We start from the raw sequence: 72,089 nt of genomic DNA on the forward strand, positions 1-72,089 counted from the left end.
GGCATCATGGATCTGCTCTTCAGCCATGCAAATGTCCCATATGTCGGCGTTTTATAACTCTGCTGGTACCTGCTGATGGTTTACGACGTCAGCAGCAGGGCACAGAAGATAGTCAAACTATTGAAAATATTGAGAAGTACAATCGCATATTTGGTGGAGGTTCAAGAAGCCTCATTCAGGTAGTTTTCTTAACTTACATATATACTCCATAATCCATATCTTATTTCGTTTCTATTTCATTATAGAGAACAATATTTATATATATTACAGTGCTGATCTCTGCCATCAGTATGTTTTGGTTGCAGCAAAGAATTATTTGTGATACTGAACGCTTTAGTGGAGGCTATGTGCAATTCACTTGACAAATTGCTTTCTGTGTTTTAGCATTCTTCATTTTCTTTGTACAACATCCATAACTTTGCAGTTTGGATAATTGCAGAATGCAGAGTATTCTTTTTGTTTGAACTCATTTCCTTTTCCAGCAATCCTTTAAGAAAATTCTTCCATGTGCACTTTTTTGGGGGTAAAGTCTTTGTCAACAACTTTTGCATCCTATAAAAGGCTACCGTGCCTTATATCTAGATGTAAAATTCTCTAAAGCAATTTCACAATTTGAACTGCTTCTGTTTAATTGAAATTTCAACAGAATAAATTCATGTGTCTTCCATACAAAATTACAAATGACTCGTCAGTGACCTTGAAGTTGAGTGTTGACAGTTGACATTCTTGGTGATTGGATGGAAAAATTGGACTTACAGTAGGATTGTCTATATCAATTTGTACTTCATGTTTCCATCTGTATATTTAAGCTGCAATGTCCATGAAAATGATTCTAACTTACAACGTTCACAAGTGTGAGCTGCTTGTAACATCACATTTATTATGTCTTACCTCTTCCAGAGGTTGCAGGACCTTCCATTTTTCATTCGAAGGCTTTTCAGAGAAATAATGGATCCTCAGAGGACTCTTCCCCTTGTTTTCAGGGCAAGAATGATTTTTGCGGTAAGTTTAATAATAATATCTGCCAGAATTTTGTTATTCATTGCATGTTGGCTTGTCATATATCTTCTCTTCACTTGCATTTTGCTTGCATTCTCTTTTCCTTTTTCTTTTTCCACACATGTCGGTGTTCAGGTTGGAGTTCTGGAGGATTTCTGATATCGCCAGTGGATATGAATTCATTTGTCTTAGGCTAAACTTGCTTCCTTTATGGACTACTATTTTGTGAAGTTAAATTTGGCAGATATCACTTTAGATGTGGTTCTTCATATCATAATGTTTAAAGAAATAAAAGATCATATAGTTGGAGAACACTACATATGCATTAAAGCTTACAAAAATAAATGAAGCATAGAATGCTAGTTTCTGTTTTAAGTACACATCGATCATCTTGATTTGCACTATTCAATGTGGTATAAACCAACATTCATGGATAGTTATGCTTTTTAGTCATGAAAACACAGAAATCTATTGGATGAAAGTATTCCTTTATGTTTTCTACTCAATAAATGTGTGGAAGTCCTCAAATCAAATGATATTTTACTTGTCATATTGAAGGTTATAGATCACAAGAGTGTTGATCTTCCATTTATATGGTCAATATTTGAGTTTTTGTTGCTTTTAGTAGCATTAACTGTAATATGTTACTTCTTTTGGAAAGCTTGTACTGTGTTACTGTGTAGTCCAATTCCTTGTAGCATTGGAAGATCAAAGATGCATAGGTCCAAACTAGAACCTTAAAAGCTATTATATATATATATTCTTTTATTGAGTATAATCTTTAGAAATCTCTTATGGTGAACTTTATTTGTTTTTAGACCAACAGGACATATATTTACACTTAACCAATGAAAGAAAATTAAAAAACTGTAATTCAATGTCTTAGAAAATTAGAATATGCGGTCTAGGATGGGGTCCAGCATCATATAGTGGAAGGAATTATACATGGTCATGGAGAAGAGCTTGTAGGATAGGTTCATTAGCTTGACAAAAAATGATAGTCATTAGATTTCTGAAAATTTGAGACAGAAGTTTGCAGAAACTGAAAGTATGAGCTTTAAAGGCCTAGCTTTGTTCATGGACTTTAGAGTAGTATTAGATTTCCATGCAACATTTTCTCCAGTCAAACAAAATGTCTGCTGCCATACATATGACACTGATACATATAGTTGCAGTAATGAAAATAGTCCAGCTATTGTTGTATTTATAAAGGTCTTTTGCATGTACTCCTTCAAAGTTCCCCCCTTATATATATGTTACCTTCTAAATTTCATATCTACATGTATGGTGATAAAATTCTTTCTTTTTGCATGTATACCCTTGAAACCCTAACTTTTTTATGAATGCGCCTGTAGGTTACATTCTGGTAACCTGTAACTAAAACCTCTCTTGTTTACATTTATACCTCTCCAAATGTAGAATGTGATCGTATACAAGTACAAGGGACATTAATGCAAGTATAATTTTTGGAGCATATACAGACAAATAAAAAGATTTTAGAGGGATATACACATATTAGAGGGTATATAGGAATAAAGGATATACACATGCAAAAATTCCTATTTATCTTTTTACTTATTAACTCAACATTATATAGATATGATTAGCCATGTTAGCTTACTAAGGGATCAATGCACACATGTAATATTTCAGTTATGTACAACTGATTCAAATTGCAGATGGTACTTAGCGCACTTTATGTTTTGAGCCCTGTGGACATACTTCCGGAAGGTAATTTGACGCTTATTTAGTTCTAAGTTTCTAACTGGTATAATCTTCTAGTAACTAGCTATATGATCTATATTAACTTGATATCAGTCTTTTAATGGGTTTATGCAGCTTTCCTGGGGATAGTAGGTTTTTTGGATGATCTGCTCATTCTACTGATTGTTTTTCTTCACCTTGCTGCTATTTACCGGTCGGTACTCCTTTATCGCCATGGAGGTGCTTGAATTAGGGTTCATCTGTTGCCTGGATGTTGTAAAGCTTCGTTTATGCCACAGTATGCGGTTACTCCCTGAAAATAAGGGTCGGAAGTGGAGATGTTCTGATTGTATGCAGGATTCCTTTGGTGTTTGCATCGAGCTGTTTTAGTTATTTTACTCCAGTAGGATAAAATCTCTTTATAATTCTCACTTGTAAAGAGTTAATATAATTGAACATTATTCATTTTTTCTGGTTTGAGTCTTAAATCCTAAACTTGGCTAGTTGACCTCATTTTTTAGTCATAATTTAGGTACCTTAAACTAGGCTAAAAAAATGTGGTGTTTGAGTGTAAATTAAGCATAACTATTGATGTGATGTGAAAAAAAAAAGTATTCTTTTAGAGGAAACTAAATAATATATAAAGGTAATGGATAAAAATGTCCTTTGGTTTTGATGATAAAATTTAATTACCAAAAAGCTTTCAATTACTAATTTGTGGGCTTGCATGCACGTATGCTCGCAAGGACTGATTATATATTTTTATTTTATATTTTTTAAGGTTACCATTGTTATTTTAAAATAATAACATAAGGTTAATGTTTCTTTTTTTTTCTTGTTTTTGTTATAAGCTCACACGTAAGCTACAATATTTTTTTATATTGTTTTAAGTTATTAATATTGCAATTTTATTTTTAAAAAAGTAAGTTATTCGAGCTTAGAAGCTCACAAATTTGCAACAACTCTTGTAATTTATTGTGGACTTAATATGTTTTCATTTTTTTTAAGGAAAATGTATTTATTTTGGAGGAAAATTAAAGATATATGAGATAGGATCTAAAATAGGGTTTTAATTATTACTTTCTAATATGAAAAATTGAAAAAGATTTATTTTTTAGGGTAGTTATATGTCATGGAAATAGTATCGAAATATTATTATTAAATGTGTAAAATAGAAATTCAAGTTGGCCATTTTGAACTCATATTAAACCTATCGGCAAATTATATTAAATCATAAATTTTTTATTTTTCCATTGGTGTGTATGAATATTTTTTTCCAAGGTTATAATTTTTGTTAGTTGTGGTAAAAGATGAGCTCTTTTATAATTAAAAAAATGAATTTTTTGCAAAAGATGAGAGAATATTGAAAGACATGAAAATAATAGACAATTTATTTTAAGGTTAAATTTGTTGATTTTTTTATTTTCTCACTTTATTGGGGAGCGGACTTAGTTATGAATAAATTGGTGTTTGGTTACTGAATGTGATTAAGAATCTCTAACTAAGTTCAGGGACCTCGCTCAAACTCAAACCAAGGGCTTGAGTATTGAGGTGACCACACTCTTGCACTATTTCAGCATTAAGCTTAGTATATTATAGAAAATATCTAAATGAGACCTTTTGTTAGTCTTGTGATATACTTTTACTTAAGAGTTAATATTTGTTGACCCAATCAAATGCCCCTTGATTAACATGATTAGAACCAAAATAGACATAACAAGATCTAAATGACGCTTAATTTACCTGCGAGTCAATTGTATTTAAGGTTACATTGTGGAGGTGAAGTTCATATCTTGCTAGGCTATAGGAATTTTACACAGTCTAGTTATGTTACACTCAACTAAATCATGCAATATATAGATTGTAGAAAACTCCTACCATATGGGCTGAAGAATGTTGTCAACAAATAAGAATTTTCTGTCATATCTTTTAAGCCATATTCACTATTTTAATATTCTAAACACAAATAAATCTCAAAATCTCATGATTATAATAACCATATAGTTAATTCTTAGTATTTTTATTTTAAAATTTTGCATATGACACCTTATATTTTTGTAATTTTATGACGATTCCTACACTTTTACTAATTGTAAATCACACATTCTCTCTCTACAAGTGAACCAAAAGTATTCTACGTTAGGTTAATTGTAACAAGATTTGAATGGATGACAAAAAAAATTTCCCTAGAAAGCTCATATTCGTCTTCTTTCTCTCCTCTAGATTGTTTTTCTTATTAATTTTCTCCCCCCTCGCCTTATTTCCTCACCCTCCACTCTCCTATATTGGTTGGGGTTGCAGTGATTCCTCTCCTCGATGAGAACATTATTCCTAGCAAATACCTAAGCCTTTGTTTGATTGGTAAACTCGTCACAAACAAATCTTTCAATGCCTCTGGCCTCTAGTATATACTTGATAAGGCATGGAGTTTAGGAGCTAAGCAAATATATTTTTCTTCATTCCTTTGATAAAGAGAGTGACAAATGACATGTGTGGAAAGGATCTTCCTGGACGTTCAATTATGATCTATTTGCCCTAGTTCCCTTCACCTGAAACTCTCCTTATGAGTACTGGGACTTCAACACCCATGAGTTTTGGGTATAGTTCCATGGCTTTTCCTTCGTGTACCTCTTTTATAGAATTGGTCTGTAGCTATTGCTAGGGTTAGCGTATTAGTGTTGCTAGATGTCAAGGAAGCACTGCAATTGTCCAACTTCATCCGAGGTAGGACAAAAGTTAATATTACAAAGCTTCTTATAAATGTTCTATCTATTTTCCCTTCTTAGTGTAATTTTTAAGAAAGTGACAGAAATATGAGAAGCTCCCAAGATCCTCATTGTCACTGAATGTATTTCCAATAGCAAGCTAAAATAGAAGATTGAAATAGTACTTTGCTCCCCAAACTGAGAGAATTTCAGCCTAGTTTTCTCAAATCTCGGAAGTTCATGGTTTTCACTGGAATATTCTTTTAGAAGTTGATTGTTCTTGACAGCTACTAAACCTCATCGAGGGAGGAGTCAACTCAAATGATAAATCATATCTGTATTGAGTTGTTGTCTTACGTGAGCCCTCCTACACATTAGCTTGTTGATAATGACATATCACATCCCCAACATTCTTCATCCTTAGCATTAATGGTTAGGCTCGGTTCCATCATAGTTGTTGAGTCGTATATATTGAGTATTATAAATGTCTAATCACCTAATCTCTCTGTCAAAGTGGCATTCCATCCCCAATAAAGGAGAGTACTTTAAAGCCGCTTTATCTCTTGCAAACATCCTTGTAGGACTTATCATATGCTCTTCTAACCTTCTTAGTAATGATATAAAAAGATGTGGTTCCCAAGCATAGAAACCCGAGCTAGAGAGTTAAAAGATTGCCCTCTTTTACTTCCCCTCTAGGTCACAACTTCATTTTTCTGCCCTTGACTATTTCCATTAGTAAAAGAAAAGCTCCACCTAGCCGATACTTCTCCCAAAGTTCACCTCTATTTTTAATACCCATCTCCCTAGCTACCAATGAAACTTAGTTTGGATCTGGCCATAACGACATTGCCTAACGCAAGCTCCAAAATGAAACTCTTGATATGAAATTATCGACGGTGTGAAGACTCCTAGATGATTCAAAACCTCTCCTCTATCCTCCACAATATCCATGCCAGCATTGCCTTCTTATTAGATATAAATTCACTAAAGCAAAATCCAAAACTATCATCTCCGCCCTCCTTTTCAAGGTAAGTTTTATTTGGTTCCCTTTTTAGGGCTCACGGGTGGGCTTTAGTTGATTTGGGATAACTAAATCTAGCTTGAGATTTTAGAAGCTATCCAAGGCTTCATATTCGCTCCAGTAAGAAGCTCCTCCCTTGAGTTCGACTAGATCTTTGGAGGGATCTATGATAATCCTTAATATATAGCTTACCACCAGCTCCTGACTAGAATTATTGACTTCTTTCTCTCATCCCCCTCTGCTTTACGATATAAGAAACATCAACAGATCTCCCTATGTGTGAAAAAGAGTGGCAGACTTGCTGCAAAGATAGGGAGTTTAGATGACTTCACCTCTTGGATCAATAGCTTTAGTCTCTTGGATTTTAGTTCTATAAAGCCTTCATGCACTTGATCTAATAAATGAAGTCATTTTTTAAGATGCTTGGAAATCCTCTTTCAACCCCTTTTCTCCTCGCTCAACCAATCTCAAGCTCCTCTCCAAGATTATTATCCTAAGCAGCTGGCAACAAGGTCATTGCATCATAGAATAAGGATTGGATATGAGAAAGGATGCTTAAAAGCAAACATGAAGATTATACCATTAAAGATGAACTCTATTGGTGTCAACACACACGGACAAAGTTGCATACTTGTGGAAACAAAAACAACAAAATGAAGGGAGAAAAAAAAATCATGAATCCAATCCATCTCTTAGGTCAATCTATTTTACACTTAAATGCAGATACAAGATTTACTTGTGACCACTCTCTCCATGCTCCAAAGGTCTCTTGAATTGAAAATTTTCTCTTGCTTGAACTTTTTGCATCGATGAACTAGTGAAATAGATTGTTTCTCATTGATTGCCCTCAACTCGACGTGGATCACTAAATGAATATGGTAGACATATTCGCTGTCCTTTAAACTCCTCCCCTACTTCAATACATAGTCAACAATCTCCAAGCAATAAGCAAGAAAAATGATCTCCTCAATTTTTGTAAAAAAGCTCTTTGAAGAAAGTAGAACTCTCAAACAATTAATCTTTGATCTCCCTTGAGTTATCTAACTTAATATGACATTTTGTATCTTTATATAAATTTGATATAATATCTTTAATTTATTATAGAAAAATTTCAAAAGCAAACACTAACTTTGAAATAGATTCAAAAATGTTTTTCTTAGTATACTCTTAGGTGGGAACATACCTTATTGGGTATGCATCTATCTCTAAATTACATACAAATTTATATTTAATTTTTGTGTTAGGGTGAGTACCTCACTATTCTAGATGCACACACAACCTGCAAAACTTAAATTATTACTGTTTTGACTTGATTCGCTTTTATTTTTCAATTTCCTTCGCATGAGCATTCTTCTACAATTCATATGTCTTTATCTATTATTAAAATTAGACTATAAGGCATATTCTAAAGTGTTTTATCTCCACAAACTTGCCACTACATAAATTTATACTTACATAACATAACCAACTAGGATTCGCCGACGATACATTCGAACGCTTAATGTTGTGTTCAAACTCTTGAAAAATATTAGCTCTCTAGAAACTTCATTGCTTGTTTGTTGCAACATTTATATGATGCGATTCGGACCCCACCGAGTCGTCTCGAGCATAGATATACCCTATGGGAGTCTACTTTTATTATTGTTTTATTTGTTTTCTTTAGAAAAATAAGGATTTTGTATATCGCATTTGAACGCGAGAGGGTCGCGTTTGAATGTCTGTAGGTGTTCGCATCTACAGAGAACACAATTTATGCGTTCAAATTCACTTGACCCTATTCGAACACCGACGCGCGAACGCCTGCATATGTTCGCATTGACTGAGAACGCAAATTTAGCATTTGAACACGTTCGTCCCTGTTTGAACGTGATCGGCGAGAATTCATTATTTTTAGGGTCATTATTTGTCATTTTGGCTTGTTGGGTTAGTCTTTAAGATGTGGATAGCAACCAAAATGATTATTATGAATGAATATTAATTTCTATCCCTTCCCTCCCTCTCTACCCTAATCTTCCTTTCTCTTCATTCAAGCCCTAGTCGTGCGCCATATTGACGCTGGTGATCCTCTAACCTCCCTCGTCTGTCAAGTCCTCCCTCCTCCTTGGGATTTCGACTACTTCTCCCCCCTCATCCTTATCCCCTTAACACTACGATCCATCCATCGGATCACCATTATCATCCCTCTCCCCATCATCACTATCAGCTCCACTTTTACATATTTTCGTCCTAGTTTTAGTCAGAATCTGTAAAGGTCATAAATATAAAAAACATAGATCAAGAATTTACGGATCGACCACCCCTAGTTTCGTAATTTTCTGTCTACGATAAAATATTTGGTGATTATTTTTCTTTGAACTCGCTGCGCGGCTGCTTTCCTACATTCAACCTTGATCGGGTAGCGGATGCTTGGTCCATAACATTATCAAAAGCTTGCTCTCTAGAAGTGGCATCGAACGCCTGGAGGCTCAATCAAATGTGTGGGACTAATTCTATATGCACACCTCAACATATAGTTGGTACACTTTCAATCAATGCCAACTTGTAACATCGTCTCTTTCATCTTGATGTCAATTGCTCCTATAATCAATAATTTGAGATAGAGAGTTATCTTTTCTTTGGATACAAATTCTCTTATGCGGTCTAGCCTTCAAGTCCCTTTGGCTTCACTGCCATTTCTCCAATAAATTTAAGTGGCCTACTTCTGTCTTTAGAAAATCTCTCTTTAGATCAATCTAGTTTGATCTTTAATATGATGTGGATTATCCAGTAAACTAGAAATAATCTATAGTTTAGAAAGAAAGGGGGCTGCCTGTTGGACACTATATATACAACAATTACGCTAAATAATAGTGCATGAGTCAATTCAATCTTAGATTACTTATTGCAAGCTACATGATTTGGGAAACAATATTGGAATTGCTATCTACTCTCATCCCAACTCATTTCATCTTCTTTTTTATTTGTGTGATGAAAACCATAGCACTGACTTAATTTCACAATAAATTTTACAAGATAGTCACTAATTAATATATAAGTAGTAGCCACTTAAAAAAAAGCAGACACCAGTGAGAAAAATATCCCCTCAATTAATACATATCAAACATCACCAAAAATTAGCAACTAAAAATACTATTACCTCGTATTGATAAAAAGAAAGAAATAACTTCTAATCATCCACTTCGATGGTTTCCTTCTAATGGGCATAGACCAAAAGTTTTGTCTTCTTCTAAACCTCCACCCCTTTTAGGCCTGCCCTAACATACGACCAATTTATTAATATAGTAGACAAGATTATGAATCTACTTATAATTAGAAGTAAAGAAAATTTTGTTATTCATTTCTAGTCAAATTGGCTAAAAGTAAGTTGCCATCCAATTCCTTTAGTCCTTCACAAACCTTTGCAATTTTTTTTATCTCTATACACTTGCCAATAGTCCATGCATCATATATATTTTTTTATAAAATAAAATTTTCCCAAATCTACCACACTTGCATCATAATCTGTTTAGCAAAACAAAAACATTTCAAGAATAGATGTGGTTCCGTTTTAGTATGACTATATAAGCTACAGACCACATTGCTAGGTCAAATCCTCAACCAAATTATATCTTGCAAGCACCCTATTATTGTGAATCAACCATAAAAATATTTTGATCTTCAGGGAAATTTCCACCTTTCACATTAAGAATTAATTTGGATATTCTTCCTCTGATATTCAAAAATCTATACAAATAATTAATCGCAATTACAATAATGTCCCAATTGGTGAAGTCCTACCATTTTTGTAGTCTCTGTGAGCTCATTTCTCTCATTAGCAGCTCGCCGAGTGAAGTTTTAGTGATTGTCTCGACCTATTCAAAATTATTAATGATGTTCCTGGTGACGCTAATTAGGGGATCTATTTGATTGTCCAAGTCCTTTGTGAGCACATGTAATAGCCAGTTTTGGCATTCAAGGTTGCACCTCTTTTAGATGGATTGATCCACACACTTCTTAAGATGTAATTAAAGTGACAAACAAACTGCCCATGAGTATTTTGATCAATTTACAAAGAAAATTGGGTGTCATTTATAAAAGAGTAAAAATTAAATCGTTGGAACCATAAATTCTCTTAAATGCAGAGTGTTATATACAAACTTCCGTTTCTAGGAGCCATGAGGTGGTTGAGGGAAGTCAACAAATCATTTAATGGTAGATATTTGATCTCGCGTAGGGATTTTATGAGGATGTAAATCGAGTAGGCTACCGGTCGTGTCCTTATATATATTGCAGATTGGGGATACTAATAATTGCGAGGTGCAGCACCACAAAATCTTTAAGTAATTCTCTCTCCTTCTTTCTTTATTTTTCATCCCTCTATTTCTATTGCAGTTCTATTTGGCTCCACACCCACCTAAATTATACTTATAATTTGTTTAAAGTACAATCGCTTATTGATGAGTATTTTGAAGTTAATTCGTCTATGAGCACCACAATTGCTGCTTGCAATTGGTTCACATTTTTTTTTTTTATTTACGTTGATGTTTGACTGAAAGATAGTATTTGGGGCTGCTAGGTTGAAGTTGATTTTCTTGTTTGAGTGAAGGAGCCAATTTTGTTGGAAAAGGGATTCAAATTCTAGAGAGAGAAGTAATCGGTAGAACAGAGAGATGGTTGGAGTCAAATTTGTGGTTGATTGGGAGGGTAAGGAATTAAGAAGGTCAATGAGTTAAGAAATAGTAGAACTTAGTTTGGTTTGAGTAGTCTTCTGTTTTAAAGAAGTTTCCTAAGAATTGAGGTATTTGTACATTATGGTGACCTAAATAGCTAATGTGGTCATTGATTCTGTAAATAACTTTAATGTAACTAAATGATAAAAGAATACAATATGACCCTATGAGGGGCAGTTTTTCATTTTATTCTTACCACTTTAGCAGAAATTTTTGATATGTTTTATGTTGGTATTTATCAAAGTATAAGGAGATCTATATCTTAATCATGATTTAGACGTTGGATTGAGTAAGTATTTGTAGGAAAGGTTAGACTTAGGAGTCCACATGGTATAGATTTTTTCTAGTTAAAATTTTCTCCTTTTTCTCTTTGTAGGCAATTAGAGATTAGTTTTGTTAATGGTCTCATAATGATGCGAACATTTGGTGTATCTTGTTTGTGCTAAACTGAAGCAACCTTTTTGGACATCAACTTTGTAGGTAGAATGAGTCAAAGTTTTTCTTCCTTCCAATTTCTTCTCTCTATATCTCCTTGGTAATTTTTAGGTTGATCTATATAATCCCTCCAACAACTTTTGCAATATTTTTTTATAATTTACTACTCCATGTGATAACTCAAAATAAAATTTGTGAGACATGATTTTATGTGTCTTTGAGAATAGAAAATAAGATATGTGGAGGACAATAAAGATAAAGGAAATTTTATTTTCTAATCTGGTAAGAATAATTAAAATTTTATTTGCCCATAAACAAATTGTAAAGGAACTGAATTTCTTTCCTTAATAAGCAGTTGTGACACTAGATGGAATTTAATAGAGAAGATTTTAAAAAAATAATATTTGTACAATAGTTATAGATACTTGATCAAGATCAAATGTATATAGATTTAATGGACAGATTCTTGTAATATCCTTTCGGATGAAGACAAGAAGAAATGCTTGAATTTAGTTGAGAACTCGGAAAGTATTGGAGTATTGGCTGCTTCTCTTTTGGACTAATTATGGACTACTAAATTTTTTATTATTTACAAGCTACTAGCTAGCCTATGAGTGTCTTTTCTACATCATTGGAGTGAATGGTGGTCTTTTATAGCATACTTTTCTTTACATATGTTTGTCCACTTTTACTTCTGATTATTCAAGAATTTTTTATAATTAAAAGATTCAAAAGAATGCATGAATGTAAGTATTTTGTTTGCATCATTGCCTTGAAATTTGAAGGAGGTTTTTTTTTTCTTTTCTAAATTTTGTCCACCTTTTCCTCCTGATTTTGAAGATTTCATAACTCCAATATGATAGATATTAGATTCTTCTTAATGATTAAAACAACTCTAGAAATTTCAGAATGTTTAGAAATATGGAATATTTATTTGCAGATGTATGTGCACCAAAATGTTGGATGCAAATATATGACTGAGGAATACATAATTTGGTTTTATTGAGTTTAGAGTTGATAAGATGCTGGCTGACCTGTATACATTTTATCTACACCAGCGGTCCACTATTATGGAATATAGTCTTTTCAAGCTTTCTTTTTTTCTAGAACAAATATTTTACTTCGCAAGCAAACAAATTTTTGTTAATGAAATAGCTCTTAGATTACCACTTTTTGAAGTGGTCTGTAAGTTACACTAGATTGATGAATGATTGGAGTTTTTCCTTGATTGACGTGAACACAGGGCCAAAAGTATGGGAAAGAAATACACAAGTAGTTTACTAGAAAAGTAAGGAGAGATTTGTTGTACATCTGAACCTTTACCAAACCACCAAGGTCATCCACTTCTAGGAGTGATGAAAATAAGGAATCACGTTTCATAAAGACAAAATGATATCCTTTAGGCTTAGTTTAGAACTTTAGATGCTACCTAGCTATTAACTAACAAAGACTCTAATTTCAAGTTAAGACAGAAGAGGGTCTCTTCGAGTTCGTAAGGCTAAAGAGTGCATTCCTAATATCTTAGTGATTGCCTTATAATAGCACGTTCCTCTGCCTATGATGTATTGACATGGTATATGTTGGCCATCGAAAGTGAGTATATTTCCATGCCACAACGACCACGGTAACTAGTTGATGTGGGCATCATCTTCTTAAATTTGACCAATATAAAGTTGCTTGAGTCCAATTTTGATCTAATTGATCTAATTATGCTCAACTTATTTTCATATTTAATTTGTTGAGTTGATGTTTAATTCAAATGATCAATTGAATTAGTCAATTGATAGATATGGTAAGCCTATATATGAGGATGTCCGTATTGAGTTTATTACTTAAATTGGGTTAGTCAATTTAGGTAAGACCTAATCAATTAGGATCCTATTAGGAAATGAATTCTTATTAGAATCTCAATTGATAGTTGTGATAAGCTTATATGCAGGGGATATCCACATTGATTTATTACCTATATTGGGTTAGTCAATTTAGGTAAGATGATCAATTAGAGTCTTATTAGAAAATAAGTTCCTATTAGACTCAGCTAGAATCAAAGTTGTTAACCTATTTAAGAGTTATTGCATGAGAAATAAGGAATGATTGAATAAGAATTATTTGAAATCTCTCATTTTTTTTTCAGGCGGTCTTATTTTTCTCTCTCTCTCATTTTCTCCTACTCTATTTTAAAATTCTTCTCTAATCTCTTCTACTTCCTCTCTAAACCTCTCTCATTCTTCAATCTTCACTTTTCATTGGTTATTGTTGCTGTTCAGAAGATTTCAGTAGTGAAAGAGAATCTTTGGGTGCCCAAACGTAAAGAGGAAGAATTAGTTTTAAAGTAAAAGCACTACTATTCCATTTATTAGTAAACTTAAATTCTAAAATCTTTTCTTATACCATATCTTAGGCCTTTCTACTGTCAACATACCTATTTGAGAGTTGAGGAAGTTACTGTCTTATTTGAGTAGTTTTCTCTCCTTCCATCTAGTAGTTATCATTTTAATTAATTAACTTATTATTAGTTATTACTTACTATATTTTATTTTAGTTACTTGTTTGGATGGATTGTTCTCCAAAACATTGCATTCATATTAGATTTGCATCACTAGACATACTAAAACAATATAGCTGAAGCTCAGCATTATATATTGATATCTGATAGAGGAAAGAAATATTAACATGATTGATATGGTTTGAAATTGTTTCTACTCCCACGTATCAGCTCAGACTCCACTGGCATGTTTTATGCTGATTAGCATGATCATTGACTTCATGCTACGCATGCTAGCTGCTATATATACTTTAGGGGCATCCAGATTTTGGGCTTATAATCAGATGATGGGCTTGGGTTAAATGGAACTTTGCTGGGAAAGTACTACATATATTTTATGTTATATTGTGACATTCCGCTCCAGTGTAAAAAAAATTAAAAAATTAAAAATTAAAAATTAAAAATTAAAAAATTTAGTGAGCGCACGTGCCCGGCACGTGCCTTATCTCTTCCCCTCCCTCTCTTCTTTTCTCTCTTTTTTCTTTTCTTCTCCCTCGCGGCCGCCATTCTTCTCTTCTCCTCCCCGTCGTGCCGAGGCGTCGCCGGAGCTTGCCATCGTCGTGGATCAACTCGTCGGTAAGTCTCCTTCCGACTTATGAGATTAATTTGGGTTAATAATTTTGGTAGTGCCTTCTCTCTTCCTTCTTCCTCATCGTCGGCCTCGTCGGGTGATTGGCCGGCCGGCGGCTTCGTGCCTTCCCGCGCTGGCCCCGATAGCTTCACCACCGCAAGGGGGAGTCGTTGGAACCTTGCTTCGGGGCTCTCGTAGCCTGGGCGACGGTGTGGGCCAACTCCATGGCCGGCGGCCATGGAGGAGCCTTTCCCCTCGCCGCCGGCCACCCTAGCTGGCCACTCGTGCATTGTGCACACTCCCCTCGACCTCCTCATCCTTCTAGCATGGGTCTTTCATTGGCCTTTCCGGGGACTCGCCGATCCGCTCCCCGCGTCGCCATCGAGCTCTCCCCTCCATGTCAATCGTGCTTCCTCACCGGTCGGCACCTCGTGTGCCTTTCCCCCCGGCCGGAGAGAAGGGCCAGAAGGTGAGTGGCCCGGCTGTCGGTGTTGGCAATTGCCGGCAGCCACTCCCTACCTTCCCTGCATGCCTCGAGTGAGGATGGGAGGTTGGCTGTGAGGCTGGGCCGGGTGCGGCCCAGCCCATCTCGGGCTTGGGTTGGGTGCGGCCCAACACAAGTGGTGGGTTGGGCTTCAGGCAGCCCAGCCCAAGTTTTGGTGGGTTGGGCTGCAGCCCAGCCTATGTTGTTTGGGTTGGCCTGCAGCCTAGCCCAAGAGCCTTTTAGGCATTACAAGCTTAGTTCCTGGGCCCAATCTGATGGACTTGTATCGGACTCTTGGTCTTTGAGGTAGCCCAAGTCGAGTAATTGCTCCCTAATTTTTTTAAATTACTTTAGGCATGTTATTTAATTATTGTTGGCAAACTTGCCTTAATATTAATTATTGATAAATAATAGTATTGTGAGATATAGTAATTGACATAAATTAATATTAATAAATGGCGATAGATGAGAGTACCACTACAAATTGCTTTAATGGGAATTTATCTCTAATTAGAGTTTGATAACTATATTAGACATGCGGCTATATTTAATGAAGTAAATTAACCCAATGTGGTATATTTTATTTACTTTGAATCGACACTAACTAGTGGAACGGTAAATATGATGAGAATTATATTAATAACCGTTAATAGTGCGTCAGACCATCATAATTAATATACCAACTCTATTGGATTAATAAATGTAAGAATTTTTGGATGGACCTACCCAAACCTATATCGGATGTCAGTAGGATTTAATTATTTAGTGGTAAAATTGTTATGCTCATATTTTATTACTTTCATTATCGAGTGGACTCTGTACTATGCAAGGATTATCCATGGCGCGGTTGAAGTTGATTAACTTGGAAACTTGTCAGGCAAGTAAATCCTCCATAGTCTAGGAATAGTGTAACATTGATGTGATGTTGACTTTATGAATTCATGACATACAAATCACACGTGTGCAAATATTAAGTTATTGTTCAGCATAATTATATTTACTTTACTGCTTCATAGTTATTCATAGATTGTTAGTGCATACCTTGAGTATGATAATTTGATGTATATGTCATATGATTGATGATGTTGATTATTGCACTACTTGCACGTATTACCACGTAGTTAAGTCCTAACTATGCAGTGTCCTTCACTAACTCAACCCGGGGTTAAGGGTAGAGTTTATTGTATAGTGCCTATGAGATAAACGGTCTACGGCTGAGGTCGTGAGCCTGAGTGGCATTCAGGCAATCATACTACCCTGTAAAAGACTAGACACTAGTGATATGAAACTATGATTGAGAGGTAGGAGTCTTAGACCTACCGGTACCCGATAATGCATGGTCATGGCGTCTATTGATGAGTTGAGAGCTTTTGACTATCCTACTGTGGGCGATGATGATTGTAGAGAGGGAGATATGAGCTTACGACTAGGGTTCTTAGTCTGTTGGCCATAGACAACCAATCATATGTTGCGTTGTCAAGCATGTATGGGCAATAATACCGCTAGATACCTATTCTCCCTTGATGTATGAAATGATTGGTGAGCATGTGTTTATGATGTGGTGGATAGCTCGATGAGCATATAATGATGATTTATGGCTATGGCTCTATGGGAGCGTGAGAGCAAGGATTTGATAGTTTAAACAACGCATATCATGTATTCTCTTATTATTATATGTGATTTATAGATGTGGACATGATAGACATGTTGCATGGATGCATTATTATGATTATGTTGTCATACATGTATATTTTGTGACATCTTTCCTTACACTACTTTTAGACTGTAGAGGTGTATACTTGCTAAGCTTTGTACTTATCACTTTCGGTGGAAATGTTTTTAGATTAGTTAATGACTCCGAGTCTGTAAGGAGTTGGTGAAAAGTTGGTCATAGTCTTTTTTACCTATTTCACTTTATCCTATTTAAGTTGTATAGATATGTATTTTGGGGCTTATTGTGGTCTGTGGTATTTTGGGTTTCTTTTGTTGTATTATTTGTAGAAATGTGGGGTCTTTATCTTGTTATTGTGTAGAAATTTGATCAACAAGTCATGTGGAAACCACGTGGGTTCTATCCACATGGGAGGCATGTGTATTTGGTGGCAGATGTTTCAACATGGTATCAAAGCCTAGGTTTTAACAAATTATCCGGTAAGCATTCCAAAATACTATCCATACAAGTGACGTATAGGAAAACTTTGAGACTGCGTAGGGATGGATGTGTTTGACATTAGCGATATCTAGGTGTTACTTTTGAAATTCATAAACTAAATGAATATGAATTTGGAAATTATGCTGGTAAATAAGTAATGCGTTGTTGCTTATATAAATTAGGTTATTTGCCTGCTAATTATCTTTAGCATTGTGAAGTCATATGTGTAATCGGGTTAGAAAGTAAAAGTTGAAGGATTACATTTTTGTCCTTCATGTGTAGTGATTTATATAAGAAATGATATGAAATTATATCTTGAGATCTTGATATTAATCAAAAGAAAGTGAGCTATTGATGAATGCTTTTGCCAATTTTCATATGTACTACTATTTTGAGTTTCCTTGGTAGGGTGTGGACCCTATCCCGTATCACGTGTATTCTGTAGTAAGTGGATCTAAATCATCTCGTGATTAGTGTAGTGAGTGGTTGGTTCGTTGACTAGATTTGTAGCCAAATTCATGAGTTCTTGATGATAGAGTTGTTATTGCCATCGTCAGTGCATACCTTTGGCCTTTATGATGTCTTGGTGCGTCCAATGTTTTGATTGGAGGCGTAGTGAGTAAATCGATTATTGAGTTAATTGAAATTATTCTGTTGTGAGACAAATTAGTCGATGTGGAACATTAGGTGATGGACTGATTGCTAGCACGATTATCACTTGTCTGATATTTCACGGTGCACCATATTTGTTTTGAAGATGCTTTTTAAAGTTTAGTTGGTTTTATGTTGTTTTATTTTATTTTATTTTCTTTCTTTTCCTTAAAAAACGATGTATTATGTTTTTATGGATTGGCTTTTATGATAAGTGACTATGATACACTTAGGATCTTTTCTTATTGCATTAGTTATTTAGTTTTATTAAAATAAAATTTCTATAGGTCGCGTTCGAACACAGGCGGGGTCGCATTCGAACGCCTTTGCGAAGGCCTGTGTCAAATTCGCAAATACATAGAATTTATATTGTGCGTTCGAATGCGGTCGGGCGAGTTCGAACGCCCGCATTCGAACGCCTGCATCACGTTCACACATATAAAGATAGAGCTTTTGGTGCGTTCGAACGTGATCGGCGGGAATCCTCTAAAATTAGGGTTAGCCTCTATAAATGTGGATGGCAGCCAATTTCATAATGCTATTGAAATATTGATTTTTTGCATCCTATCTTCTCTCTAGACTCTCTCCCTCCTCTTTCTTCACCATCCTTCCACTTCTACCGTTGGTAAGGTTTCTCTTAACTTCTAATCTTCCTCGACTGTCCAGCCACTCCTCTTCTTTGGGATCTCGACCACTTCGTTCCCTTCATCTACATCCCTTAATCACATTCACAATCCACCTTCATCTCTATATCTATCCATAACCCTAACATTCACTCTACCCGTCACCACCACCATCACCCATGTTATTCCATGTTTTCGTCCCAGTTGCAGTTCGAATTTGCGAAAGGCGTAAATACGAAAGTTGTAGATCAGGAGGTTACAAATCTAACCCATTTGATTTCGTAATTTTCTGACTATAGGAGAATATTTGACGAATAACTGTCAATTTAGTGTGTTTAAGGTTGGAAAGGTGATTTGATGGTGAGTTATTGATGTCTAGTTGGAGGTCGCCTTGGTGTAAGGCTTTTTCTGAGTACCAACTAACTAGTCCTTAGTGGGTGCATGTTCGCCGCCTTTGTTGTCTAAGGTTTTGGTTGGGTTTTGGTAATGTCTAAATAATACTTGAGATTATATCAACTTTTAATTAATGATAAGAATGTTAGAGAAGTTAATTTCATGATGCCTGCTTGGATAATTTAGGTGATATTGAAAAGCTTTAGGTTATTGGTCATGGAACTTGGAGAGTTGGATGACTAGTACTAAGTTAAAATCTACCAGCAAGTGAGAGCTGACTCATGGTTAATTCAGATTGGTGAATGATATTAACTTTCTTGTTACTAAGTATCTGAATTCTTGATTGTTACCTCAAACGAAATTTTTAATTATTACATCATGATGCTAAAATATTGATTGGTTACAAGGACAATTCAATCATTGGCTGGTGTTTGTTGTATTTAAATAATTGAGATGATAGGACTTTTGCACATATAAGTTATGAGGGAGCATAACTTAAACTTACGGTTATTGTCAATTTTGTATTATAATGATTAAAGAGCAAGTGAAATGCAATATTAAGTAAGCCTTGCAATGGTTATGTTTACTACAGGCAGACCAATGTATAAATGGTTAATCTTGCATCCAGCTATTTCTGGAACAACTTAATAAGTTGAGTATGTTATGCTTGAGTTCTCTTAATGTTTTAATAAATACTAGTACAGTTATTTGCAATAAAGTTTGTGATAATGAAGGTAGGCGGTGATGAACTATTGTTTATTTGAATTGAGATTATTAAAATGTGTTATTTCTTATTTATTCTTCAATCTAATTATGGGTAAACATGGCATAATATTTGATACTGTATGGGACATGGATAGCTCAGTGAAGAGGGGTACTAGCTGTCGGTGTTCACTTTTCTAGTATAGGGTATTAACCAATAATAACATGAGGATGAGGAGCAATGCATATGTTATGTCTAAAAGAGAGAAAAAGAGAATGGAGTAGAAGAAAGAAAGGAATTTGATGCAAGACTGTTGGAAATCTTATAGATAGCTTGAGACTACCCGATTATTTTGTTGCCTGCATACTATATAGAGCTGAGACATTAGAGATAAATAACTGGTAAAGATGAACTAGATATGTAAAATTGTACCATTAATGAGGATTTCACCAGTTTAGACTTGGAAAAAAAAAAGAAATTGTTAGAAAAGGAGCCTTATGAGGAATGAATAAATTCTTGAATGATAATTATTGAAAATGATAATATTTAAATTCCTTCCAATTAATAGATGATGATCTCCTTATCACTGCAGAATTGGAGTATTGTGACCGAATCATTGTCTTGTTGATAAAATAGAAGGTGTCATGAATATGTATATATATATGAAGTAAACCTAGTTCCACTTGTAGACATGGAAATATGAATTGAATATCTTCGAGAGGAGAGCTAACCATTATTTATCTATTTGGTTTAATTAGAAGATGCTAGTTAGTGACCAAATAAAGTTGATATGATGTAAAAATTGGAGTATATGTATATAAAATTTCAATTACCGAAAGATGAGTACGGTAGTGACAGAATATGTAATTCAAATTTTTTTACTAAACATTATCTAAAACTTTGAAGTGTAGATAATGCAATTATTTGAAAGTCATTATAGTGAAAAGAAATTCTTTTAAGTGGTGATCACTGGTTGTTGTTGTCATCAATTTATGGTTAAGGTGTGGCCTACTTCCCTTAATTTGTGGGTAGCAAGTATAAATCTTCTATTGGTAGAAAGTCTAGTTGACCATTATTTGAAAGATTTAAAGTGTTAAGGACATGTTAATGATAAATTAATGTTGTTGGTAGACAGGGAGATATAATTAAGTTGTAAAAGTAGACTCAATGTTGCAAATTGTTTGGATTACCTTGATTGAATTTGGAGAGAAGTATATATCTTGGTTTTATTAGGATAAGCTTTATGACCATTAATTTTAGGTGATACCGGATGATCGTGATTCTTTGCCTTATTTAGTTGGCCTGATAATCTTAATCCTTAGATTCTCATCCATGGTAAAGGAATAGATTGTTTTGTTGGTGGAATCTGAGTTAAACCTTATAACTAAAGCTCTTATCGTCATAATACCTTGTCGTATGGTGTCCTAAGCTGGGCGCATAGTAGGGTGAGTATTCGTGTGCAAATTCGATTTTTGGGGATCTAGAGCAGGGACTCTATGACCTTTGAAGTACCTAGGTAATGATATGTAATGTAAGAGTTTTGATGGTACATTTAATTCTTTTGCTATAAATGGTTTTCCTAAGTGATGATTTAATATTGATAAGTTGATTAACTCGTTAACTCAGGATGTTAGTTATTAAGTTTCTGATTTTGGATTTTGTCAGTCAATCTTGTGCCGCGATTGCAGTTATCTTTTAATTTCGAGGACAAAATTCTTTTAAGTGGGGAGTATTGTGACATCATGTTACAGGTAAAAAAATAAAATTTAGTGACTCCCTCTCTTCTTTCTTTTCTTTTCTCCCCCGCAGCCGCCATTCTTCTCTTCTCCTCACCGTGCCGACACGTCGTCGGAGCTTGCCATCGCCGTGGATAAACTCGTTGGTAAGTCTCCTTTCGGCTTACGAGATTAGTTTGGGTTAATAATTTTGGTAGTGCCTTCTCTCTTCCTTCTTCCTCATCGTCGACCTCAACGGTGATTGGCCAACCGACGGCTTTGTGCCTTCCCACGCCGGCCCTAATAGCTTCACCTCCGCAAGGGGGAATCGTTGGCACCTTGCTTCGGGGCTCTTGTAGCTTGGGCAACGGTGTGGGCCCTCGTTGCCGGCTACCCTAGCTGGCCACCTGTGCACTGTGCACACTCCCCTTGACCTCCTCATCCTTCTAGCATGGGTCTTTCATTAGTCTTTCTGGTGACTTGCCGATCCGCTCCTCTCGTTGCCATTGAGCTCTCCCCTTTATGTCAATCGTGCTTCCTCACCAGTTGGTCGTGTGTCTTTTCCCTCAGTTGAAGAGAAGGGCCAGCAGGTGAGTGGCTCGGTTGTCGATGTTGGAAATTGCTGGCAGCCACTCCCTTCCTTCCCGGCATGCCTTGGGTGAGGATGGGAGGTTAGGCTAGGTGCGGCCCAACCCAAGTGGTGGGTTGGGCTGCAGGCAGCCTAGCCCAAGTTTTTGTGGGTTGGGCTGCGGCCCAACCCATGTTGTTTGGGTTGGGTTGTGGTCTAGCCCAAGAGACTTTTATGCATTACAAGCTTAGTTCCTTAGGGCTTTGGGCCCAATCTGATGGACTTTTGTTAGACTCTTGAGCTTTGAGGTACCCCAAGTATAATAATTACTCCCTAAGTATTTTAAATTACTTTAGTCATGTTATTAAATTATTGTTGGCAAACTTGAGCCTTAATATTAATTATCGATAAATAATAGTATTGTTAGATATAGTAGTTGTTATAAATTAATATTAATTAATGAGGTGATAGATGAGAGTACCACTATAAATTGCTTTAATGGAATTTATCTCTAATTAGAGTTTGATAACTATATTAGACGTGCGGCTATATTTAATAAAGTAAATTAACCCAATGTGGTATATTTTATTTACTTTGAATCGACACTAACTAGTGGAACGGTAAATATGATGAGAATTATATTAATAACCGTTAATAGTGCGTCAGACCATCATAATTAATATACCAACTCTATTGGATTAATAAATATAAGAATTTTTGGATGGACCTACTCAAACATATATCGGATGTCAGTAGGGTTATTTAATTATTTAGTGGTAAAATTGTTATGCTCATATTTTATTACTTTCATTATCGAGTGGACTCCGTGCTATGCAAGGATTATCTGTTGGCACGAGTAAATCCTCCATAGTCTAGGAATAGTGTAACATTGATGTGATGTTGACTTTATGAATTCATGACATACAAATCACACGTGTGCAAATATTTAGTTATTGTTCAGCATAATTATATTTACTTTACTGTTTCATAGTTATTTATAGATTGTTAGTGCATACCTGAGTATGATAACTTGATGTATATGTCATATGATTGATGATGTTGATTATTGCACTACTTGCACATATTACCACGTAGTTAAGTCCTGACTAGGCAGTGCCCTTCATTAACTCAACCTGGGGTTAAGGGTAGAATTTATTGTATAGTGCCTATGAGATAAATGGTCTACGCCTGAGGTTGTGAGCCTGAATGGCATTTAGGCGATCACACTGCCCTATCAAAGACTAGACACTAGTGATATGAAACTATGATTGGGAGGTAGGGGTCTTAGACCTAGCGGTACCCGATGATGCATGGTCATGGCGTCCATTGATAAGCTGAGCGCTCTTGACTATCCCGCTGTGGGCGGTGATTGTAGAAAGGGAGATATGGGCTTACGATTGGGGTTTTTAATTTGTTGGCCACAGACAATCAGTCATATGCAACGTCGCCAGGCATGTACGGGCAATAATACCGCTAGATGTCTATTCCCCCTCGATGTATGAGATGATTAATGAGCATATGTTTATGATGTAATGGATAGCTCGATGAGCATATAATAATGATTTATAACTATAGCTTTGTGGGAGCATGAGAGTAAGGATTTGATAGTTTAAACAATGCATATCATGTATTCCCTTATTATTATATGTGAGTTGTAGATATGGACATGTAGATATGTTGCATGGATGCATTATTATGATCATATTGTCATATATGTATATTTTGTTACATTTTTTCTTACACTACTTTTAGACTATAGAGTTGTATACTTGTTGGGCTTTGTGCTCACCACCTTCGGTGGAAATGTTTTCAGATTAGTTGATGACCTCAAGTTCGTAAGGAGTTGGTGAAAAGTTGTTCATAGTCTCTTTTATCTATTTTACTGTGGCACGCATGTATTTACCCTATTTAAGTTGTATGGATATGTATTTTGGGGCTTGTTGTGGCCTGTGGTATTTTGGATTTTCTTTTATTGTATTATTCTTAAAAATGTGGGGTCTTTATCTTGTTATTGTGTAGAAACTTGACCAATAGGTCATGTGGAACTACGTGGGTTCTACTCATGTGAGAGGCACATGTATTATGTAGCGGGTGTTTCATATATACTAGTCAAGCCTCCCAATTGCCCTTGCCCATGGTTGTACCAAATAAATTCAACCTCATAGGTTTGTTATACTTTGTGCTTGTTTTCTACTTTTCTCTTTTCTCTTTTCTCTATCTCTATCTCTATCTCTTCTGATACTAGAAGTGTAGATCCTCATACGCAGTATTTTGCTGTAATTGTGTATTCTTGCTAGTTTGGTACTAATTTGTAGAAAACAATGTTTTAAAAACTGTAGGCAGTAGGCAGGCAGTCAGGGGGTTGCCTAGCATCTAGGCAATAGGCAGGAGCCTAGGTGGGACCAGAGAACTAAGGCAGTCATATAATGCGGAAGTTATCAAACCTCACTCTCTATATGTATCTGCAAGAAAACTTCTTGTTCCTTGCATAGAGGAAATGGTCATTATTGTCACCACAAGAGTAGTTTTCGAGTAGTTAGCAGAAGCTTTTCTAGCTGTTGCTCATCCCTCTAGCGGTGATCATTGCGAAACATTACAACGAAAAGAAGAAGAGAGGGAGAGAGGAGAGAATACAAGAAGAAAGCCCACTTAACTGACTTGCTATTGTACATATATTTTCCTCTGCTGCCTCAGGAATTATTTTAGATCTCTATTTCTTCTTTTGAATTAGTTAATCTTATCTGACAGACTTAATTTCTGCATGTAGGTATGTTGGTGAAATTATCATCCTCACCTTTACTTAGCTTTGAAGCTTCTGCATTGTACTTCTTTTCATCTGTAAGATGCTTCATTCAATTTTTCATCTCAGTTTTAATCTTTTAGTTCTCCCATCTGTTGCTATTCAGAGGTGCATACAAGTTTTATAATATACAACAAGAACAAGCTGTTAGTCCCAACTGTATGGAAGGTATATAGCATATCACCATTGTAATATAATAGCATAAATACGCGAGAAAGTTCTGCTGAAATATAGCATGGTGTTACGTCAATCTAACTAGAAATAGGAGATCTTGGGAAAAACTTTGGTTTACCTTGAAAGCTGATGACTTTTTTCTCTCCCCTAAAGAAGTGATTTTGCTGATTATCACCTTTGTGGAAAGTGACAGGCACTTGAAAAAGGGCCTGATTCAACATATTGATGCGTAATCGTATTAATTTCAACATAATACCAATGCTAACAAGTTGATCTGTTGCAGATAGATTTTATCATTTGATTGTACTGTTTGCTATTTTTCCTCCAGCAGGATGCTTCAACTTCAACATCAAATTTGGCACTGCCTATCAGAAAATGTGGAATTAGGACTCATATCCTACCATATATTGTAAGAAACCGATCTGAGAATTTATTATCTACAAGAAGAGGGTGGAAGATACTTTCAGTTGATCAAGCACAGTATGCAGTACTGGAAGATGATGAGAAGAAAACATGGGAAGCGTCCAAACAGATACTCTGTGGTTTGAATTTTACAGTTGAGGAATCAGATGTGATGCTTAAAAAAGCATTTGGATGGGCCCATTCACCCTATTGGGGCGAAGAGAGACGGAAAGAGGTTCCAAGGATGGAATCCGTAAGTGAAGTACTTGAATACATCAAAAGTTTTGGCCTTTCAAATGATGATCTCTACAAATTACTCAAGAAATTCCCTGAAGTCCTCGGGTGTAATCTTGATGAGGAAGTCAAGTTAAACATCGGCACATTGGAGAGGGAGTGGGGAATAAAAGGAAAAGCACTTCAAAATCTTCTTCTAAGGAATCCCAAAGTTTTAGGCTATAATGTGGACTGCAAGGGTGACTGCATGGCACAGTGTACCCGGTGTTGGGTCCGATTTTAGTATCTGTCTATTGATAATGTGAAGCTGAAGTATAAGTTCAAGATTAGACGAGCTTATAAAGGCAGCCAGCTGATCTATTGAGAAAACTGAAGATCTTTAACGGCTGTGGCAGATGGATAATCGTACTACGTTCAGCACTTACGGTTGTTTCCCAGATCATATCCCATTTCTTAACATGTTCTTATCATACATTGGAAGAACTTTTGGTCTGTAATTTCTTTTTCTTTTTGGCTGGTTGGAGTATCAATTGAACTCCATGAAAGGTGCATATTTTGTACAAAATTGATGATTGAAAGTAAATGTACCAAAACAATATTTGTTTATATACTATCCAATATACAGAAAAATCGTTTTAGCTTTCTTCTAGATCCTCGGACATAGTTGCATTGAAAGATGAATTTGCTCATACTCTATTAATAGAAATTGTAGTTTCCTCTCTTCAGGTTAAAGCCGTCTAGCTCAAATAACTACTTGGATTGACTGCTGGAGATTCTTGTGGACTTGGAGATTTATCAAAAACACACTATATTTTATCTTTTTTATTATCCACGTTCTACTGTATAATATTTATTATTTGACCTCTGCATTTTCTTAGAAATGCCTCAAAAATAATCTGATTTTGTTTTAACCTAATAGCAGCTAACATAATAGAGAATATTCCGATAATTTTGGCATAGTTAGAATAGGGAGATAACAATTCCTATTTGTTATTATCAAAATAAAAAATTTATTTTAGAAATAACTATTCGTATATTCACTAGTATTATAAAATAAGAGTGTAATAATTACTTTTAATATGATATAAAATAAAATAAAAAAGATGAGAAAAAAGTATTTTATTTTTTATAAAATTACGATAAATATATTTTAATTTGATACAAAGTAGATTGATGAGATAGATATTAAGGGTAAATTAGTAATTGAGTTAGTGTATGGTATAAGATGTAATTTTGATGAATAATATTTGTATTCTTAAATGCGGCTATTATGATGTTTAACTGTTATTCTAAAATAAAGTATTGTATTTCATAATAAGAAAAAAATATTCCTAAAGTGAACTAAGAGTTTTAAGAAAAAAGTTATTTCCATTTATTTTTACCTTAATCTAAAAAAGAATTATTCGAGAGTACTAAAGTTATTCAACTGTTACTCTAACTCATCTATATGAAAAAAAATTATATTTGATAGCTACTTTAACTCATCTACTTGATAATTGATCGCAAAAGAAACTAACAACAATGTATTTTTAAAGCATTTTAAGCAAAACACGTAGGCCAAAAGATAAATATCTATATAAAAGGGAAGTGACTGTAAAAGCAAAAGGGTGTTTTTTATTATTATTTGACATCTCTATCTAGAGTTACGTTTACAATTTTATCTCTAACCCATCAGAAGTTAATATATCCAGATGTGAAGTATTTTAGTTAATTTGGCTAGCTCTATTCAGATCAGAGCTCTCCATGGTGATGTGGTGAGCACTTCATAGAAGTGGACAGACTCAGTTTAGATAAACTTGGCACAGGAGCTAAGTGTTCATCTTTAGGGACTAGAGGACAATGACCTGATAATGTCTAGGGTTGTTTGCTGTCCAACACTGGGACTATAAGAGGGACACGTACACTGTTCTCTCTCTTTCTCTCTCTCTTAATAGTTAATAGTCCTTCATTACCTTTCCCTTCTCATGGCTAGGGTTAACTTCTTGTTTGCAATGTTCTTCCTCATCCTCCTTGTTCAGGTCAGCCATCTTCTTGGAGTTGGTCTCTTTGACTACCTTCTACTACGACTTTTGATTTATTTCATTATGTGACCTGTAATAATTCTGTGTGCAGATGAACATAATCAATGGTGCATGGGCAGGAGTTGAGCACATAAGTAAGGCTATAGACGAGTTAATATTTCAGCATGACGTTGTCTAATTATTAGTGAATTAGTTTTAGGGAAATCTTCTTCAGTAACATTACTAGAGAGAGTGATAATTCTCAATGATAACAAGGTGGTCATATCAGAAAATAGGAAAATAACTTATACCAGTCATTAAGTATGTCCTTTTACAGCTTAAGGTATATAGATCAGGAAGAACTCGGATGAGCATTTCACTCTCAAGAAGAGTGCTTTAACAATCAAGACACTCATCATGAATGCTTTATTAAATCTTTACATTCTTGGGGGGAAAAAAATTTCTAATATGTTAAAGAGTGATGTAAACCGTGTTGTATGAAATGTAATTTTTCGTATATTTTCAAAAACTTAAATCACATCTGGATTTTTAGAAGAGAATTATAATCATATCTGACAACATTATAATACTACAGATTGCCCCGCAAGGTGCGACTACCGATGCAGCAAGGCGGGGTGGCACAAGGCGTGCATTAGGGCATGCAACACCTGCTGCCAGCGGTGTGGCTGTGTCCCGCCGGGAACTTATGGGAACAAAGAAGTCTGCCCCTGCTATGCTAACATGAAAACTCATGAAGGTCGCCTTAAGTGCCCTTAAGAACAATAATTATGCATGCATGCATGCTTGTAGATATATCACCTATATACTATGTCACCTATAAATACTATGTCATCTAGAATATATGTATGTTAGGTCACAGTGTGATCTCTGATGTCGTGTAAATCAAATAATATGAGTGAAGTTATATAGCAGGTGCATGCAGACTGTAGAATAAATTTGAGCATGAGGTAGGTTTTGATGTTAGTTAACTTGATAAAGATCAGAAGAATAATTAGACTATGTCAATTGAACTTTCACCACAGTAACAGCAGAAACCTAATGAAAACTAAAGCGCAAACATTGGTTAAAGGCTAAAACTATCAAAATTTTGGATCATAATTCAAAAAAATATATTCTAGGGGTCAAAATTAGAACGAACTGAAACTTTGAACCATGCTTTTACTGTGGAACCAAACCAATCTTGATAGAGAAACAAGGAGATGCCTACATGGAAAGGAAAAGGGAATAGATAACAGTTCAGATTAGTGGTATTTTCTCAAATTGGACAAAATTTAGTCAGTAAAAGTATAGCAAACTTACAATATTCATAGATTCCTACAGAAAGATGGAATCTGCATAATTTATCCATCTCAATTGTATAGTACCTGTAAACTTGAGAGTTGAGAACACTATTAATACTGCTGTAAAACTAACAGCAAATAGTTAATGAAATTGCATCATCACAATGATGGAAATCATAGGGTGAGACAAGATATTGTATCAATTGCATGATCAGCCACTAAAATGCATGAAACAATTAAGAAAAAGACATGAGTGCCGTAATCTTCAATTGAGAGCTTAAAGACGAATTGCATTCAGTTAAACCTTGCAAATGACAACTAAAAAGTCATTGAAGCTTATCATATATACTTTAAGAAAAGAAAATAACAGAGATTGTCAAACCTACAGTTTGTGGACCTTGCTTTGCAATATAATACAAATATAGCTTGAGTCTGGCATGCATCCAGAAATATAAATCTTTAAATTGATTTACAAGGATATAAATTTAGAAATATAGATACACTCAAGTACAATATGCTACTTCCACGTGGCACGAGCTCTAGCCTATAGGTGTGATAATCTTTTCATTAAGCAACAAGGAGCACCTGCTGGATATTGTTCGTGCACCACAAAATAAAATTACATCAATTTTAAGGAACAAAAGAATGAGTTCGAGATCAAAATGGAACTAAACAGCAAGTGATATAATGAGAAGAGTGAAAGCCAACAAGCAGTCAGTACTACTAAAGCTGTTCTGAACAGTTATAAGGGAAACTGGAGGCTTAGTCATCAGGAGATTTGATGCTTAGAAATCAAAGATGATGAAAATAACTCCTCACTACCACAGGTACTACTGCACAATAATAGCAACCTGCACTAACAACAACGAAAGTGGCAGACTGTAATCTACAACCTGCACTAACAACAACGAAAGTGGCAGACTGTAATCTGCAACCAGCTACATAGTGGAGTAGTATTTAAAATCCCCAACTAATTTCTAAACATTTGAAATATCTCCTGAAGAACTTCTCTTTTCTTTGGAAAAAATAATGCACAACCCCATCAGCAAGTCAATAGTCAGTAGAAGAAAGGACTAATGATGGAACAAATTTAGGCTAAGGATCCAGGTAGAAGAAAGGAGAGCAAATTGTGAAGCTTAATTTAAGACCGGGGCATCTTAACCCTTGGTGTTGCCTTCTTCATTTGTCGGCTGTGCTCTTTCTCCTCCTTTCTGCGAAGTACCTCAGCACTCAACTTTGTCGCTGCCTCCTTCATGAGCTTCTTCTTTTCTGCCTTCTTCTTTTGCAGCAATTGCTGCCTAACATTCTGGAGTTCTTTATATGCCTCTTGGGCAGCCTTCACTCTAGCTGACTCAGTTTTAGAGCGAGCCTGCAGTTAGCATAGAAATAAAAATGATGGCACTTAGGAAGTGAACTATTTTGAACCCAAATATAATCGAAGAAAGTTACTGACATGAGAGCTTAATTTGTAGCGCCCAATTAAGTCGATGTAATAAGGTACAAGGGAGACCAATCTCATCATATCACCCATGCTGTTGGCATCTGGAAGTACAAATTTGAACGTGAGAATTTTCTTATGAGAGACAGGTTGTTGGTCAGAAAAATGGAGCGAGATGAACCACTTCCCAAACTTCTCAAATACCCTATCACCAAAGACCTACAAAGAGATAACAGTTAATACAGGGAGAAGATATGCTGAATACAACACTAATCTTTAGTAATGCAAATCAGATGACTAGTGTATGTTACAGTAGGTCTACTTCCATTTTTTACTTACATTTCTTTTTAATAGTCCTTCAGAATGATCGTAATTCATAAAATGACAAGGTGAGAACGGTAGAGACTGGTTTGAAGTTTGAACAGATGAAAGGAGATGTTTCCATGAAAAGCAAACTTGAAGAATAACACAGTAATTCCTACATTTCTCAAAAGTTGGCTTTTACTAGAGATGATATTTCCAACTTGATACATATCCAATCAACAACAGGAGAAGAATTAGACAAATGACAGCTCAGAAACAGAATAATTTCATCCTTGCTTTACTGGTGAATAGTTAGCAAAGGAGTTTTTCAATTTTACCACAAGTTACATTTTTTCCACTTAGTTGCAAGTGACAATTCTTGTGAATGTCCACAAAGAATAGAGGGTTCATTGTAGACTAACTGCGAATCCAAGTTTGTCTGAGGCAATGGAAGCATAAAAATATAAAAGATACTAGAAATATCCCCTAGGGAGCTATATCTTGCAAGCACCAAAAAAGGCACAAACATAACACTAATTTTTCTATTTCTTAATTTCTTCTTGCTTACAAATACATGATTGTATGCATTTATATGAACACATTTGTGTCCCTTTATATGACCGACTCATGACCTTTCAACTGTTATAATTCATGATATATTGAAACTCTTGACTCCTAGACTTACGGCCCTTAGGTTCTTGTAACCTATGTCTTTTCAACTCAACTATGACTCTTAGACTAGTATTGACTTTGACTATGACTATAACTTTGACATTATCTTGACTCCACATAGGATGCAATTGACACTAACTAAAATAGTGAATTACATTTCTAATCATAGTTCAAAGTTTTGGTTTCAATTTTAGTTTTGGCCTGGTCGAAAAACAAATCATTTCAGTCAGTTTCGACCAGTTTCAGTTCTAGTTTCATTGTATCGGTTTTGGATTTATTTTAATAAATGATCTTTTTTATCTTATGTTTTCAATGTATCACACAAAATCTAATATCATTTAAGCAATGAGGTTGATATTGATTAGGTACAAGTATGTTTCAAATCAAATCCAACTTAGAATATATAACATACATTAAAAAAATTATTATTAGGTTGTTTCAGTTGGATGCTAAGTGAATTTTGGATTGGATAGAACCTAAATGCAAAACAGTTTGAAGAATGTCTCAGTTTCAGACAAAACTTCAAACTATGTTTCTAACAAAATCTTGGGCAAATATTTAAGGAGAAGCTTCAAGATGCTCAGGGGAGCATGAAACAAGATAAATCATCACGAAATATTTACTAAAGCAGCAGAAGAGCGTGATAACTCTGCTCATTGTTTCATCCAAGGTAGATATACCCCTTCAGAGTACATTAAATAAGGTCCACATATTTATAAGGTAAATCAGACTTATATTTGTGATTAAGGACAAGAAAAATATATATAAGTCTGTTCAGAAGGGAGAACACCCACCAAAGTTCTATATCCATTGCTTAAACATCAAGGGAGGTTCCAAATCGGCAAATAGCAACATCGAATCAGCACACTTCCCTCAGGGAATTTAACATTTACACAACTTCCCTCATCAACTAAAATGGTTCATTCGATTTCACAGACGTGTAGTCTTCTATTAGCATACATATCATAGATTATAGAAGAAAACTGCCTACCTAGAAAATTAAGCATTTAACCAGTTTAGTAATCGTTGAAGTACTATTCTAACTAACTACTGCATAAGTCCATGAACTGATATATTTTGCGGCATCAAAAAATTCAAAGAGCAAAATCTTAATCTCAGAAGCTGAGTATAATACCAACAATGGAAATTGCACCTGGTCAAGCACAACATCAGTGATCAGATCCCCTGCGACCTCTTTCGACTCCGCGATCACCAACAGCTCATCCGCAACCCACCTCCTTCCCGTAGGAGCTGCATTCACCACCACAGCAAACCGCCCAAGATCCTTGGCCTCCTTCTGCATCGCCTTCGCCACCTTCTTCGTTGCAACCGCCAAAATGACGTGATCCATCGCCTCCTCATTCATCATCACCTCAAATGTAATCGTATCCTTCTTCGCAAACATTACATCGAACACCTTGGCTACAAGATCATACCTCCTCCGCAACTCCATCGTCGCAAACAACCCCTGGCAATACCGCCGGCCACTGGCGTAAAACTTGAACACGTCATTCCCTTCCTTGAGGAGAAGCGGCGTGTCCTGGCCATCGCCGGTGCCCAAAAGGCTGAAATTTTTGTCAAATATGGAATCTTTGGCGGCGAATTTGGACGCCCATGCTAGGGCGATGGCCTCGTTGTGGCGCTTTCCGGTGAAGTAGTTGATAGAGAAGAAGATCAAGAAGGCGACGCAGGAGATCTCGATGGTATAGGAGAAGAGGAAGGAAGAGGAAGTGGAAGGAATTGAGTCGGGAGACGAGGTGCGTTCGGTGAGATTGGAAGGGATTGGATCTGGAACGAGGAAGGGGATCCCTTCGAACTCGTCCTCGTCCCAGATATCGACAGTAGGAGGAGGATGTGGTAGTGGTGGTGGTGGTGGTGGTGGTGGTGGAGGAGGAGGAGGGGAAGGAGGAAAGGAGGAAGAGAGGGGAGGAGTGGAGGGCAGGAAGGTGATGGCCTCGAACTCGTCCTCGTAGGCGGTAGCGACATCGTCGGAATCGAAACCCTCGAACTGGGCCGCGAGGATGGAAAGGTGGGAGAGGAGGAGGGGAAGGACAAGGATTCCGACGAGGACGTGGATTGCGCTCGGATTCGCCATGGAATGCTATGGGTCGAGGTTTTCTTTTCGATAATAGTGTGCATCAGTGACTAAGACGTACTACGTGTAACGTACAAATCACACTCTATATTTTATTTATTTTATAATTTATATTTCGTCTTTAAAACTTTTGTAAGCCAACAATTTATTTTTTCTAATAATTTTTGACTTAATACCTTAGTTAACTTAAACGGTACTATAAAAAAATATTTTATTATAATAAATAAAAAAATTTATAAATATCTAAATTACTCGTATATTTTTTATCATCTTTTTTTCTCCCCAAACAAGAAGAATAAGAGGAGGAGGAGAATAGTATAGATATTTTAGTAATTTAGTCGACGTTATTTAGCCAAAATAACGTTAGGGTGTTAAATTAGAATAAGCAGTTGAGTTTATAAAATCTTCAAAAACGATGCATGAGTCACAAAATAGATAAAATGTAGGATGTTATTTATAAAAATCTATATTTATAAAGATAAACTATTTGACACTACAAGTATTCTTATATTACATGCTTACCTCTAAGAAGTTATTCACACATTTACCTTTGCAGAATATCTAATTATAAAGCAAGTAATAGTTAAAATTGGAGGGAAATACTCATAGGTAGGCTATAATTTGTAACTCTTGTGAACTTTTAGCTATGTCACTTAACTTCTTTATAGTCATAATATATATTTAATTGTTAGTTTTTCTTCCAAAATTAATAATAAGAATAATTTTTTGTTAAACTGTGAAACTTTTTATAACATATTTGAAATATCCAAAGTGTTTAATGAGAATGATTCTGACAAAAAAAAAGCATAACACGAAAGGAATTTAAAAAATGATTCTTCTAATTAGTTATTGTAAAATAAAAATTGCATCTAATCTTTTAATATTAAATATAATATCCTATGAGCATCTAACACTCTAATCTAAAAACACTAATATTATCCTTCATTCGGCTCGAGCCCTGCAAGTAAATGCAAAGCCCACTCTATCCTCCAATCCACCCTCAAATGCTCTATTTATCTAACTCTGGGAAGGGAAGGTGGTGATGAGGCTTGTCTAAAAATATAATTGTTGAACTATTATCTCTTAGAAGCAACGTCCAAGTGGAAGTGATGAGGATACCAGCTTAGAATTATTAGTGGTGTGGAGGCTCTGCAATGATTCAGAATCTCAAAAGCTTCTTCCGCATCACTTTTTGTCAACATTGCCTTCTTCTTCAAAGCTTTGGGAAAGGAAAGACACTCTCCATCATCTCCTCCCTTCCCTAAAAGCAGCATCATGTGGTGAGATTGTAAAACCCCCGCACGGCATAGGCACGTGCTCGCCCACTCGCCCACATCGCATACGCATGCGACAGGATAGGTGGGGCCTGTCACCCACAGATACACTTGTGCTCACATAATCCATCATACTATAAATCATGACATTATCAAGTTAGACTTATTAACATATCCATATCTACATCCATAACAACCATACTAGACAGTTATATAATATGGTAGGATCCATACAAGCCACAACAAACCATCAAGATACAACTAAAACCACCGATACACAAGTACATTATAATTCGACTTGTATTATACAAATCATATTCTATACAATTTAGTACAAATATCAAATAATGGTACAACTCAATATCTAAATAAACTATTTTCTATACTATCTTACGTCTATAGTTTATCTCATCTTTGCTCTAAAATATCTTCTCAGGATATCTTAAATCGCTATCACGTACCATAATATTTGGGAGGTTAAAAAAGAAATAAAAAAAGTCATAAGCTAAATGCTCAGTAAATAAATCTTACCATGAATCAGTGATGTCAAATAAAGAATAAATTATGTACTGGATAATATGAATCACATAGGAGCATCATATCATGAATGAGTTTATGAATGTATCCTTAATAATATATAAATAAAGCGTAGATATCATGTCATAACTTATCAAAGTATATAATTCTCAATAATGTATAAACAATCTCCATATCATACCATCATCACTTATGATGCATACTAACAATGACCATGCTATAATATCAAATGCAACAACATATGATGTATCTTAACTACTCGATAATCAGGTACATCAGATGATAATGAAATCATATGCATTTCTCAATATTTCAGTCATTAATGTCATCTCTAAATATACATCATACTAGACTACTATGTACAATCAATATCTGGTACCTGGTCTCAAATCCAACCTAAAGGCTTAGAGCATACCCTGCCAATCGTAAAAAGTATCTCAATCATATAAACATACCCTGTCAATCGTTAAGGGTATCATCATCAACTAGACCTGGGTACCCAACTAGTTGATAGAAATCATATGAGGATAACTCGCCACATACCTAGTGAACAGCATGTGTTTGAATGTTTGCTGCGCATATAGACTACTGACCTCGAAGGTAAGGCCATAGGATCGCGACTATGTCGAGCGATCAATCAACTCCATGCACGGCCTAACCCTCGCGTCCACTCGGATATTCTTATGCTTTCTACCAACTATACTATTAATGAGAATTCATGCATTTAGGAGATAAGACTATTCACTTCAGATCAGAAGACCCGACACACGTATCCCTTATGTCCATCAATCAATTGTCACTCATCGCTAATAAGGTCCACGGGGATTCATATAAGGAGTTCGGGATCTTAAAATATTTAGGTAATGTGAAATTAGCCGTTTATGTAAAATATGATGATTTATTAGGTTTTAAAATTTCTACTTATCTTTATAACTAGTTAGATTTATAATTATAAATAAAAGTATAAATATAGATTAAAACCTAATTAAAATTCGTTCGTGTAAAATATGATGATTTATTAGGTTTTAGAATTTCTACTTACCTTTATAACTAGTTAGATTTATAATTATAAATAAAAGTATAAATATAGATAAAAATCTAATTATAATTAAGTTGTGGTTCTCACTCTATCTTTATTAATTAAGGACTTTATAGTCTTTACTTTATAAAATAATAAATAAATAAATATAAGTATTACTTATATTTATGTGTAATGGTTTATAACAGTATAATCATAAATTATACTAATTATAATTAATAATAATCATATTGAAGAATATATATTATTATTAAAATAATTAATATCTAAATAATCTATTTGCATTAATTAAGAAAGAAATACCTAAATAAATAAATAAAAATAAAATAAGTATAAAAAAAGAGGATTGCCACTAGTGCTTGGCTCGGCCCAGCACTATAGAGCACCTGCCTGCTACAGTGCTAGGCCGAGCCCAACACTATTGCAAAAAGAGGAGGAGAAACCTGAGGAAGAAGAAGAAAGGAAGAAGAAAGAAAGAAGAAGAGAAGAGAGAGAGGAGGGGAAAGAGGAGAGCCGGGCCGGTGAGGAGGGGCTCAGCCGTTGCTGGCTAGTTAGTGACCGGCCTTTCACCGGCGGCTCAGTTTTGGTGAACCTGAGCGCGCGCGCGAGAGAGAGAGAGAGAGAGAGAGAGAGAGAGAGAGAGAGAGGGGGGGGAGAGAAGGGAGGAGGGAAGAGGCTTACTGGCGTTAGTGATAGCGGTAGCGGCGGCAGCTGCAGGCCAGCGCCGGCGGGGAGGAGGAAAAAGAGAGTTTGAGAGAGAAGAGAGAGATCAAGGGGAGAAGAGAGAGATTTTAAGGGAGAGAGAAAAAAAGAGGCAGTGAAGGCACGCCAACGCCCAAACCTTCTAGGCCGGCCACATCATGCCATAATTTTTTTTTTTTTGCAATAGGTTGTTATAGAGATCCTTTGGCTTGTTTGGCAGTCTTTGGTTGAGACAATAGCACTCAAATAGAAAAAATTTTGAACCTTATCTCAACTTCATTTTTGCCCTCATTTGTGGTTCCATTTTCGATCTCGATTTGACTCTTACTGGCATTTATGGAGATCCGCACCGTGTTAATAATGCCCATCTATGGTCTCATATTGCTCACTACACAACTATCTTCTGACCCCTCTATTGTATTGTTAATTTTATGCTATTTCAGACCTCTCTGAGAAAGTTGGCTGCAAGGTAGTGTTTTCCTCTAGAATAAATTACTTTTTAAATAATATGAATAGGGTTTCTCTAATAAATTTGGGTTTTGCCAAGCTTGTGTTCACTTGGACCAATAAATGGTTCTATAGCAACTTAGTTTGGGAGAGATTAGATAGTACCCTGGTCTCTCCTTCCTAGTGCTCCATTTATTCGGCTGATTGGGTCCTATATCTTCTAGTGATCATTAGTGACCACCATCTCCTCTCGTTCCTCACCGTGTTATTAGTTCGATAGCGTCCCTACTGTTTCTGCTTTGAAAATTGGTGGATGAAAAATAGGTAGTTCGCCCCTTATTGCAAATAGGCATGGTCGTTGCCTTTTTGTTCGAGAAAACTTCTCTCCACTAGCAATATTTCTACTCTAGTTAGTCATTTGAAAATTTAGGTTAAATCGAAGGTGAGCAATTAAGCCAGACAATCAGAGCTATTAAGGATGAAATCCTTGCCCTTCAAACAAGCACGGATCAAGACAGTTGTTGGCTCTAGGAATTCTTCCTATGTGGAAGGCATGAAAACTTGATATTGAAGGATGAGATTTACTCGAAGCAACATTTGAGATCAAGATAGATTGCTTGGGGGGGACCATAATAATAAATACTTCCATATCTTGGCCTCTCGCAAAAGGCACAACACCATATCTACCCTTTTGCTAGATGATGGAGTTTGGACCCACTATCCTAGTAGAATTAGAAGCATCTTTATTTTGTATTTCCAATCAATATTCTCTTCGATTAGTCCTCCCTCTATTGTTTCTTTTCAGCAAATTGACTAGACTTCCTTCTTGAAGTTACAAGTTGGCTTGATAGGGCTCTCGAGCTTTGACAGCCCGATAGCTTTAGATATTTTGGCCAAAGTTGAAGTCTAGTTTTTATAATGCCATTCGCCAACTTTTTGTGTCAAAGAAGATTTATCGAAACATGAACAAAACTAATATCATTCTTAACAAGGAGAATCCCTCTAGGGTAGGCAACTAAGCCCATTAGTTTATGTAATACAATCTACAAGCTCATCTCTCGAAGATCGAGAGAGACAAACTATCGACAATGATGTGATGGCCTAGGAACTAGTCCATTTCCTCAATACCTCTTATAGCATGGCCGGTGGCTTCATGTTGAAAGCTAATCTATCAAAAGGCCTTCGACTAAATGGAGTAGGGGCTTTTTCATGATTACCTCTGCTTGTATGGTTATGTGAGTTTATCTCCTATACTCCTTGGCTATAGAGATTAATAAAAATGCAGACGATTTCTTATTCCTTTGAGAGGTCTTTGCTAAGGTTGTCACCTTTTACCTTATCTTTCATCTTGGGGTATAACATGCTTTCATACTTGCTTGAGTAGCGCATAAGGACTAACAACTTGAGAAAATCAAACTAGTAAAAGGAGCGCCATGAAATCACCTGATCTTTTTGTACAACCTACTCTTATTAGGGAAAGCATCTAGGTAGAAAGCATCATCTCTTGCTATCATAATTGATACATACTGTAGAATCTCGGGCCAAATCATTAATCTTGATGAATCTACAAAGGTACCATCATAGTAAGCATGGTTTCACTTTCAAAGTTAGGATAGCATTTGCAAGCCTCTCAACTGCAAAGGTCTTGGTGATGGAAATCTCTTCTTAGTTAATAAGCTCTTATCTTAAAATTGGCTTGAAGTTTCATTACCTCTTCGCATAGCCCCTGGGCCAAGCTTCTTAAAGTAAAATATTTTTGCTCTTGGTCTTCTTGGGAGTCCAAGGCAAAGCAAGGAGATTCATTGACCTAGAAAGATATTTCTCAATGAAAGGACGCCTTAAGAGAAAAATGTTCGTTGGATTGTTGGGAGGCAATTATATTTCTATCAAAAGTGACCTATGGTTGCCCTATTTTGTCATTTTAGATGCCTAGTTTCCACCATATGTCTTGACAATTAGTGACCTTATTTTTATCTCATACTAGAATATTTCTCTCATATAGACTCTTTCCTTGATTGGTCATCTCCAAAATTCTTTACACCCATATTAGCCCTACAATGGTAGTTCAACCTAACTAGATGGTCTATAAACTAATGTCATCAGGAAAGTTCTCTACTAAATCTACTTTCAATATACTGTCTTGGGTAAACTCATCTTCATCTCACATTCTCAAGTATATATGGAAGTTGATTTAGTGCTATAAGAAGGTTATCCCTTGAGTTAAAACTTTTGTATGTCATTGTGTCTCTGATGACATTCCAGTTTCATCAATCTTACACTATGCATATAAGCTCTATTGTTAATTTGTGTTTGATGTGTGAATTTATCTCATAAACTATTACTCACCCTTTTCTTATCTATCCTTTAATCTGTGTTGTTATTCTCCTGCAAACTCGCCCTCAAGATGGGTGATACCGTAGTCTAGCTGGATGTCAACTGCAATGTAGAAGTAGTTTGGGTTTGGCTTCTCCACTCTTAAGCTATCGCTAAATATAAAGTTTAACTCCTCCACATCCTTAATGGTTTCACTCTCTCCGTTCCTGCAAAAGACTTTTCCATTCCTTGCTTTCTAGATATACCACAGAATGTCAAAAATGTAAGCTAGATCTTTAGTAGCAAAGTTGTGACCCATGGAAACTCAGGATCTATCCTTACTTTTGGTGGGGTCTATAGTTTTGAATTTTATAGGTTGGATGAACATGGATTAGTCGAGTGGTGGTTGTGGGGTATTGGAATCAATTTAGGCTTGCAGCCTGAGGGCATTCAATGGAGCAGAGCTATTTACTTAAACTACTATCCAAAAGCTCCTTATGTCGAATGTGTAGTCATTCTGGAAAGGTTAAAGGAGTTGGTCGAGCTAGTAAGGGATAGATCGGTTTGGCTTTTCAATGATTCATTAATCCTTCTTAATTGAATTAACGACGCTTCTAGTGACATTAACTAGATAGTTCTTCTTATTGTCTATGATTGTATGAATTGGTTGACATATTTTCCCTCCTATAGGGTCACTTATATGAGCGGGGTTAGTAATGTCCCTTTCGGTTTTCTTACGAGACTTGCTCCATGTAATTGTTGTCTATATAAAGCTTAGTCCAGCCCATTAGTGAAAAGCCTCTTATAATTCTTATCTTGAATGAGTTTCAATCTACGGATGCTTCTTAAAAGAAAATGAGAAACTATTACTGCTAGTTTACTTTGAAGACCTCCCTTGGTGAGTGAAGTACATGCAATAAAAGTAATACATTTGTTTTATTCAATAACTATTGAGAAATTATTTTGCAATGTATTGAAAGATTAAGAGTACCATGTTTGACTATTTGGATGCTTTATTTTTCTGCTATTGTAGGAATTACTCTTATGTGAGCATGAAAAAAAAAAGAATCTTATCCGGCTGCAATAAGCCTAATCTTGTCATTCAACGTTGCGTTTAGATTAATATTCATATAAATCATTTCTTATAGACTTATGAAGTTTAATGAATATATCACATCTAGGAACAAAATAAATAAGGTTAAAAAAGTCAAATAAAAAACCATCTATCTTGCCTCTGTATACGACGGGGGCATGTTGGCCATTTGAGTGTGCTCCATTAATTTTGATAGAAAAATTAATGATTTCACTTTAAGATTTTTCAAAGTATACGAACTTGTTTAAGATTTTTCAAAGTATATAAGTGGTAATGTAATTTTAGGCATAAATACATTAATTTTTAAATATAATTTAGATCTAAAAGGAATACTTTACCTTTACATAAATTATTAAAAATAATTTAAAAGCTATTCAATATTTTATCTGATAAGATATTACAACGAAATATATCTTATTTTATGTGAGATAAAAATGATTGATAAAAACGTGTTTATTTAATTTTAATAGTAATCTTAACAGTCAAAAATTTCAGCAATAATTATAATATTTTTAAAATATAATGATAATTATGATATTTAAAAAGTTTGCGGCGGCAATTATGTAAAAATCCCTATTTACATATGACCCCATCCTTTTAACCTCCTCTTTTCGTCTATGCGGCAACTTTCAGATCTAGCATTGTCTCTCTTGAGTTCCGTAGTCTCCTCACCCTCGTTTTCAGGAACTCATTCACTATAACCTTTGACTTCCGATTAATCCTCTCCCTCTCTCTCTCTCTCTCTCTCTCTCTCTCTCTCTCTCTCTCTATAGTTCGCGTCAATGGAGGATCTAAGGGCGGCGCTGAAAGAGCACGCCGATCTGGTCACAGATCTCTTCGAGAGGTTCTCCGCGGAGATCCGCACGGGATTCCGCCCCGCCGTCGACAATTTCGTGGGTTTCTTCCACGCCATCGATTGGAAGGTACTTGCGATTTTATTTTTGTATCCAATTCCACGTTTTGATTCGAAAACCCTAACATATCTTCCTTAATTGTTACTTGGATCTGAGGATCGAGTGCTTTACGGTTTGGGTTTGCAGAATAATTTTTTTTCTTCTTTGGGTTCTTTTATGCATATCACTACGTACATTTCAGCTTTATTGCAACAAACAAAAAGAAAACTCATTTTTAGTGTGAATTGTAGGCACTTATTAGCTCGGCGAGTGATCGCATCAAGTAAACGTGAAGATGTGAAAACTCCTTTTTAGTGTGAATCGTAGGCACTTATTAGCTCGGCGAGTGATCGCATCAAGCACACGTAAAGATGTGAAGTAGACAAGTGAGTGTTCTCAATAGCAGCGTACGCATGAGAAAGTTGAATCATTACTACGGGACGCAGTGGTACGCTCATGAACATATCCTTGTTCATGGGCTTACATTGACTTTGCTGAGTTGCAGCATTAAACTTGTTAGTTGTCTTCGGAATTTAACTCAGAGAGCATTAGGGGTATAATGCTTGTACTTGATAGGTACGGGGTGATGGTTGTATGCTTGTTTAATTTATTCCTGTTAGAAAGATTGCTAATTGATTGGAACCTCACTTAATTTAACAGTTTTGAGGTAAGATGGATATAACATAGAGAAAAACTTATCAGTAAAAGAGTGTAAAGAGGAAGGAGATGAAAACTTGGTGATATTAGGGGGATGCTGTAGATCACGTATCATCCAGTGGACTTCTATGATATATCGACCCAGTTGAGAGGCCATTTAGATGATCTCACAAACTTAACAGAAAATTAAGTAGTGTTATCTCTATTCTGCTTTTAGTCTCCCATTATTCTCTTTCCTTTATGTATCATAGCATGGTTCAAAGTTTCAGTTTTGGTTTCCCCTCAATTAAAAAGCAAAATTTTCAGTTGGTTTCGTTTCTAGTTTCATTGTATCTGTTTGAAATTGTTTTAATAAATAGTCTTTTTTATCTTTACTTTTAGTGCACCACACAAGATCTAATAGCATTTAAGCAATGAGGTTGATATTGCATTAGGTACAAGTTGGATTTCAAGTCAAATCTAGTCTTGAATCTAAAACATACTTTAAAAGAATTTTTGCAGGGTCATTTCAATTTGATGCTAGTTTCGAGGGATAGTTTTGGATTGAATAGGATCGAAATGCAAAACACTTTGGTAAAACATCTCAAGTCTACACAAAACTTCAAACTATGTATCATAGTAGTCAAGGTTTTCGGTGTTGGGATCGGGATCGATATCGGCTGTTCGGAAAAATGATCTGTATCAGCCATATTGCCTATCCAGAAAAACGATATGTAGTTGTATTGGTCGCTCGTATCGGATCAGACTATTTTTTAATTATATAAAATTCTAAATATTATTTAAAAATGCAGAAATTTTTTAAAAATTTAGGAAAAATGATAAGAAAGTAAAAATTACTCACTTGAAGCTTAAAACTTAAAAAATCTATTAACTTACTCAAAATTCAAAACTTTGAGAGCTGACTCTTATAAATTTATGTGGTCTTCATCATCATAATCACCATAAATTTGTAAATAATGATGCTTAAAACTTGGTGCTCCAAAAAGTGATTCTATTATGCTAGTTATATTATATGGATCTTATTGCGTAACTTGTCTCTGAGGAAGATAATAATTACTATATAGATTTTGTGTCTAACGATATTGAGAAGAATAATTAGCATATGGATCTTTTGACGACTCTAAATAATAAATACTCGATGCACCATAATCATAGGGAGCAACATTCTCATGATGACGTCGCTAATATGTATGTACATCCTCAATTTCTTTATCTTCAATCCCATGTTTATCTTTGAATAATAATGAGTTTTTTTTTAAGACAACTTACTTCCTATATTTCTAGAAGTTGAGGCATTGTTGGCTAGGGGACAATTGATCGAAACGAATAACAATTAGTCACAATTAGGAACGAAGCTCAGCTAGTATACGTAATGTGTTCAAGGTGACTATGTTTTTCTAACTTTTCTCAGCAAATGTAGATGGGACGATCCCACCATCGGGTGTATTATTAGGATTATTACTAGTACTAGTAGGTGTACTATCTTTCGCTGTTGAACGACTTATACCTATCTCTGGCTTCATTGTGGCCTTTTCTAATATCTCATCTAACTATAGATTATTTCTAATATCTCGATCCTCTAAGTAAATTAAGAATTTGATCATGGTTGTATATAAAATTTATTAACCTCTGATCTTTATGTATGACCATGTTAATTTCAAGCTCTTTTGCAATATTATCTAATATGAGATCAATACAATGTGCAATACATGGTGTCCAATATAAATGAGATCTCTTTACCATTAGTATATTTCAGCAGCTTTATAATTTGCCATATTATCAGTAACCATTTGGACTACTCTTTTTTCACTTATTTATTGTACCACCTCATCTATCAACTGATAAATATAATATACACTTTTGAAATAAGCAATAATATTCACAAACGACAGAAATATTATTCTCATGCCCGAGTACACCAAGAAATTAATTATATATATTTTTTTTTGTACTCCACGCATCACACGTTAGTCTACAACTAAATTTATTCCAATACCATTTAAATGTCTCAATGTAACTGCGAAGCTCATCTATCTTTGAGTCAATATATTTAGTAGCAATATTATTTGAACTAAGAGACAGAATACTAGACCCTATTGATTGTATGAGATCCACCATAGTGTGATAATAATGATTATCAGCTATATTGAAAAGAATATAGTTGTAGAAGAAAACTTTAGAGATAGCCCTACCAATGTACTTCTTTGTATTTTTAATTTCTTTGAGAGTTGTCTTAATAGAAATCTATCTATGACTTTGCAAGCTGCTATATTTTTTTATCTTCCAGCTAAATATTCTTTCAAATGGTTGACACCACTATTCAGCCAAATGTTCTTTCAAACGGCTGACACCACTCATTTCTTTTCGACACTAGTTACATTAACGTCTTTTATCTTACCTAATAGTACTGCAATGTTGTCACCCAATATCAGTATAATTTTTAAAATTTTCACTATAAAGTAAACATAAATAAAAATAAAAAATAAAATAATTTAAAATTTAAGAAAATAAAGAACCTCTTTCTCAATTTTTCTTCTAATCTTGTTTCTTTTCTGTTCTTTCTTGCCCCCTCTCCCATCCTCTCTCTCTCTCTCTCAGTAGCTACTGCGTAGAAACTGTAGTAGTATGATGCGAACCAGGTCAGATAGGATCACATCAAGGGGAGATTAGACTCAATGGATTGAGTCTAGTTATCTTATTTGCTTATTTGGTTTAGTTAGAATGTTATGATTTTATTTAATTAGTTAAATCCAGCTCTGCGTAGTTTTGGAAAAATATTCGCAGAATATTCTACAGACATTCGAATAATATCAAACCAGCAGGATAAGATCGCCAACCTCCAGATCTACAAATTTGGTATTCATAACTTCTCCAAATTTAGAATCTATCTATTGCGAAACGAAGGATTAATCCGTGAAAGATAAAGAAGGCTGATTTAGTTAGTTAGTTAACTTTATCTTGTTGTTTGAATTTCAAATAAATCAGATAATCCGCATGTGGATCCGATCCACCATGGATTTTTACTCCTATAAATAGGGTGGACATGTATTGATAAGAAGGAGATGGAATTGAATTGAGAGAAATCTGAGTTTAGCCAGTTATTATTTTCGTCCTTATCTTTTTTACATTAGCTGTTAGATTGTTTTTATCTTCATAGGAGTAGATCATAACCGTAGATCCCTTTCAAGCTTCCAAACCCTAGTCACCTCTTATCTCCAGCAGCCACCCTACTACATAGCCGTCCACCACCACTCTTGGCCGTCCACCACCCTCCGACGACCACCACAACATTGGATATTACCGTTCTGCCCTCACCTGTCATATCTCCTCTATTTTATTTTTATCTTTTCATCCCGACCTCCGATTTAGGTGAAACTAGAGCCATTAGAACCCTAACTCACGAGGCTACCTCCACCTAAATTTTCATAATCATCCTACGGACGGATCGTTCCAGATCTGGTCCGTAACATTGGTATCAGAGCTTATCATAGTAGTAGAGCAGCAGGAAGAGAAAGAGAGAGTAAGAGAGTAAGAGAGAGGAAGAGAGAGAGAATGCGAGAGAAGAATTAAAAACTTTAAAAAAAAAAAGAAAAAGAAAAACTCACCCGAGGTCGTCGAAGGTGGAGGTCGTCGGATCTTGGTTGGAGAACGTAGTCGGAGATTTACTCGTTCGCCAGTGGAAGAAGTGAGAAAGAAGAGAAGAGAGAAAGGGCCGATCTCGATCCGTTTAGTAGTGCATAAGAAGTCAACACTGTTTTAAAAAGTACCCGCATAGGTGGTCATTAGGCGGTAGCATACGCATATGCATTATGCGGTCTGCATATGCATATGCATTATGCAGTCCGCACACGCATATGCAGCATGCGGTCCCCGCATACGCATATGCACATATATTGGTTGCATATAGGAGACATGCAAACTGCATATGCATATGCACCTGCATTTTGACCTCCAATGATTGAATATTGACTGCATATACATATGCACACCCTCATGCATATGAAGCACTATTTCATAATAATGAGATATTTACAACACCTCATAATAATTTTTATTGATTAATTTTGTTGGCACAATTTTATCATACTTGAAAGTATTTATTGAGTAATTGTATGATTAGAAAGTAGCATTCTTAGTGATAGAATATTATGAAGGAAATTTTCAAATGACAACCTACATTTTCATTATTTTTCGATTAACACTTTGTTTTTAAGGATTTTATAACTTGACTCTCATTTTTCTTATAATTTTTATATAACACCCTACTATTATTTTAACTAACTGACATTAATCTTGTTATATAGTTTATGTAACTCTATTAATTAAATTACTAAAATATCCTTAAATTTTTTGATTTAGGCCAATACTAAACTCTTTATAAGCATACACCATTCTGAAATCCTGAAAGAGAAAAAATGAGGGGTTGTGTTATAAAATCCTGAAAGATCGGGTGCGTTAATTAAAAAATAGTGAAAATGTAGGGTGTTATTTTAAAATTCCCTATTATGAAAGTAATTCTCCATATATTACTTTGCAACTTTTACCTATTTATCAGCTTGTAATGCTAAAATATTCAATAGACTAGATAGGTAAATTATTTATAATTTACTTTTTATACTAGACTGCATACTGCATAAGCGCTATATGAATCACATGATAGCTTGCATACTGCAAGTGCTTTTCACAAAATTGGAAGTCAATATATAATATGATTTGAATGTGCAACTGCCTCCCAAGTTTATAATTTGTGCAAATGAAGATATACATAGATTTGGCTTAGCACTTCTGTATTTCTATAGTCTTGAACATGACAGAAGTTGCTTCAGTAGCCTCACCATAGCACATTAGAGGCAAATTTAGAAGGTATTCTCATTTGAGATGAGTGCACTACCTTATGCATGAAGGTTTTGGATTAGTGGAAAATTTGTATGGTGGCGATGGAAAAATCTTGTCAGGTTGTGGATTTGCTACTGCCTGCTAAGTAAAGTTAGCTTCAATGTACAGAAGAAGGCTCTATAGGAATTTTTATAAGAAAAATATTTGAAAAAGGTGAGCTGTCTGGGATCTTGAAATCCAATTTACTGCTCAATACAATAGTGAGCTGGCCTACATATCAGTGGATAAATGAATTCGAGGTGCTGTTGGCTAGTGAAAGGTTAATGAAGATTTGGAACAGGGTCATTTGGGTGGTAGACAGTTTACAATATTATTTGTATTGGTCAAAGGGTTCAGACAATATCATCTGAAACTTTTATGTTCTTACACACTCATTGATCAGCATGCAACTCTTTAACCCTGTATCTTTTCCCTTAATATATGAGGAGGTATTGCCTGTGCTTCAGGTTCACTCCTTTCATTGTTTTGCTGGCCAACTTGGGTTTTTCCTTATTCAATTCTCACCAACTAGGATTAGTTCAAAAATCCTCTGCTTTTAGTAGTCTAGAATGTATGTGCGTCAACCTTGTGTATTTGGCGTTTAATCAGGCCAATGAGAGACTAACCATTAACCACACTTTTCTGTCCTTAGCAGATCCTCTTAACTTGTCATTCTCACTGAACTAAGGTTAGGATTGTTGTTCTTACAAAGTTGTACATGCCATGACAACTTATTATGCGCAGGTTTTAAATAAGTTTTAGTTAGATGCTTGGGTGCTCTTTACTCATCATATGGTGACATCATTTGTTGCAAATTTAGAATATCTATACTGCTATGAATATTATTCATTCCATTAGCATAACAATTTATAATATGTTATTGTACTAATAGGGTTGTTGCATTTGTAGGAGCCTTGGTTGATGTGCTTATTAGCTTTCCACGTGTTTTTGCTCCTGACAACTATCTTCACAAGGAAATATATTAACTTCCAACTTTTCTTGTCGATTCTGGCATGTATGTTTCTTCATCCCAGAATTTTATTTGAGTTAGTCTAACAGGGTCCCTTTTGTGGTTTCTAATTGCTAGATTCAGTATCACTGCCATGATACAAATTTCTAGTCTCTTATCATTTAATCTTAGAGTAAATTTATTTGGTCATAAATTTAACAAGAGAGTAAATGTTGCTGCATTTGTCTCTAGAAGGATGCTGGTTCCTTTATGATACAATTATTTTTTGTGGGATTGTATAGCAGTATGAATGGAGATGATACTTCTTAAATCCCTTCCAATCAATACATTTCTTCCTTTGAGCATGAAGGGTTCGGAACTGTTGCCCCCATGCTTGCAGAAATGAGAGAATGACCTATTAGTTCATATTACCTGTTCTCTATTATCCCAGCCGGTCTGATGAATGTACTCCATTGGATTCTTTGAAAAACATCAAGATAAGAAAATATCTTTTTGATGCCATTGAAGTGAACTATAGGTGTAACCTATATCATACTACTATATGATTCCTGTTAACAAATTAAGAAATTTTATTTTCTTCTATTTAACCTCTGTCTACATATGGATGACACTAAAAACCTCAAAAATGTTTATGGACTAACTTCCCGCTATTTATATACCTCAAGTAGTTGGTTGGATGGTGCAAGAAGTTATCCTCAGTTGTCTGGGCCATAGGGCACGTCTGACCACTATTGAAGAGAATGTGAAGGGGAAGTGAAGCTGAGATGGTAGGGTGTCACACCTATCACATTTCATCCATTGATTACAGGATATAATAATCAATTTGATATGTGTCTTTGGCTCTAGCTGAGAAGAAGCCATCCTTGATTATCTTGACCAACTGCTTGGAAGTGCATCTCACCTCTCATACTTTTCATCAGAATTTTATTTAAGTTAGTCTAACAGGATCCCTACACCAAGAATTCTAAAATAATGTGAAGAAGCTCTGATTATTGGGCTAAAGTAACTGACTTCTTGGACCAAACCTGGAAAAGAGTATGAAAGAGAAGTTTAGATGGTAGGGCATCTTGCCTATCACATTTTGTCCTTTTATTACAGGATATATTAATCTATTTGACAGCTGGTTAGGCTATTAAAAGACTTTACCAAATATATAGGATAAGAGAATCAGTGTTCATCCTTGCCACCTCTTCTATTTTCTCTTCTCTACCTTTCTTATTTGTTATGATAAATGACATGCTCTGAAAGTCATGCAGCTCCTGAAGTTTGCTGCGAGTGGTCATATTATTGTATCATTGATTTATGAATCAATAACAAAATAGTTTCTGTATGTATACAAATCAATCATAACGTCCTAGAATGCTAATGAAAAACTTATGAAGAGAAAATTAAAAAGGAATATTACAAAGTCAAAAGAGTCCATATTTTGAATTTGTATGCTTGTAATAATGCAGATAGTGTCTCGGTTGATTTTTCATGCAGTTTCTGGTGTATATCTTGCTGAGAAGATAAATACTTTGTTGGGAAAACACTGGCAGAGCTTTGCAAGCCAGAATTATTTTGATCCTCAAGGCCTTTTCTTGTCAGTCCTCTGGTCTGGTCCACTTCTCTTCGTAACAATCATCATTGTGGTCAGTAACTCTTCACTTCTAATCTAAATTTCATTAATATGTCTATTCTTCACTCAACTTCTTCCCTATCTTCTCAGGTGAATACTCTCTTTACACTGTGCCAACTGATCATAAAATGGAAGAGAGCAGAACTCAAGCATCGTGCTAGGCTTTCTCGCTCCAAGGAGGATTAAGTGATTAACACATCTTTCTGTCTTTTGCGGCCAACTCTAGTTTCAGTAAGATAGGGACTTTTTTGTTCGTCTAGGAACTTAAGTCGTACGGCAAGTGGATGAGGTTCATTATACTTTCGTATTACTTTTTCTTTGAAATACGCAGAATGACTTACAATTATAGCCAATGACAGTGAGCTTTGCTTCATATAAGTTTGCATGGACTATATTCCTTATGGAATATGGTCTTTGAAAGACGTGAGTTAGTGAGTTGTACAACTATATATATGAAGGGTTAGAAAAGGCATTTAGACTAATTTTACCAAAGAAGGAATATTCAATATGGTTGGAAATTTTGATGAGCTCTTGTTGTGTACCATCTGCTCTAGATAGTTGTCAGTTACATGAATTGTGATTGAAATTTGTGATATATGCTACGACTCAGGTTGATCTCACACTTGTTCTTAATTAGCTACATGTCTCAAATGCCAAAAGTCTGAAATAGACTAGTCACATTTAGGAAAATCCTCAGTTACATTATGTATGCTTATTAGCAAGTGATGAACCTGCAATGATATTTCAGTGGATTACTACTATGTATGCTTGTTGGATGCGGCTTCTACAATTTAATTACATTTGATTTTTTAATTTAGTGTATAAACTTGGGTGCACATATTTTTGTATAGTCTTGATGCATATTTTGTTACATTGGAGTGCATACAATTTATGTATACAATACACACCAAAATCTTTTATTATAAATTAAAAAATTGAATACAATTAAATTGCAAAAATCTCCGTTTCATGCATGGGGCCTATTTTATCTTCTGTTTGCTATTAGGAGGGTGAATTAATTATTGCCTAGTTTATTGTGGGTTATAAGGACATTTTTGTTTTTGAAAAAAGAAGATATTTTTATCATAAAACTGCCATACACTGTATGGTAGAAGAAAGACCAAGTGTTGCTAAGTTGATTTATCTCAGCTCTTTAGGTGAATCTTATCTTCACAGTCTATGGATTGGAAACTTATAAAGTTTGGACTCCTCTCCAAATTAGAATTTTTTTTTTTTTTTCAGTCTAGATAGAAGATTGTCTTGTTAAAAAGACAACTCTAGAAATAAATTCAACATAACAAAAGCACATCTCGGATCAACTTCTAATAGCATTTAAATCTGCTGTTGATGAGCATGATTTAATTTTTTTTATTATTGGTGACTTTTAACCTGCTTATTTTTCTTTTATCATCTCTCAGGACAAGAATTTTACTTTGGAAAACTTAACTGCTGACTAAGTTATGAAATCTTGACCAACAATCTTAATGTCTTTGAGGGTTCCTCTCTCTAGTAGTGTTTGATGATATTATGTCTTTTACCATCCCTTCTCAGATAACTACTACAAATTTGCGAAGGGCTTGTCTCATAATAACAATCTTAATACTGACAGAAGAGATTGAATCTCCTATTGGTCGTAAAGGACGTCTATGGTTATCATGTTGGGTAATCAAATATAAGTCAGATACAAATATAAGCTATTTATTAAATGGGTTACATGAATTGTTCAAATTTATGAGTTATTTACGTTAAAAATTATTCTAGTTTTTGTGAGGTTATCAACTCATTTAACGAATTAAATAAATTGACATAAGCACTAAAATACAATCCATTTAATAATAGGCTTGGGCGGATTAATCCGTTTATGATCCAAATTTGATTATATTAAGGATAAACCCATTTAAAATCTTCAAGTTGGTTTATCTTATTGGGTCAAAAAAATGCCATTGTTAAACAACAGATTGCGATTTAAACCCCCATCTTCCGGTGCCAATTTTCTATTTCTGGAAGAACATAACTATTCTAGATATGCTCATGAGTTCTTAAACTCATCGACTTGTCTAAAAACTATTTCACTAGATAACGGATTAGACTGCATTACCTGGCATTTCTCAAATTAATATAATCTTTTCCATCAGCTCAGGATGTACAATCTTGAAAGGACTCGCTTTCTATCGGCAAATGTGGTGGGAAAAAATGTTTGTTCCTTATTGCAAGCTTTTTCGTTTTTCTTTCATCTTCTTTTGGACCATAATGAATCTATTACTTGGGCATAAAGTCCCATCCTGATTCTACTTATTTTGGGAATTGGCGAATGGAAAATGCTATATGGAAGAGTGGAAAAAGATGGAACTTTCTTGCAACAATTATTTGGAGGTTCTCATCCAAATTCTTATTTTGATTTCAACATCAACCCAAATGCTATGTTCATTTGAACACATCCTCCATCTAGAACTGATACAGTTATCTGGATTCAAACATATAGAAAGATCAATTTGTACCATAAACGATCCTTTAAACAAGGATTGCATAATTTATATGCAAATTGTATGTTATATTATTTGTTGGGGGAGACAAAAGAGTCCTAGTCCAAGTGAAATAAAGTTTGACACAAATTATTTGTTAGGGAAGACAATGCATGTACTAGTTTCTCCTAGGAATGCTGCCTCCTACCTCCACAGCAGAGACATGCATAAGTTGGAATAGTAATAAGCATGAACATTCCTCCATCTAATCTCGTGAATACTAAATTTTAGTCAGCAAATAATTGTAATGAAGTTTTTCTCTTGAAAGAAAAGAATAATTGTAATACAGTTTAACAGAAATGTTTTCAAACAATTCAGATAGATAATTAGTAGATATTATTACTGATTAACCATAATGAAGTACATGAATGAAGAAAGACGAGTTCATTAGACATTAATCAACCCACAATAGGAAGAAAGAAGACAGTTGAACCATGTAAAACTGCATACATCTTGCAGATCAATGCTACTTTGCCATTTTCATCGTCGTTATCATTACAGGTGGGAAGATCTAGTTTTCTCAGTTCCTTCTGCCAAAATTGCAAGAGCCAGAAGGCAAAAAGGAGAAAGGTCGCGAGAATTCATCAAGTCCATCAAAGCTACAAGAATCAAAGTTCATTGGTGATAAATAGTTAAAGCTATCGTCAGCAACTTTAGTATCAAGACTCTTAATGTCCTGTGATGTGCTCCCGGGAAAATTACATCCTATAATTCCCTCCATTCCGCTCATCACCACACTGCCCTCTGCTTGCTCAGACATTCCTGAAACTTTGCTATCATCCAAGGAGATGGCAGGTGTGTGACCTTGGAATAGCGCAACATGGCCGAACAGCTTATCCTTCCTCGAAAATGTAGTTCCACAAGAGCAAAGCCACTTGTCCCGACCACAATGTTTCTCATGAGTTTTCAGGTCAGCAATAACCGAGAACTTCTTGGTGTTGCATCTGCTGCAGATATAACTCTTGTCGCAATGGCTTCTCTTGTAATGGTTCTTCACACATAATATCGTCTTGAGGGGTTGGAACTTCTTGTGTTCCTTGTTCCTTTTGCACCCAAGAAAGGGGCATGAGTACCTCCTGATGAGCGTGGGTTCTGCGTTTAATTCCTTGGTGGGCTTGGCAAGGGCAGCCGGAGTCTTGTACTCATCCCCATGACCTCTCATATGCATCCTTAGATTAGCATCTCTCTTGAATCCCTTTCCACAGATCAAACAGAAGTGAGTGTGAGGTGCTAAAATCTCTTCCTTTTCTAGTTGCAGGACTTCATAAGAACCAGGGGGCAGGTTTTCTCCATCTATACCATCATCGCTCTCTTTCAAATCGTGATCTTCAACCGGAACGGACTCAGAAACTTCACCGTCACAAGCATTCAAACACTTGATCAGCTCATCTCCTTCTTCACTAGAGGTGTTGAAACTTTTCATCAGCTCAGCGTACTCTGAACCCTTGGTTATATCAGGAGTTACAACCTCATTATGTTGTGGACTACCATTCAAGACAAAGCTAGTAGGAGCACTAAGTACACCTCCTAGCTGCACAACTGTAGGATTAGTTGAGAGGAGTGTGTTCTTGATTGAAGGAAGAAGAGTTCCAGCAGTTGAGATCAATTGAATTAAGATGCAAGTCAGGTCTGCTGTAACAAGCTGTTGCCGAACAGCCAATTCACCAGTTCTGTTGGGGAGCTGATGCTCCTCCTGATCAATGATGGACCGAACGATATCCTGAACTTGGTGGATCTTTTGCTCGAGGAAGGAGAGATTGCTTAGCATTGTTCTCGGGTCCCAATCCAACATCAAACTATTCATAGTTGGAGTTGATCCAAACTGATTTGAGGTCTTAACCTCTCTATCAGGATGATACAAGCTCTGAGATTCGGTCTCAAAAGGCGGGGAAAAATCAGTGAAAGTTTGCCCAGGTCTTGGGGCGTAAGGCACATTTGAGGGATTAAATTGGATGAATGTTTTATTATGGTTGACATCTCTTGCTGCATCACTCGTCATTGATGAAGAGGATGATTTCATTGAAGCTTTGGGAGTTGTTTTCATCTTGATATCCACTTCAGCCTTCTCCTTAAAGTCTACTGCTCAGAGAGAACTGCAAGAACACATTTTATGAAGCACAAAGTGTAAGATAAAATCAAAATAGATCCCATGACCAAATTCCTGATATAAAAAACCTCCTAAATTGCATACTGAAGTTAAACTCTAACACAGCTGCAACTCCACACATTTCCTGCCCCTTTGCATATCGCTCCCAAGAGCATACAGACTATAACTTGAAGAGTTCCAAAAATACACATCTAACCTCCTTCCAACCTCCAGTAATCAGAATGTAAAGGATTCTTCCATTTTATCTTCCTTCTTCTAGAGTTCTAAGATATCAAACTGATCCATACACCAATAACAAACAGATCTAAAAGCATATAATCCCATAGAACAAACCCCCAAAATCAGTTCTTTTAGCAGAAAATCTTCAAATTTCGCAACTCCCAAGATGGATCACACCCAAAAGCTCTTGATTTGGGTCGTTACGATTCCGGGAAGAAGGCACCGGAATTTGATGGGTTCCAAAGCAAGTAAATCTTACATCTAGATCTTTCATGTCCTAGACCCAAAAGAACAAACTCAAAAGAACCCAAAATTTCCCACATGGCCACTACCAAAACTTCTCCTAAGCACTATTCCATCAGAAAAAGTTGAAAAGAAAGAAAAAAAGAAAAAAGATCCTGCAACGAAGATAGTAACAACCAGAAAGAAGCCACTTACTTGGAGTAATCCAACGCGCTTCCCGAAGAAAGTAATCCCCAAGACTCCAACTTTGATCGATCTCTCAACTAGCCGGATGCATCCTTGATCCAAACTCCCATCTTTAGAGCTCCCGATCTCTCTCACATCTCCCAATTTCTCCATGTTTGACTTCTCCTTAGAGTACACCGCAGGAAAGCACTAATTTAAAATGCTCCCCCAATATGATGAGGAGAAATAGAGCTCTCCGCCGAAGATCTCCCCGTATTTTATTGGAGTAGTAGTTTAGACTAACGAGATCCGAAGGTACGTTAAAGAGAGTGGATATGGAAGGCGAAGGAAAGAGAGAGGCATGGAGGTGAGCAGACGTCAGCGATGAGGTGGTGAGCGGAGTCGGACAAATAAGAGGCCCACGGGGTCGGGTCACCGCCAGACCACTAGGTTGAGGAAGGGGGGGGGGGAGAGAGAGAGAGAGAGAGAGAGAGAGAGAGAGAGAGAGAGAGAGAGAGAGAGAGAGAGGAAAAAAATGGACCACTTTTCCACTTCAGTATTCTTTTCATTTCTAATGAGTTGATAAAGAGATCAGAAACTTTTTTCATGGATTTATGCAACCCTACTTATCCAAACATATAATTTGATTCGGATCAAATAAATTATAAAAGTGAGATTCTGGTGGGAGCGAGGTTTAGTCCCACAATGGAGTAAAGATGTATAAATGTGGTTCCTAAACTTGGTTTTTGGCTCTGGCTGCGCCTCCCTCAAATATGGGTACACTTTGCCAAGTAAAGATCAAGCTTTTCACTAGTAATTTTAACCATTAAAATGGGTGTTAATATTTCTTAACAATATCTTAGAAAAACCGGCATTACACGTGAAAATCACGTTTAAAAGGAAAAATAGTAATTTTAAAGGTCAAAATGGTGCTAGTATTTTTCAACCGTGTTTTATCAAAAATAGTATAACATGTGAAAAGCAGTTTTAAAAGATTAAAAAAATTATTTTATTGCTCAAAACGAGCATTAATATTTTTTAACCTTGTTTTGAAAAAAAGGGTATAACTAAAATAATAATTTTAATAGTCAAGATGGGCGTTAATATTTGTTAACATGTATTAGGAAAAGTGGATATAACATGTGAAAATTAGGTATAAAGGAAAATAATAATTTTAACAGACAAAATGGATGTTAGTATTTCTTAACCATGTTTTTAAAAAAAATATATAGTTTATATGATAACATATGGCCATTGCATACATAGATAATATATAGCCATCACATACATAGAGATTATTACGTTGTTTAGTTTAGTTGATTACATACAAGAGAATTAACATATGTAGTCATTGCATACATAGGTGAATATTATATGTTGCTATTACATATGCAGAACCCTTTATGATACAATTGTGTATGTAGTGGTTTCTCTTTCAAAAATTGCACACCTACAGCCTTATAAGCATTGTATACCTAGCTTATGTTAATATGGAGCATTGTACGACTTGGTCTACTACGCAAAATGGTGTCTCGGGGTGAATTTCTTGTCGCATATGAAGCACAACCTTTTGGTCCTTCGCTCCTTGATACGATTCGGATTTTACCAATGTCGTCTCGAGCATGGATACACTTTAGGGAGTGGATACACTTTACCAATGTCTTTTATTTTAGTGTTCAATTCTTAAAAAAAAATAACTTTTCTATATGTCACGTTCGAACGCGAGTGGTGTGTGTTCGAACGCAGTTGTGAACACCTGCATCATGCTCACACATGAAGAGAGTGCGAAATGTACGTTCGAATGCCGCGTTCGAACACGCCTACGAACACTTACATCATGTTCGCAAATCTAGAGAAGTGAGAAATATGTGCGTTCGAACGTGCTGCGAACGCCTGCATCGCGTTCGCAAATCCAGAGAAGTGAGAAATGTGTGCGTTCGAACGCAGTCGGCGAAAATGCACTATTTAGGGTTATTTTTAAATTGTTGGTTAGCCTCTAAAGGTGTGGATGGCAACCATGGAGTCATTATTGATGAATTGAGTTTTTGCCTTATCTCCTTTGTCTTCTACGACCGGTCAATCACCCTAGTCCCTTAGGGGCGGCCACTTCTCCCCCTTCTTTCAATCTATCCAACACTTGCTCTAACCCTTTCATCACCCATAACCCTTCCACCACCACTTATTCACCGGTGCCACCCCATTAATGCCGATCCACCACTATTCACCATCATCTAGGATCTCGTGCCTCCATCCACGGATACTAAAACAGATCCCCTGATGTTCGTCCACTAATTAGACGATATCTTGAGATCCCTATCTCCGATTCACCTAAAAATTGATTTGTTGGAAATATCTTTTCCGGGGTTACGACATATCAAAATCTCACCTCCATCCGACGGCGGTATCTTTCAAGATCTATTTTCAAAGTTCCGTGTTAGATCCTGTCCAGATCTGAAAATCTCACCTCCATCCGACCCCAACACGGCTTGAACGCCAGGTTCTTTCGTATTCCGATTAGATCGGGCGGTTCCGCGGGTGGAAGTCCCCGCAACTATTTCTCTCTCCTCTATTGGGATAATCTCTTCTTCATCATCTCGCCGTGCAGCCATGGATATGGTTGTCGTCATTGGAAGCGCTTGTCCGAGGAACGGTGGCTCTGATACCAGATTGATACGATCACACCTCTGGCTATGGAGCTCTGATACCAGCTTGATACGATCTTCCCTTTGGGGCTAAGGCTCTGATATCAGCTTGATACGATCTCTCCTTTAGGGCTAAAGATCGATCTTTTCTAATTCTCAGATCTGGACTAGATCTTGCACGGAACTTTGAAATAAGATCCCGAAATATTCCGCCGTTGGATCGACGTGAAATTTTGATATGTTTTAGGCCCGGAAAAGAGCTTTCCAAAAAATCAAGTGTCAGGCGAATCGGAGTTGGGGATCTCAAGATATCGTTTGTTTAGTGGACGAACATCAGGATGCTCTGTTTGGATCCGTGGATGGAGGCACGAGATCCTAGGTAATGGTGGATGGTGGAGGACCGACGTTAATGGGGTGGCACCGGTGAAAAGTGATGGTGGAAGGGTTGTGGTTGATGGAAGGATTAGGGCAAGTGTTGGATAGAATGGACGAAGGGGGAGAAGAGGGCCACCCCTAAGGGACTAGGGTGATTAGCCGGACGAGTGAGGTTAGAAGCGGCGTCGCCGGGGATTGAAAGAACGGGAGCGAAGAAGACGAAGGAGGCAAGGCAAAACTCAATCTCAATAATAAATCCTCAATTTGGTTGCTTACCACATCCTTTTATAGGCTAACCAACAACTCAAATTAACCCTAAAAACATAATTTTTGTCGACCGCGTTCAAGCTCACTCCACCCGCGTTCGAACGCGACTTACAGAAAACTTATTTTAATAGAAATTAAACACTAAAACATGAAACAAAAACACTCCTAAAGTGGATCCATGCTCGAGACGATGTTGGTGAAGTCCGAATCGTATCAATCCACCACGCTTCCACAACCTTGTCCTCAAGGTTTGAAATTTGGGAAGCAATCTTTGAACTCGACTCAAGCTCCTCCATGGTATGATCTTCGCATTGGTTCCCCACATATCTGAAGATATAGGAAATGTTGGTGCCGAGAAAGAGGCAAGCTCACTTGTGTCGAGTTGGCGCGAAAGGGCATCAACCGCTCGATTCTCGATCGCAAGTTCCAAGTCAAGCTCGGCCTCGATCCGTCGCCGCGAGTCTTTCGTAGGCACACAAGATAGGGGGTAGTGCGACCATAACCGCCTCAAAGGGGTTCATCCTCGCCGAGCTTGGATACTCGTACTCCAACTAGTCCAAGGTGAAATTCGGGTCCATCTACATCGAGTCCACTTGATCTCGGGTGGTCGAACCAATTGACTCAATGTCAGTTCAGCAATAGAAATCTGGTGCATTCGATTGCGCTCGGGAGGTCGAGTTAGATGCGCTTGGTGGATCCAGATTAGGTTCTCTCGACTCAAGTTAGGTTCAGCTAGCCAAACTGATTGTTGGTTGTGTTCATAATCATTCTGCCCACTCCATGGATTAGGATCCGAGTCAAATGTATCCTGGTATAAGCAAACTCGTCTTAAGTCAAGTAGAGGGTTTCTGATCATGTCCCTTATTTGACTTAACTGAGTCCCGAAGTCCAAAGATGACTCCCACTTGACTTGCCCTTTGGCTCTTAGGTCCAACCCAACTAATGTCTAGCAATTCCACCTGGTCAAGCCCAACAATGTAGCCTTCTTGAAATTCTAACCACTTAGAGTCTTCAAAAAAATTTGAAATCCCTAATCTTTCTCTCTTAGTTCCATCTCCATTAGCCATTGCCATAGGAGTTGCCTTAGCACGTGGCAGCCTTGGCCGAGTAGTGACCACCTCCGGTAGTTGCTTAAGTAGGGTTCCCCGACGGTGTGGCAAAGTCGGCGGCGATGGAAGGCCAAAGTTGGCCCAAAATTAAAATCTTCAGGTCCTTCTCTCGTCCCGTTGCAACCATGGCAAGGAGCCTTTGGTCATCCGTAATACTAAAATAGTTGCCGGTGAGGCCCCTCTTGGGGTGGCGACTGTTGACTCGCCGTGGAAGGCCGAGGTTGACAAAAACTAAATCTTCATCTCCTTCTTCTTCATTTTGTCGTAGCCATGGCAGGGAGCTTTCGACCATTGGGGTGAGAAAAGCATTAGCCCACAAGATCTTTACGAGGCTGTCAGAGGCTGGTGCTGTCGTGGTTGGAAGATTGTGGCCTTCTCCCTCGAGTTGTAGCTCGGTGGAAAGTTGCAACGTTATCGCTGGTGATGGCGCTATCGCGGTCGACTTTCGATTGACTGAGGAGAAAGGTGGAAGGTCATTAGAGGCCATACATGATTTCTTCATAGTTGCTGACTCGCTGTGGTTGCAATTGAAGGTGGTGTTAGGCGGCCCAAGTGCTGGAACTTGCGGTTCTGGATCATCTCCCTCACCACTGATGAGGATTCCTGATGAGGAATATCCAGCGGCCACGTGTGGTCTTCCTCCATTCAACAAAGGGTTCGCACGGTTGTCGACTCGTCGAAGAACTCCGTTCTGACGTCAAAAGAACATTTCCAACCGTTGAGCTTGCCGAAGGAAACTGCTGCCTTGAAGCTAGACTCCTCGCCGTTTCTGCAAGGATTTGGAATGGTGCAGCCAGCCCTTCACAGTTTGTTGACGAGGTCTCCGGTGCATGGGAAGTTGTGGAGGTTCCGAGGGCTGCTACAATGGTCGAGGATCCCATTGTAGCGGACAGTCGTTCGTTGCGGCTAACCATGGGTCGAGGTGTAGAAGCTCGATCTTGCTTGATAGCCGAACTCTCCCCTACTTTTGTGATGAACGGGGAGGCCGTGGAGGATGTTGGGTATGTTGTAGAGGGTTCCCCATGCTGCCTTGTGATTGTCCTGCTTGTTGAAGAAGGTTTCGACCACGCCCGAATTTCCCGCAGCATCTCCATCATCATTTGATTATTGATGGCCATCTGCTTGGAAAGAGACCCCAACACGGCTTGAACGCCAGGTTCTTCCGTATTCCGATTAGATCGGGCGGTTCCGCGGGTGGAAGTCCCTGCAACAGTTTCTCTCTCCTCTATTGGGATAATCTCTTCTTCATCATCTCGCCGTGCAGCCATGGATCTGGTTGTCGTCATTAGAAGCGCTTGTCCGAGGAACGGTGGCTCTGATACTAGATTGATACGATCACACCTCTGGCTATGGAGCTCTGATACCAGCTTGATACGATCTTCTCTTTGGGGCTAAGGCTCTGATACCAGCTTGATACGATCTCTCCTTTAGGGCTAAAGATCGATCTTTTCTAATTCTCAGATCTGGACTAGATCTTGCACGGAACTTTGAAATAAGATCCCAAAATATTCCGCCATCGGATCGACGTGAAATTTTGATATGTTTTAGGCCCAGAAAAGAGCTTTCCAACAAATCAAGTGTTAGGCGAATCGGAGTTGGGGATCTCAAGATATCGTTCGTTTAGTGGACGAACGTCAGGATGCTCTGTTTTGGATCCGTGGATGGAGGCATGAGATCCTAGGTAATGGTGGATGGTGGAGGACCGGCGTTAATGGGGTGGCACCGGTGAAAAGTGATGGTGGAAGGGTTGTGGTTGATGGAAGGATTAGGGCAAGTGTTGGATAGATTGGACGAAGGGGGAGAAGAGGGCCACCCCTAAGGGACTAGGGTGATTAGCCTGGACGAGGGAGGTTAGAAAGGCGTCGCGGGGATTGAGAGAACGGGAGCGAAGAAGACGAAGGAGGCAAGGCAAAACTCAATCTCAATAATCAATCCTCAATTTGGTTGCCTACCAAATCCTTTTATAGGCTAACCAACAACTCAAATTAACCCTAAAAACATAATTTTCGACGACCGCGTTCGAACTCACTCCACCCGTTCGAACGTGACTTACGTAAAACTTATTTTAATAGAAATTAAACACTAAAACATGAAACAAAAACACTCCTAAAGTGGATCCATGCTCGAGACGACGTCGGTGAAGTCCGAATCGTATCATCACCCGTAGAACCGCCCGATCAAATCAGAATACAGAAGAACCTAGTGTTCAAGCCGTGTTGGGATCTCTTTCCGAACAAATAGCCATCAACAACCAGATGATGATGGAGATGATGTGAGAATTACGGGCGACAAGGGAAGCCATGGCGAATGGGAATGCACCATCGACCCCATGACACGAGTCCACTCCCATGAACCCGTCGCCACTGGTTCAAAATTTGGAACCACAAGAGCCACTACTGCCACCACCCTATGGGTAGAGGCAAGCAAGGATGGTTCCACCAGGCCTAGTTGCAGGTGAACCCATCCGACGAGCGAACCACTATGGAGATCACCTTGGAGATCTAGATCTATGGGCGTAGCAATACGAACCTGAACCACGACGAGTTAATCAAAATTGAAGTAGGGATCATCAACCATTCATGGTGCATCATCCTCCGGTTAGACATGGACTTAGACATGATCTGGATCGAGACAACGACATCCGTGGACAACGACATACCAGGGTACGGTAGAGGAATATAAGGTGACACTTGCGAGCTTCCACCTTGAAGAGGTGGCACTTCATTAGTTTCGAGCAGCCAATACCAAGGCTATCGAAACTTGGGCTGACTTTTGCGCCGATATCATGCGGCGATTTGGAGCGTCGGGGTATGAAGACTTCGATGCTCTCCTTTCAAAGATGGTGCAAAAGACCATGGTTAGGGCATATCAAGAAGAATTTGAGAGGATAAGTAGCCAATGCCAACCCCCATGGACGGATCAAGAACTTTGTAGCACCTTCATCTCCGGGCTACGGGGAGACATACAAGCCAACGTGAGGGCTCTAAGGCCTAGAATTTTAAAAGAGGCCTTCGAAGTTGCAGTGCTCATGGAAGACAAACACATGGCCATAAAGTTACACTTGAAATAGAATTGGACGAGCCAAGGAAGCCGCCATCAAGCTCAACCAACCATAGCAGCAGAAAATGTTATCGGTGTACCAAGGACCACTACTGCAATGGTGCCTCCTCGAGCACCCCTGAAGCCATCCCAAGATGTGAAGTACGCACCTAGAGGTCCGGGACGAGCACTCACACCTACTCAAGTGGAGGAATGAAGAGCCAAAGGCCTATGTTTTCGTTGTGATGAGAAGTTTATACTAAAAAATTGCTGCGCTAAACCGATGAGATCGGTGATGCTAATAGATGGATTGGAGGATGTGGAGGATGAGTTTGCTGCTGAAGATGAAGGTGTGGCTATAAATTAAGGAGAAGTAGCTGAGGAGCAACTCGTGGAGGACATGATAGCCGAAATCTCCCTCCACGCCTATTTAGGGACAGCTGCGCCAAAAATCTTGCGGGTGAATGGTGTAGTCAAGAAAATCATAGTGAGAATCTTGATCGACACTGGGTCCATCCACAACTTCGTTGACAAGAGGCTTCTTAGGAAGATTGGGCTCGAGTTGGAACACATGGAAGGGTTCGATGTGATGATTGGAGATGACACCATATTGCGAGCGGATTTTATTTGTGGAGGTTTGGAATTGAAGGCGCAAGGCCAATTTTTCACATTGGATCTTAATCATTTAGCCTTGGAGGTGCCGATATTGTCTTGGGAACCCAATTGCTTCAAAGCTTGAGGCCTGTAACATTTGATTTTTCAAACCTCACACTGACATTTCAGAGGAATGGTCGAAGGGTGCTGGTGGATGGAAATCAATCGCGGCAAGGATCGACATTGCAACCACTTTTGGGTCTTCCTTGTGTAGGGGACCGAGCTCTACTATTGCAAATGGCTGTGGCTAAACCCGAACATCCACCACTAAGAGAAATAACCGATGACATGCAAGAGCTGCTACAGGAATTTAAGGATCTCTTCGAGGAACCTAGAGGACTACCGCTGACCCATCGGCACAACCATCACATCCGCATCATTCCAGGGGGCTGAACTAGCAAATATCTGGCCTTATCGCACCCGCATGTCTTGAAGGAAGAGATCAGCAAATTGGTGGTGGAAATGCTCGAGCAAGGGATTATTCAACCGAGTAGAAGTGCCTACTTGTCGACGATGTTGCTGATTCAGAAGAAAGATGTGTTACGTTTTTATTTGTTGGCAATTGTGTACAAAATATTCTAAGTGTATTTTTTCATGTATATAAGCTTTACACAAGTCTATAATATCTCTGGTTTGAAGAATTGCAAGATTATTGGAGAAAAGCAGTCGAGTTCACACCATGTTCACAAACGTGTTCGAACGCGGGTACTGCGTTCACACAGACAAAGAGCCGTGTTCACAAGCGTGTTCGAATGTGAGTACTGCGTTCACACAGACAGAGAGCCGCGTTCACAAACGCGTTCGAACGCAGGTACTGCGTTCACATAGACCGAGAGCTGTGTTCACAAACGCGTTCGAACGCAACCTGAAGAATTCAAGTTGTCGCGTTCACAAACGCGTTCACATAAAATTGGACTTTCATGAGTACGGATAAGACTTGGATTTGGCTCTATCTTGGAGATCATATATAAGGATTGTGATGCCTTATCTTGAGGGTGGTTGAAGAAGCATTATTGAAGGAGACTTCTTGAGGCTACATCGGTTCTTCAACTAACAAGGTTCCACTCATCTACAAAACCTAATCTTTCATCTTAAAGGCTATCTAGACGAAAGATCAATCTCGAGGGTTACTGAGGTTGGACTTCAATCACGAGAAGCAGTGAATCGTGGGTTCTAGCGAGCAAGACTGAGAGGAACAAAATCGTTTGGATCGACGGGTTGTTTTGTGAGTCAGTCTTGTAACTGCTACTATTCTAGTGATTGGTTTTGATCCGAGTTTGGATCCGCGGTTTTTTCCCGTTTGGGTTTTTCCACGTTAAAATCTTATCGTTCATTTCTGTTTTCGTTCTTAATGTTTCTACGGACTTTTACTTAAGCGACCGAGTGATATCATTGCATATTATTTAGATACATACTTGTGTCTAGGGTTTTTTCAATTGGTATCAGAGCAGGTTCTCGCACCTTTGAGAGAGATCAGATAGGCATGGATTTTCATAGAGATGGACCATCATCTATTAGACCTCCTATCCTTGATGGATCAAATTATAGATATTGGAAAGCTAGGATGAGAGCTTACTTGAAGTCTATAGATGAACGAGTATGGTTTGCCATTGTGAACGGTTGGAGTCCACCAATGTACATGGTGGATGATAAACTTGCTGATAAACCGATAGAGTGTTTCCTCAGAAGAATTTAGAAGTTGGATGGAATAGCAAGGTAATAAATGCAATTTTTAGTTGTGTTTCCTCAGAAGAATTTAGAAGAATCTTTATTTGTGAGATAGCAAAAGAAGCTTGGACGATCTTAGAAACTACTCACGAAGGAACTATGGCTGTAAAACTTTCTAAACTTCAGAGCTTGACTATTAGTTTTGAAACTCTACGTATGGAGGAGAATGAGATATTTGATGAGTTTTATGCAAAGCTGAGTGATATAGTCAACTATAGTTTCAACCTAGGAGAGAAAATTCCTGAAAATAGAATTGTCCGTAAGATCCTTAGGTCTCTTCCAAAGAGGTTTCAAGCGAAAGTTACAGCTATTGAGGAAAGTAAGGACATCAATTCTATAAAAGTTGAACAATTAGTAGGAAATCTATAAACATTTGAGTCCAGCCTTTCAAAACCGAGGAAGTCCAAAGGGATTGCCCTAGTTGAACAAAGTATAGAGGAGTCTGATGATGAATGTGATTTAGATGTTGAGATGTTGGCCATGTTCGTCAAAAAGTTCAATAAATTCTTTCGGAAGCCAAACAAGTTGAATGCTGAAAAACTTGAGAAAAGCAAAGCCTTTGTGAAAAAGAAGAATACTGTGAGTTCAAATACAACTGGTACCAACAATAATGTCAAACAGAAAAATAAGAGTTCTGAGAATAAAGTTAAATGTTTTGAATGTTCTGGTTTTGGACACATCGCACAAGAATGCCCTAATCGTCTTAAGAGGAAGGGCAAAGCTATGAAAGTTACTTGGGATGACTCAGATGAATCTAATGATGATTCTAGAAAAGACGAAGAAAACTTTGTTGCTTTTGCCTCTTCTCTACTCAATATTGATTCCGTTGTTGATACTGATAGTACAGATGATCAGGATATGTTACCAGCTGAGGAAGATGAATCTGAAATTCAAAAGACATATAAAGACTTGTACCTGGAGTCGTTTAAACTCAAGAAAAGCAATGTTAAACTACTTCAACGACTCAAGGTAATTGAACTAGAAAGAATTCAATTTTAGGAGAAGTATAAATTGGAACTTGAACGTGTCAAAGACCTTTCTGAACAACTTGACAATGCGAAAAATAAAATGAAGGCTGATGAAATTGAACTAGAGCGATTGAATAAGGAAGTGACATTTATAAAAGGGAAAAACAAACTTGATGAGATTCTAAAAGCTCAGATCTCTGGAAAAGACAGGTATGGTGTTGGATACACTGGTAATTCAAATAATAATAAAACTGTCTTTGTTTCCGTAGATATACAAAAGAAAGAATACCTGAAGCCATCAACCGCATTTACAAAGCAATTCTTGATGAATGCTTCTAAACTGAAGTTGAATCTACAAACTAGTGAAACTTCGACGGTACCAAAGGTAAACTCTAGTCACACTCCTCGACAAAAGGTGAGTAGAAAAAGGTTTGTTCCGACATGCTATCATTGCGGCATTCTAGGGCATATTCGACCTCATTGCAAACTTTTACAAAAACCTAGAAGTGCTTTTATTTATGGGATGAAAACAAAGGTCATATAGGTCAAGAAAAGTGATTTGAAATGTTATGTTGTACGTACTGCTTTGAAAGCTTTAAATTCTGACTTGTGGTATTTAGATAGTGGCTGTTCAAGACATATGTCAGGCGACAAATCCTTATTTTCTAATCTCGAAAAATATGAAGGGGGAGTTGTGACATACGGAGATGGTAATTCATCCAAGGTAATAGGTAAAGGAAAGGTAAGTACTCCAGGTATTCCTAGTCTCGAAAATGTTCTTTATGTTAATGGCTTGAAAGCAAATTTATTAAGCATCATTCAATTTTGTGATGAAGGTTATGAGATAAAATTCTCTAAAAATGATTGTACTATTCTAGATCATGATGGTAATGTTATATGTTTTGGATCTAGAACATCTGATAATTGCTATGTTGTTAGAACTTCACATAATCTGAAATGTAACAAGACAAAACAATAGCACTAGAACATGTTGAGACGGAGAAACAGTTGGGTGATTTGTTTACAAAACCTTTGGATTTACAGAGATTTCAGTATTTTCGTATTTCTTTAGGGATTTGTGCTTTGGATTGATTTGCGTTTTAGTTTGCGAGTTTCTTATTATTTCGTTTCATTTTTTTTAGGTTTTATTTTACTCTGAAATTTTCTTTGGTTTTAGTTTCGATTTGTCGAGAGTTTTTGCTAAAAAAAAAAATGATCCACTCCTAGATTCAATAATATACTCTTGACATAAAAATATGATTTTTCTCTTGATTATGAGTTATTATAGTCAATTTTGTCATCTTGTAGTATATTGTTTCAATTTTGATTTTGTCACTCCTCGACTTCTATAATAATAAAAATTTTAATGCACTCATAACGTATGTGTATTCTTGTGTGAGCATGATATCATGAATATTTTTTTTTTAAATAGCTCACTATTAACTTTGATTTGCACAGTTTGACCTCATGCTTAGTCATAAAAAATATGTTCATAAAAGATCAATAAAAAGGGCTACAATGAGTTAGTGTGAAAGCCGTCTTGTTTCGAGTCCAGTTTGACTCAGTACATTATATGCAAATTCAAAAAATATATATGTGAATTTCTTCTTGCACTTTGTTTGATTTGTATTACAAAAAAAGGGCTATCTACTCATGTGTGAAAGCCATCATTGCACCTATTTTTTTAAAAAAAATACAGGAAAAATTCCTGTTATGTTATGGAGAATAAGTCGAAAAGTGCAAAATTTTAATACTAAGTCGGTTTGACTACTGTGTTGCATCATTGTTTATATAGGAAAGTTTGTTTAAGAAGATTGGTTCATGTTATCTATGCTCATCTTGCATATGCGTATCGTTATGATCAATCAAGATTAATTTAATTTTGAGTGATGCATTAGAATTGATTATAATATGCTTTTGATGATTTGATTGATTTGTGTATGACTTATTTTATTTGATTGTCATATTCTATGTCTTGAATATATTTTGAATTTCTAGAAGTGCATCTCCAAAGTCTATTGATCTTGATTGATTTCGTGCGGTTTCAAGTTTTGATCACGTTAAAGTTAATATCTTGATGTTTTTTGTGCGATTAAACGTGATAATTTAGCATTTTTAGGTGAAAGATGGATTTCACTTAGGGTCTTCATGGTTTCTAGAATTTTTGGGTTTTTTGTTATTTTTTTATGCTTTGGGCATATGTTGAATCTTGCAATTTTTTTCCTTCTCTAGAATGCCTAAAAAAAAGCTACAGTTACTAAGAAACCAAGACCGCCTTCGTCACCTATCGCGACTCCGTGTTGACGATTCTTCATCGTCAGTTCCCTCCGAGTTCCTAGTCTTTGGCATTTGTGTCAAAAAGGGGGAGAGTGTCTAGTGTGTCGTGTGTGCTGCGAGTTTAAAGTTTTAGAGTTTACGTGTGTAGGGGGAGCATGGTAATAGGGGGAGTTTATTAGTCTTTCCGTCTTTCTAATCTTGCTTATAACTTTGCTTGGATAAATTGTGAACTTTGTCTGTTTAAGTATTTTTGAACTTGCTCCATTGATAACTTGTGTTTGGATTGTTTATTCATTTCAAGTTACTTTCACTTGATCTTGGATTGGTATATGTTTATTTGTAGGGATTGATGTGCAAAATATTCTAGACTTGTTGATTGCTCAATTTGAAGTCTTTGTAATAACTTGTAACCTGGGTGTTTTGTCACAAATTGCCAAAGGGGGAGATTGTTAGGTTTTTATTTGTTGGCAATTGTGTATAAAATATTCTAAGTGTAGTTTTCATGTATATGAGCTTTACACAAGTCTAGAATATCTCTGGTTTGAAGAATTGCAAGATTATTGGAGAAAAGCCGTCGAGTTCACACCGCGTTCACAAACGCGTTCGAACGCGGGTACTGTATTCACACAGACAGAGAGCTGCGTTCACAAATGCGTTCGAACGCGAGTACTGCGTTCACACAGACAGAGAGCCGCGTTCACAAACGCATTCGAACGTGGGTATTGCGTTCACATAGACTGAGAGCTGCGTTCACAAACGCGTTCGAACGCAACCTGAAGAATTCAAGTTGTCGCGTTCGAACGCACTTGGGCCCGTTCGAACGCACTTGAGTTCAAGTCATGCCGTTCGAACGCACTCGGGCCGCGTTCGAACGCACCAACGAAGTTTGATAAAATTGGACTTTCGTGAGTACGGATAAGACTTGGATTTGTGAGTACGGATAAGACTTGGATTTGGCTCTATCTTGGAGATCATATATAAGGATTGTGAAACCCTATCTCTAGGGTGGTTGAAGAAGCATTATTGAAGGAGACTTCTTGAGGCTACATCGGTTCTTCAACTAACAAGGTTTCACTCATCTACAAGAATTTAATCTTTCGTCTTATGTCTAGACGAAAGATCAATCTCGAGGGCTACTGAGATTAGACTTCAATCACAAGAAGCAAGAATCGTGGGTTCTAGCGATCAAGACCGAGAGGAACAAAGTCGTTTGGATCGACAAAGTGTTGTTTTGTGAGTCGGGCCTTGTAACCGCTACTATTCTAGTGATTGGTTTTGATCCGAGTTTGGATCCGTGGTTTTTTCCCCGTTTGGGGTTTTTCCATATTAAAATCTTGGTGTTCATCTCTCGTTCGTTTTTAATATTTCTTCCAATTTTTACTTAAGCGAACGAGCGTGATCATTGCCTAGTATTTAGATACATACGTGTGTCTAGGGGTTTTTCAAGACGGAGTTGAGATTTTGCGTCGACTACCGAGCCTTGAATGCGATCATCATCAAAGACCGGTATCCAATACCGGTGATCGAGGAGTTGCTGGATGAACTCACAGTGGTCGGCTTACTTCAGCAAACTTGACTTAAGAGCGGGGTACCACCAAATCCACGTCGATCCGGAAGATGTGCACAAACGGTGTTTCAAACTCACGATGGCCACTATGAGTTTCGAGTCATGCCGTTTGGGGTCACCAATACACCGCCACCTTCCAAGGACTGATGAATGACCTTTTTGCCCGCTCTTGCGCTCTGGTACATGCTCGCTCTTCCGGAATTGGAGCGAGCACTTGCGGCATGTGCGTGAGGTGTTGAATATCTTGCGATAAAACCAATTAAAAGTCAAGATGACCAAGTGCCTTTGGGGAGAGCCACGAGTGGAGTACTTGGGATATATAATTTTAGCGAGAGGAGTGAAAGCCAATCCAAGCAAGATCAAGAATATGGTGGACTGGTCGATTTCGACTAATCAGCAGGAATTGAGGGGATTCCTTGGGTTGACTGGGTACTATCGGCAATTCGTTGCCAACTATGGCAAGATTGCTGCCCCGCTGACCTCCTTACTTAGAAAAAGAGGGTTTTTCAATGGATGGGCAAGGCGACGGAGGCCTTCGAAGCATTAAAGATAGCCATGTCTACCGCACCGGTTCTAGCACTACTGCATTTCAGCAAGCCCTTTGTGGTGGAATGCAACACTTCAGGTGAGGGTATTGGAGCAATATTGATGCAAGAGGGCAGACCCATGGCATATATGAGCAAGGCATTGTGAAACCGGTCACGACAACTATCCACCTACGATCGTAAAATGCTAGCAATTCTACACGCCATCACCAAATAGCGACTCTACTTGATTGGCTAATGGTTTACTATCCGCACGGACCAGCGTAGCTTGCCCTACTTCATGGAGCAACATGTGCACACCCCAGCACAGCAATGGTGGGTCACGAAACTCCTTGGGTATGACTACAAACTAGTCTACAAAAAGGAGATCGAGAACCGAGCGGCCAATCCCCTTTCGCGCTAATCATACACAAGTGAGCTCACCTCTTTTTCAGCACCAACCTTTCCTCTAATTTCAGATATGTGGGGAACCAATATTGAAGAACAAATCATGGAGGAGCTTGATTCAGAGTTCAAAGATCGCTCCCCAAATTTCAAACCTTGAGGACAAGGTTGCTGAAGCGTGGTAGATTGATACGATTCAGACTTCACTAATGTCGTCTCGAGCATCGATACACTTTAGGGATGTCTTTGTCTTTTGTTTTAGTATTTAATTCTTAAAAAAAATAACTTTCTGTATGTCGCATTCGAACGGGGGTGGAGTGCGTTCGAATGCGGTTGTGAATGCCTGCATCAAGTTCACACATCTAGAGAGTGTGAAATGTGCGTTCGAACGCCTGCATCGCGTTTGCCAATCTAGAGAAGTGAGAAATATGTACGTCTGAACACGCTACGAACACCTACATCGTGTTCGTAAATCCAGAGAAGTAAGAAATGTGTGCATTCGAACGCGATCGGCAAAAATGCACAGTTTAGGGTTATTTTTGAATTATTGGTTAGCCTCTAAAGGTGTGGATGACAACCATGGAGTCATTATTGATTAATTGAGTTTTTGCCTTGTATCCTTCGTCTTCTTCGCTCCCGTTCTCTCAATCCCCGATGACACTGCTTTTAGCCTCCCTCGATCGGCCAATCACTCTAATCCCTTAGAGGCGGCCCACTCCTCCCCCTTCTTCCAGTCTATCTAACACTTGCCCTAACCCTTCCATCACCCATAACCCTTCCACCACCACTTATTCACTAGTGCCACCCATTAACGCTGGTCCACCACCATCCACCATCATCTAGGATCTCGTGCCTCCATCTACGGATCCTAAGATAGATCCCCTAATATTTGTCCACTAATTGAATGATATCTTGATATCCCTATCTCCGATTTGCCTGAAACTTGATTTGTTGGAAAGCTCTTTTCCGGGGTTATGACATATCAAAATATCACTTCCATCTGACGACGGTATCTTTCAAGATCTATTTTCAAATTTCTCTATCAAATCTTGTCCAAATCTGAAAATCGGGATAGACCGAACCTTAGCCTAAGGGGAGATCGTATCACTCCTCCATCTTGGTAGATGTTAGAGTATGCATAGGAGGCCTAGGGGTTGTCTTTACATTAATGGAAGTGTGGAATATTGGCTGCTGACCAGCTGCACCTATAGGAGCCAACTACAGTAAATAGAGTCATCGATGGTGTGTGATGGCTTCGGTGGTGGCCTGCTATTCTATAGCTACCTCGAATGCCCTAAGTGCTCGATATTTATCCTCCATAAGTAGAGCATCCACTATGGCTTGACCTAGATCCATAGGTTGTAGCACTCGCACGTCGCCTTGAATGTCCTCCCGCAAGCCGATGTGCATCGCTTGGACACTCACTCAAATTCCTCTTGGTAGGCTCTAACCATCATCTTCTA

At 37.1% G+C, this 72,089-nt stretch overlaps 5 protein-coding genes across 7 annotated transcripts in view; 3 read left to right on the forward strand and 2 right to left on the reverse strand.

The window, feature by feature from the left end:
* LOC140795714 (uncharacterized) overlaps positions 1-3,191 on the forward strand; it is a 4,831-nt gene extending 1,640 nt beyond the window's left edge. The window contains exons 2-5 of one of the 2 annotated variants that reach the window (XM_073148441.1): positions 1-179; positions 901-1,002; positions 2,679-2,730; positions 2,839-3,191. The exon at positions 1-179 is cut by the window's left edge and continues 21 nt beyond it. In XM_073148441.1, coding sequence (XP_073004542.1) covers positions 1-179; positions 901-1,002; positions 2,679-2,730; positions 2,839-2,951 — 446 coding nt within the window. In that variant the 3' untranslated portion in view covers positions 2,952-3,191. Of the gene's footprint in view, positions 180-900; positions 1,003-2,678; positions 2,731-2,817 lie in introns of both variants that reach the window. The other variant, XM_073148442.1, reaches the window with a different exon arrangement.
* An 11,426-nt stretch (positions 3,192-14,617) lies between these two features.
* LOC140795410 (uncharacterized) lies at positions 14,618-26,237 on the forward strand. The gene is made up of 3 exons (XM_073147949.1): positions 14,618-14,694; positions 24,746-24,816; positions 25,284-26,237. Exons 2-3 carry the CDS (start codon positions 24,748-24,750, stop codon positions 25,869-25,871), a joined length of 657 nt encoding a protein of 218 aa, XP_073004050.1. The 5' UTR covers positions 14,618-14,694; positions 24,746-24,747; the 3' UTR covers positions 25,872-26,237.
* Positions 26,238-29,554: 3,317 nt separating this feature from the next.
* Positions 29,555-33,465, reverse strand: LOC140794617 (uncharacterized protein At5g49945-like). Of its 2 annotated transcripts, none has more exons than XM_073146719.1 (3): positions 32,456-33,465; positions 30,343-30,546; positions 29,555-30,258 (listed from the first exon to the last, which is right to left on the reverse strand). In XM_073146719.1, the coding sequence occupies exons 1-3, from the start codon at positions 33,395-33,397 to the stop codon at positions 30,031-30,033; spliced, it is 1,374 nt and encodes a 457-aa protein (XP_073002820.1). In that variant the 5' UTR covers positions 33,398-33,465; the 3' UTR covers positions 29,555-30,030. The 2 variants fall into 2 exon arrangements, with proteins under 2 accessions (XP_073002820.1, XP_073002819.1); XM_073146718.1 differs by having other exon boundaries at positions 32,438-33,448.
* A 7,950-nt stretch (positions 33,466-41,415) lies between these two features.
* Positions 41,416-50,342, forward strand: LOC140794641 (uncharacterized). The gene is made up of 4 exons (XM_073146749.1): positions 41,416-41,725; positions 48,137-48,242; positions 49,680-49,828; positions 49,906-50,342. Exons 1-4 carry the CDS (start codon positions 41,585-41,587, stop codon positions 49,999-50,001), a joined length of 492 nt encoding a protein of 163 aa, XP_073002850.1. The 5' UTR covers positions 41,416-41,584; the 3' UTR covers positions 50,002-50,342.
* Positions 50,343-52,656: 2,314 nt separating this feature from the next.
* LOC140795441 (zinc finger protein STOP1 homolog) lies at positions 52,657-55,626 on the reverse strand. The gene is made up of 2 exons (XM_073147991.1): positions 55,102-55,626; positions 52,657-54,430 (listed from the first exon to the last, which is right to left on the reverse strand). Exon 2 carries the CDS (start codon positions 54,379-54,381, stop codon positions 52,858-52,860), a length of 1,524 nt encoding a protein of 507 aa, XP_073004092.1. The 5' UTR covers positions 54,382-54,430; positions 55,102-55,626; the 3' UTR covers positions 52,657-52,857.
* Between the last annotated feature and the right edge of the window lie 16,463 nt (positions 55,627-72,089).

The sequence above is a fragment of the Typha latifolia genome, chromosome 9 (genome assembly GCF_019914945.1).
Source record: "Typha latifolia isolate L0001 chromosome 9, TyphaL0001v2, whole genome shotgun sequence".
Taxonomy (NCBI): domain Eukaryota; kingdom Viridiplantae; phylum Streptophyta; class Magnoliopsida; order Poales; family Typhaceae; genus Typha; species Typha latifolia.

Bases quoted from the DNA above. Each gene is read 5' to 3' on its own strand.
- LOC140795410 (XM_073147949.1), top strand. From the start codon at position 24,748: ATGTTGGTGAAATTATCATCCTCACCTTTACTTAGCTTTGAAGCTTCT. The intron at 24,817-25,283 runs GTAAGATGCTTC...TTCCTCCAGCAG, and splicing joins CATTGTACTTCTTTTCATCT to GATGCTTCAACTTCAACATC.
- LOC140794617 (XM_073146718.1), bottom strand. From the start codon at position 33,397: ATGGCGAATCCGAGCGCAATCCACGTCCTCGTCGGAATCCTTGTCCTT. The intron at 30,547-32,437 runs GTATTATACTCA...ATCTCTTTGTAG, and splicing joins AGGTGCAATTTCCATTGTTG to GTCTTTGGTGATAGGGTATT. The intron at 30,259-30,342 runs GTCAGTAACTTT...TGCTAACTGCAG, and splicing joins GCTACAAATTAAGCTCTCAT to GCTCGCTCTAAAACTGAGTC.
- LOC140794641 (XM_073146749.1), top strand. From the start codon at position 41,585: ATGGAGGATCTAAGGGCGGCGCTGAAAGAGCACGCCGATCTGGTCACA. The intron at 41,726-48,136 runs GTACTTGCGATT...TTGCATTTGTAG, and splicing joins TCCACGCCATCGATTGGAAG to GAGCCTTGGTTGATGTGCTT. The intron at 49,829-49,905 runs GTCAGTAACTCT...CTATCTTCTCAG, and splicing joins TCGTAACAATCATCATTGTG to GTGAATACTCTCTTTACACT.
- LOC140795441 (XM_073147991.1), bottom strand. From the start codon at position 54,381: ATGAAAACAACTCCCAAAGCTTCAATGAAATCATCCTCTTCATCAATG.